Source organism: Lepisosteus platostomus, chromosome 20 (assembly GCF_059453375.1).
Source record: "Lepisosteus platostomus isolate fLepPlt1 chromosome 20, fLepPlt1.hap1, whole genome shotgun sequence".
Classification (NCBI taxonomy): Eukaryota; Metazoa; Chordata; class Actinopteri; order Semionotiformes; family Lepisosteidae; genus Lepisosteus; species Lepisosteus platostomus.
The window spans coordinates 9,209,406-9,281,494 of NC_142630.1; the positions used below are offsets into that span (position 1 = coordinate 9,209,406).

General features: G+C 34.6%; 1 protein-coding gene across 2 annotated transcripts; it reads right to left on the reverse strand.

The window, feature by feature from the left end:
• Positions 1-3,481: 3,481 nt before the first annotated feature.
• On the reverse strand, positions 3,482-33,233 carry cdh5 (cadherin 5). Of its 2 annotated transcripts, XM_088613699.1 has the most exons (13): positions 33,198-33,233; positions 22,299-22,356; positions 18,702-18,916; positions 17,462-17,747; positions 16,187-16,303; positions 14,288-14,455; positions 13,825-14,009; positions 12,655-12,905; positions 12,250-12,383; positions 11,106-11,218; positions 10,704-10,812; positions 8,126-8,371; positions 3,482-7,410 (listed from the first exon to the last, which is right to left on the reverse strand). In XM_088613699.1, the coding sequence occupies exons 3-13, from the start codon at positions 18,891-18,893 to the stop codon at positions 6,932-6,934; spliced, it is 2,280 nt and encodes a 759-aa protein (XP_088469825.1). In that variant the 5' UTR covers positions 18,894-18,916; positions 22,299-22,356; positions 33,198-33,233; the 3' UTR covers positions 3,482-6,931. The 2 variants fall into 2 exon arrangements, with proteins under 2 accessions (XP_088469825.1, XP_088469824.1); XM_088613698.1 differs by lacking the exon at positions 33,198-33,233 and having other exon boundaries at positions 22,299-22,510.
• Between the last annotated feature and the right edge of the window lie 38,856 nt (positions 33,234-72,089).

Below are 72,089 nucleotides of genomic sequence, written 5' to 3' on the forward strand. Positions count from 1 at the left end.
CACTGTGGTCTTACATTTTCTCCATTTGTATACTATTTGTCTAACAGTAGATTTATGAATTCCAAAACATTCTGCTATGGTTTTATAAAACTCTCCAGACTGAGAGCACTTACAATACTTTTTTCTAATGTTCCTGTAGATTGTGGCATGTCATATTACACTAACCTGTATGGGTATGACCAAATTTACTTGGTTTCCTTAATTTATATGGTAGAGGACCTCCCAGACTTTGTCCTGGTGATTGGCTCTTTGATTGGTTAACTTTTGTAGCCAATTATTTTAGCAGGTGGTTATATGTAACTTGTTGACTCTGCTAATGAAACTTTTGGTGCATGTACGTTTGCGCTTTTGTACTTTTTTATTTACCTATTTCTTTTCCTATTCCATGCATCAGTTCCTCTAAACAATACAAAGCATCTGCGGATATCAACCCTTCGTTTAGCAAAGTAATGACAAGTTTTGATTAAACAAGGATTTCATAATAAAAATGGAACATTTAAAGAACTATGATAGGGATTCAGAAACTTTCAAGCAGCTGTATATATAAAACAATATTTTTTTTTCAATTCTAAATTTTAAAATAAAATTGTTCACCTCCCACAGTGTTCATGTATCACGCTTGTCCTGCTCTGCTACGTTTTTCTATAAGACACCAGTTTAAGAGACTCTTACCCGGCTGAATTACAATGTAGAAGCTTGGAAAAAGGAAGGATTTTTTTTTGTTTTCTGAACACTAATTATGTTGTTGTAATTTCAAAGCAAAGGAAAACCAAGATAATAAAATGGTATACACCTGTCCTTCTCTATAGGACAAGTGTGTGACCTAGTTTTATCCTAGTACAGTATATATTACATAACTTGGTCATGGGTTGTTGCAGTGATGTACAGTACGCTCACCTGTGTTTCCATTCCAGGAGGTAGTTCTCTGGAAAAGACCAATTGTTAATGTGATATTGATGTTCATTGTTTGAGCACCAAGCCTCTTAAAAGGTCACAGAAGGGGGGAAATTTTGGTGGAAGCAAGATAGTGTCAGTGTGAAAAAACATTCATAGTTGAAATAAGGGTTTCATTTTGTGGGGTTTTGTAGTGTAAGGACCATAAAAAACTAAACATCTGAATAATACAAGTAAAATATGACTCAAGCTGTACAAAATAAGGTCAAGCAGTTTGTGACTATCATGTACTGATTGTCATATGTGTTTCACATAAGCGTGTGTGGAATTTTCCTCCAAGGAATTTGAAACATTTGGAGCTACGAGCTGCATTGTAGGGTATTGTAATATATCTGTATTCCATATATTTGATGAAAAAGATGGTATATTATACACATTAATATACAGTACACTGTAGATGTTGTATACTTTCAAGCACAGCTTAATACTATCAGTAAGCTACTGCAAATAATCATATTGTAGTGTTGTTCTCTTTTATGGCATTTAAAAAAAACTAAGAAGCTGAAAAAAGCAGAATTACACGCAGATATGAAATATGCTGAATATATTGCACTCTTTAGCTTCACTTTAAAATGAATGTGACCTGATGGCTAATACTGTTCTATTTTATAATAAGTGAGTGTCTCCCAGTGTTCATTTATGCTCATTGCACCTGTGCAAAAAATATACCTCAGTGTTTATCACTGAAATTTATTTGTAGACATTTGAACTATGAGTGTCCTGTTTCTATGCCCTACAAATTTGATTTTGTTAAGAGGTTTGAAATTACGGGGTTACAAGTATTCTAACTGTTTCATTCATATGAATCGTAGTTCAAAAGTTTTATTGAAGTGGAAGTTTTAAATGATGTAAAGGCGGGCCCTGTATTGTATAAAGCGGTTACAATACGTATGTATGAATGGATATATTATTAAAATGTATTCTTGGAAAACGCTGATGACGAAAAAAAACGTGATTTTTAAAAATATTTTGGAGTCTGAAGCAGACCTTCCTGTCTTGGATGTAAGGTGACCTTGATTAGGCCATAAATTAGATCATTTTCATATATATAATATATGTAATAATATATTAAACCACTCTTTCCTACTCAATCAGGGGATATAGCTGTTGAACACAGCTATATTCAAACAGAACTGAACAAAAAGAATTGCAAAAGACTGAAATAATTTGTATTTCTCAGTATGAGAATCTAGATATTTTCATCCTCACAATGATTTAAACATGTATCTTTTAGTATTTATCCTATTTTGTGTTGTTTAACTGGTGTTTGAAGCTGATACAAAATATGCAGGGATAAAGTTCCACAGAGGAGGACACAAAACATGATACCGGGAGTCACATGGCTAGGGTCACATGTGAAGAAACTAATAAACAGAATTTAAGATAGTAGAGCTGAAACTGTACTTAAATCTTTGGCAACTGAAAGAGCTATATGAAGAAATAATACCCCGCTGAAAGTTCATAACTGATATTGCAACCGATATTGCAAGGCCTCTTGGAATCTCTGTAACTACATTAGAAATTCATATACCAAGAATAGTGGGGAATGTGTTGTGATCTGAGAAAGCTGTGAAGGCTACAGTATATACCCAACAGCAGGTTGGTAAATGAACTAATTATATTTAACAAGAAAACTATGTAAAGAACTTAATAAAAGCAATATCCAAAGCTTATAAACGTCTTGATGAAAAAAAAGTTTAAAAAGATAGCATTCACTTAAAATCAGGCCGATTTAAGGGACACCTCTTCTGAAATTTACAGAGATTTTACGGGGCAGCTGTTTCTTCTTTTAATCCTTTTTTACACTTTGTTTCTTCACTTTGCGATTGCTTGGGTAATGCAAATCATGCCTTGTGATCTCGTAAGGAAGTCCCTGCAGGGTGTTTATCAGTAAGCTTTCTCTGGGATTTTGATTGTTCTGGGATTTCCTCTGGTGGTTCAAGACAAGTATGTCTCTTATCTCTCCAGTGCTGTGTTTTGGGTGTATCTCATCAACATCATCATCTGCAAACTTCAAAAATACTCTTTCATCAATTTAATAAATTTAGACCTGATAGATTACAATGGCTTTCCACTAGCTGTTATAAAGAAATAAGACACTATTATAAGAATATCAGCCACATTTATCTCTAAAAGCTTATTTTCCTCAATAAGTGTTATTCTGTGCCACCCTCCCTAAGCTGAAGGGCATCACTAGGAGGCCATGAAAGCATTTAAAAGTGGTTTTCAGAGTTACCAGAAGCACAATACAGGTGCAGATTGCAGATTGGTTCTGTTCTATGTGAAGAACTGAATATGTTACTACTGGAAAAACAACCTACTGTAAGAACACAAATAGGTACCGTAGTTTTACCTGACATAATGCAGTTCTGTGAAGAAAAAAAATATTTCAAAGCTAAAACCAAGAAGATTTTAAGAGACAAACTTCCAAAGGTATCTCATTAAGTTCAATATCCTCAAATGATATTGCCATTTTTCTTCCTCTGAAAAAAAAAATATTTCTCATGAACAGGATCACAACCGGTCATGCACTTAGTGCGAGGTTTATTGAAAAAAAGGTATATAAAATCCACAGTTGGGAAAAAAGTTATTTTGCACGTTACTAATAGTTTAAAAAATACATGTCATTTGTGATACAAATGAAGGCACAAATTACTAATCCCTTCAGAATTTTTATTACAGTATGGTCTAATCTAAACGTTGCTCACATATTTTACACACTCACCAATCTAAGCCTGACACCTTGTGGATTGTAGACAGACCATATTTTCGCATGGATACAAGTACATTTTTTTTACCCTGTTGATACTTCCTACAACAATTGTGACATCTAAAACAAAAGTCACAATGATCTGAATCATTGACCTTCAACACAAGGAATATGTCATGAATTAAAATGTAGGCATACTCTTTATAATGTCTTTCATCATTCATTAATCAGTGCTTAGATGTTATAAAGTTAGTACAAAAAAAATCACAGATTGTTATTATATATTCATTTCTGTATTTGAAACATAAAATATTGAAATTAAAACTATGATCCTTCTAATCCATGTTAGAAAACAAACTTAAAACTTTGTACTTCTTCCATTTCACTGAAATTTCAGTTTTACTGTAGGTATATGGGATGATATTTCAAATGATAAAATGTGTGGATGAATAAGCATTTAATTTGCACTGAAATTTCATTTCACTGTGAGCAAGTCATCTTATGTTATAAAATTCACAATGCCTTCTTGTTTACCATATAATTAAATAAGGATGAATTGTGAAGCAAAAATGAAACTATTTAAAATATGGCGTTTAGTATCTGTAAAATATAAAACAGCCTGTGTATGATTAGTGCTATCGTTGTGGCTCATTATATACTGTATCTATGTTTATGAATTTGACTTATGAAATACATATACAGTATACAGTATATAAAGACCATTGGCTTTACAAACATTGAACCAAAGGCACATGAATAACTGCCACATGATTTTGTTAGTCACATTTGTAGGGAAACAGTGGACCTCTGTTGCTCTATATGCAAAATAAGTCAAATATTTGAACTAAAGGCATTATCGTCCACTTTCTTAATTAGCAGATCAATAATCTGTACAGTATGTATCCATGTAATATAGAAAAGCACAATTCTGTCCATAATAATGTAATAATATTTACAAAATTGTTACACAGGTTCAAAACAAATGTTCAATCACATTGTTCAAAGAAACCTGAAGTTCGATACAGGATTATATTAAACTGCAGAATCCCCTCTGAACTACCTTGCTACTGTAGAATATTATTCTGTACTGTAGCACACAATTTTATTGGCCCCTACATTGGTTAACTACTGTAGGCACTTCACGGAGGCAAGGTGAGTAATTGCAGACCTAAGGCTTTGGGAGTATCTGATTGAGACTAGTAATGGCACAGAATAATTCAGGGTTTCCATAAGCAGGGAGGTGGCTCTGTAGCTAAGGATCTGCACCAGTGGCTGGAAGATTGCTGGTTCAAATCCCATGGCTGGCAGAGGAATCCTACTATGTTGGGCCCCTGAGCAAGGCCCTTAACCCCAACTGCTCCAGGTGTGCTGTACAATGGATGACCCTGCCCTCTGACCCCAAGCTTCTCTCCCTGTCTGTGTGCCGGTGTGTCTCACGGAGATCAAGCTGGGGTATATAAAAAAAGACAATTCCTAATGCAAGAAATTGTATATGCATTAGACAAATAAAGTAATCTTATAAATTTGCCTTGATGAAACCATGATGAAAGCATCCTCTTGCCCCAGATGTCATGCATTGTCCCTTATACTGTAACTTACCAGATTCTCAATGCAAGACTGTCATTTTTAGCAGCTGTTCATTCATTACTACCCCTGATAAGCTATTTTCTTGAGCCACCACCATTGATCAGCCTCCCTATTGAAGTGTAAGGCTGCCATGAAAATGCATGATAGTTAATTTTATGCGTTAAAACATTTGTTTCTTATTAGCAAATTTTTCTCAGCCTTCAAAACAGGAAAGTAACAACAATGTGCTGTTAAACTTTTGCGATAACAACGCAGGAAATATGTTTCCTTTTAAACATATGTGCAGGAAGCAGATCTCAGATTTTTTGTTGTTTTTGATAAAGGTGGTGGGGGTGGAGAAGACGGAGCTTAAATTTAAGCTCTGGATTCATATGAGCTCAACAGGAAAGCAACAAATAAGCTTCCACTAATTGTATCCATACTTTACAGGACTCATTATTCAAGCAGATCATACTACTGTTTAGATGAAAAATAATAAATTAAAATGATTTTGTCTTAAAACCTTCAAGAATGAGAGTTTAAATTAAAAAATAGCGTAGAGGAGGTCTGATCAAGGAAAGCTTTAAGTGTGTAGGAAATACTGTATGTTCTGTTAAATGCTGGTATTAAAACAGGGGGAAAAATCAAGGTAGATGAGTTAATTAACAGTGTGTTTCTAACTCCAAAAATGCAAGATTAAAGGTTAAACTTATTCAGACAGAATTTTTGTTACATATGGGATTATACTCCTCATATGTGGCTTTTGAATATTTCCGGAGTTAATTGTATTACTTTTGTTATGACTACCCTTAGGGACAGTCACTTTGTCTTTCTACATTTTATGTGTCAAAGAAATCTGTCAAACAAAAGTGGGAATTGACTCAAAGTCTTTCAAACTTCTTCTGCCTATGTTTCCGGCAAAGATCCTTTGGTAATTGTGTATTTTTCCTGATTTTTTTGACTGTGCATAGCAGCTGCACTTAGTTTCAGACATTATGGTTATCCACAGCCATAACTAAATATAAACATATAAACAAGCCTCATGTACTACTTACTGTTTTCATAAAATAAAATGGAACATGTTATTTCTCTTTTCCCAATTCTTTTTACTATTATAAACGGTAGTTGGTCATTTGTATTATCCTGAAAAGAGAATGGCTTTATACTGTCTGTATGAGCCGAGATTGCCTACTTCGGAAAATTCGGAATAATTCGGAAAAGCTACTGATTTTAACCAGGAAAATTACAGAAATAAAAAAAATATTATGGAATGTAACCAAAGTAGTGTTATATAATCATTCTCTAAATATTCTCAACCGGACCAATGATCAGCAAGGTACGCTCTTCAAAAGTTAACCTTAAGTTTCAAATCACTTTAAATCGCTTTTCACTTAAGTACAGTATTTTGTAAAAATAAGCTCCAAAGTATGTTCTAGAAAAATGAATCACAATAAAAGAGCAAGTCAAACCATGTGTAAGAAAAACAAGCAAAAAGTATAATAAAAAGTTTTAAAAGGTCAACAAATCAATGAATGATTGTATAATTTGAATCTGAAAAAAGAAAAAAAAAGCAAGACTTGGTATATGTCAGAAATGGCCCTTCTCAATAAACCTCATGATTACAGCTACTTTTTGAGGAAGTGGAAAGGTTTTGCCCTAAACTGAATACACTTAAAAAATTCCAGCATATTGGCATTGGATTTAACATTCAAAGTCATCTTCGGACCCATCTACTCCGTAGAGTTCAGCTAAGGTTTTGAAACGGGGACCCCAGTCGTTAAGGAAGTCATAATCCAGGTTGGAGTCTGAGGAAGAGGTTTCCAGAGAGCTGAGACTCCCTGCCAGTGACTCAGGACCCTCATAACCATATATATGAAGGGTATCATAGGGAATCCCATCTTTGTCATGATCTGCTTCATCCTTCTTGACTTCAATCATGATAGCCATATCTGCCTTTCCAGCGGGTTTTTGTACTTTTGCGTACAAGGATGGCTCTGGCCTCACGTTGTTGTGACGGGCTGAATTCAAAACAGAAACATCATAGCCGTTGGTGTCCATTTCCCCACCCCCTTCTTCATCGTAGCTTACCAACTGCTCGTGAATTTCTCCACTGCCTTTGCTCAGGTTGACCAATGCGTCTTTTCTATACCTTTTTCTCAGTACAAACAATAACACAATGACTGAAAAGGAAAAAACAACAAACACAATAGTTACATACAGTTTAAAGAAAATATATCATCTGAAGTATCATTACTAGTTTGTGAGAGACACTGCAGGTGAAGCATTCATGTGCAGAATGGTAAGAAACAGCACATTTTCTATTCCAGAATCTCAGTTTAGCAGACACATGTGTGTCATGTGTGAAACAACTGAATTTTAGAGTGCTATGTTACATTTTTCATTACTGCAATGTTTTATGCATATTTTTTCATTCAATGCATCAAATATACTGCATTCTAAGTTTAAAAGTACAGTAGCTGTAAGAGTTCCTGTAGAATTAAAATATATTTATATTTATATAATCATTTTATATTAAGAGATTAATATAATCTCTTAATATATCTAATATTATATTATATAATCAATATAATAAAACTTAGAACACTGATATTTTGCTCATATTGTTTCAATAAAATACCTTCACTTTTACTTAGTTGAGTGCTAATTATGCAATTAGACCAAGTGTATCTCCCCTTATCAAATGGCTGTTTCAAAATAACAATGGGTACAAATGTGTCTTAACCCGTTAGTGTGCTGCTGTACTGGAGCCCATTTAGCATCACAAAAAATATTATTTGAATATCATTTACTAATACTTTTGAATTGCAGTTCTTTCAGATTCCGGACATGTTTAAAATGAAAGAGACATTATGGATTTAGTTTTGGGCAACTCACCTATGATAGTAATAATGCAGAGGAGAATAACAATAATGGCGGGGACACTGACTCCCGCCCCTTTGTAATGACTCCTGCAGTAATGATTTTCTCTGTTGACATCACACTTGCAGACTGTGATTGTCAGGGTGGTCGTGCTGCTTTGTGGAGGGATGCCATTATCTCTGACCACAACAGACAGGACATACTCTTCAGTTTCTTTATCTGTAAAGCCTCCCTGCTTTACAGTAATATTGGCTGTGCCATCTGGTAGAAGAAAACAAAACCATATGAAATCTGAAAAATTACATTTATTAACACTAAATAATGATTCTAGAAACGGTAATGATAACAAAACAATTAATCCCTCTGTGAGTTTGTAATCGCAGCTTTCCAATTTAAAACCTTTTAGAGGTTTTACAATTTTTGTGATTTGTTCCCCCTTATCTCTAGATGTCTCTAGTCATAATTTAGGATATGTGCATTTTTAAAACTTTAATGTTCAAAATTCAGAATTTAAAAATGCATATACTGTAGGACCTATATGCTTCATGAACAGATGTAGGGCTGGAAAGGATTTGTTATTGTTTTTTCAAATAAAAATGTGTTCTTTGAAAGCATAGTATGGATTTTTAAATCTTGTAGCAATAGTAGGTGATCAAATTATGACTGTTTCCTAAGGCAGATACAAGTACATTATTGTCATATTTACGGCTTTCTGGTTACATACATTTAATTTTAATAATCCCCTGATTTAAGGTTGACATGAGCTTACCTCAATAATTCCACAATACTTTAAGAATTGGTGTTTCTAATATATGTTGCTTTAAGGTCTCATGTGGTAACATTCATCCCTGGTAGCATTATGACATTTTTGAACACTTTAAAATTTAATCACTGTCACCTCTGAACATGGATTTTAGAAAGATGTACATGTAAGTGGGATGAGTGTGTGAACAGTGCTAGAAAAGCTCTAAACAAACAGGAAAAAAAACGTAAGAGGCAGCTTTAGTTTGCCTTGGATATATGTAGACAACTACAAAGTGTAATTAGGGGACGAGGGTCAATTTGTTATGTCTTATTTGTAGCCTGCTGATTAATACTGTAACAACTGCGGGTTTTGGCACGGAATGGAGCAGGCATGGGACTCAGGGGTTGAACAACACATTTATTAACTCGAACCAGGGAAAGGTACACACACAGGGACAGGCATTACAGTGCTGAACCTACACTAACACACACACAAGACGGGAAGGCTGTCTTCCAACCTCCGTCCTACTCTATACAGTCCCGTAGCCTGGCCCCCAGGCGCTGTTCTCAGGCTAAAGCACCCTGCATGGCGCCACAATACACAGAAAGTGTTAATATTTTTATGTGAAAAATAATTACAGAGGCAAGATATTCAGAAGAAAAAGTGCTTTCCAGTCCTGGTCCCTGGGCATCCCTGTCTCTGTTTGACTAGTGGAGTTTTAAATTGTAAGCTAATTAATTTTCAGCTTTCTATTGAGGCATATTATTAAATTTGTTTGCAGCTCTTAACATGGGATTTGTAAGGGCTATCATCCCCGCACCAATTTCTAAACTTCAAAACGTCCCTCAGATGTAGCTGCTGAAAGATAACCATCTGCAGAAGGAAAACAACACTCATTGTGGAAATGTAATGTTTCTTACAATGTCATTCCCAAATGTGTCAGTTGAGACCTGAAGTAGAAATAAGGAATCCAACTCTTAAGAAGCGGAGGAGGGACTACGTAACTTTCTGTATGCTGACGTTGTTACAGTACATTCAATGTTTTTGAAGTGGGTTATTTGGTTATTGTGTTACTGTATGACACCAAGAACTGAGTGTAGAATCAATAAGCCTGAACAAGCAAGAAGATCAATTATCATTTGGCACCAGCTGTAATGAAATCCCCAAGAACCACTGGCATAGACAAGACCACATGGTATGACTGATTACTGTATTATTGAGCATAACTTTCACCTACATAATGCATCTTAAATTCTAATTGCTTTAAAAGGTGTGTGCACATTCACTATTTTGGATTTTTTCTTCTTCAGCCTGTAGGTTTTTTTTTCCACCTTTTTGTGGACTTTCCAGGAATGGTAAGAGCAGGGGCGCCCCCACCACTGGTCCTCAAGGGCTGTGATAGAGCTGTTTTTATAGGTGTCTTAACATATTCGGCTTCTTAAGACCAAGGACAGGCTTTAACTTGTTCAATTAAACAAATAATGAGCTAGTTAAGGACTCAGCTTGCCTCATAGAGGTCGCTATAGATGTACCAGTATATACAGTATTAAGCAGTATCTTCTGCTGCAGGTGAAATGCATGTGGAATTAATGAAATGATTGCAGCTAATTTGGCATCATTAGCTTTCACGCACATTCTCTTCTTTACCCCATTATATTAATTCTAAATGGAAGTGCAAATATTGAACCATAATACTAAAGTACTACTAAGATACTGTTTATGGCATGTTTAAGGCTAGAAGATTCTGTTACTATATGAAAACAGGAATGGTTAGGAATGAGTAAGTTAGTGTACTGTTTTGATTTTTAGTTATATTTTAAAAAATACTTCTAAATGAATTTAACTTACCATGATTGTCAGTGAGTGAAAAGTTTGCACTTGGCTCCACCAAAGAAAAACTGATTTTTGCATCAGGTGTCTGTTCATCTTTGTCCGTTGCTCTGATTCTCTGTATTAGCTTCAATAGGGATGAATAAATTGTTAAATTTGCAAGTGAATACATCAATCTAAGTAACTGCATACAATATTTTGTGTTTCGTTAACAAATCTTTTTTCTTTCAAAATGACAAATTAAAGAAATAGTGTCTAATGCTTTGTTTCTGTGTTTTTTTCACATTAATAAAAAGTAAAACAGCCCATGATGAAACAAATTATAATTTCAGTAGGTCATTACAATTATATCTTTTCAAATTCTGAATTGCTAAAGAAAGAGGTATAAAAGGAAGAAAGAAATTAAAACAAATAAAGTACCATGCCAGGTCCATCATTTTCACACACAATGAGATTATGAGGCATATCCAATTCTGGAGGATTGTCATTAACATCAAGAACATTCAATGTCACAGTAACATGGGATTTTAGACCTAGAAAAAAATCAATTATTATTATTTGTAGTAATAGCACAATATAATCACAGAATGAAAATAAATTGCACATCAATGTCATATAATATTGGTATGCTCTTCAGTTAGATCATTCTTACAGTTAATTTAACAAGCAGCCCTTTCTTCTTGGTTTTGCAAAGTTATACAGCATTTTAAGCCTGCCAATATGTGTATGATAGATCATCCTCAGAGAGGAGCATGATCTTTGCTAGCTCTAAAGATACACTGTACCTCTTTCACAAATCCATCTTTTAATCAAGCTGCTGAGCTTAAACCTCACAGGCAAATCTCCCAGAGACATATGCTTTCTATCACATCAGTCAGTAAAGGGGAATAGCTGAATGAAAACATTTCTTCTGCAAGTGCAAAGATAACACTCATTTATTTTTGCATTTGACTTTTAAACAATGCCCTAAAAATAGCAGGTGTGTTTCTTTTGTTTATAGAAGGAAAGACAGAGAATGATATTTTTCAGGATTTTCAGCCTTCTCATATACTTTTTGACATATATTTATCATGGCAATAGTTCTTAAAATACAAACAATGGACATCCAGCTTTGATGAATTATTAATTTTTGGTATTGTGCACAAATATGTAAAGCCTGTGAATGAAGAAAATATTAGAGTTCTTGTGAGAAAAATGATCAGCCTGTATGCTGCAAATAATATAAGGACAAGTATTTGTAAAGATGTTTAAAAAACTAAAATGTAGTTAGGTGAAACATTCCATGAATCCACAGATAATTGTTTCTTTGTGTAAAATCACAATTTCAGAGTAGTCTCCTGAAAAAATAAATTTTCAGAAAAGTTTCTTAAAGTTTCCTAAATATATCTTCTAAATTTCATTAGCTGAAAATTAAGATGGACTTATACACTATCATAAATTATGCACTATAATAAAATATTGGAGTTATATACGCTATAATCAGGGACCTACAGTCTTACAACACAGATCAATGCTATGATGAAACCAAGTCTTGCAAGTATTTCATGTTGAATTATATTATTACCTTCAGGATAATATTCAACTGCTGTTACAATAAGCTGATGTAAAGCGTTAAGTTCTCGGTCCAATTCTTTAGCTGTCAACAACTCTCCAGTCTCTTCGTTAATTCTTACTGGGAATCCTTTATTTATCTCATACCTGTATAAGAAATAGTGTTATTGAATAATTAAAATTTATGTTAAAACCCACAGCATATCATTGAAATTGATTGTTTAATTCTACAGAAAAGTATTAAAAAGATTAGAAATCAGAGACTTCCACCTATTAAACAAGGAAATACTAAAAGCTCCCATTGAGCAACTCTCCAAATTTTGTCTTCAGTGTTTACAACCCACAACAATAGCACAATGGATAAATAGATTTCAAAGAAATAAGGAAGAATAGAAAAAATAAGGAGTGACAACTATACCTAATAGTTTTATTCGCTTTATCAGGATCCCATGCTGAGACTCTTCCAATTATAGTGTTAACTGGGACATTTTCTTTGACATGGAATCTGTAGGTTTCATTTGTAAAAACTGGAGGTTCATCAACATCCAATACATTGACTGTGACTCGTGCTTTGTCATTCTTGTGTTGTCTGACTTGAGCAGAAGGAACTGTTTCTTCACTCACCGCAACCTCAAAAGTATAACGTTGTTTATTTTCATAATCCAGAGGCTGAAAAAGTAAATGCATGCATTAGATGACCTTAAGACAAAATATGAATTCTTAAATCTACACACATACAGTATGGTTTCTAGTGGAAAAGTTTCCCAGTTGCATCGTTTTTAATAGTACATGTACATTAAGGAAGAACAATGACACCCAAGATGCAGTTGAGGATGTTTATTGAGTATTTAGGTGTTGTGATAACTGTCTTAACCTGCTTGGCTGAGGGCCAGCCTCTTGGGCATAGGATAAAGAGGATACAACCCCCTTGCAGAGTGAGGAGTTAAAGAGGGGCAGCTGCAGAGGAGATGGATTTGGAGGGAAGTGTGAAGTGAGGGATTTGCAGAATATATATCTGGTACAGTATATTTAGCTTTGAGAAAAGAGATTGAGAAAAATTATGGTTAACAGCAGATGGGGCAAAAGACTTGGTTGTCATTAGCCCCCCTGAACATCAGTTAAAAACTTCCCCATAATTGTATGCCCTTGTACTACACATTATGTCTGATTTTGTTAAACTCATGGACCTGTATGTGCACTTGTATTTGCTGAATAGGCTGTCTATGACATTAGTTTAGCTTAATATTTATACAGTATATCACAAACTTATCTTAATGTTATTCACTACTGCATACGGTATTGATTGCTGTTGATAATACCACATCAGACAGCAGTCAAAAGTCAAGGATTGTGTTACATTGTTTGTTACATTATATGCTGGTCAAATTTATTGGACAGTATAAAGCAATACATTGGAAATGTATGAAACAAAAACAATCATAAAAATAAAACATTAGAGGCACTTTATTGTTTCTTCTCTGCAACATTCTACATTACCTTGTCTATTCTGAAATTCCTAATGCAATTCATTTTAAAGTATGCCCTTTTGTGCTGTATGTCTATCTATGATCAGAAAGAACAAGTATACCTGCAGGAGAAAGATGGCTCCATCTTTCTGGAGATCTGTCTTAATATCAAATATTTTTCTGGATTCAGAATCTTCAATATTAAAAACTGGATTTTTGTTCTGTGGTTCATCTTTGTCTTCAATTTGCATTTTCCCAACAGTAAACCTAGCGGGTTCATTTTCTTTTATTTCAAACTCATATTGTGCTGTGAAGAAATGTTATAACAGAGTAAAGATACAACTTATGAATTTATGATCATACATCTTTTAACATGTATTGTACAGAATTTAAATTATGATCCCCGATATTTAAGCATTCATAGTCATAATGTTACTCTGCATTTTTTCAAAGTAATGCTTTCAGTTAGAATAGTTAATATTGTTTGAATTACAGGAGACCATAATCAACAGTTGCATATTATATAGTTCTAAAACAGATAAGTCTACCATTTTACACCTCAGATGTTACTTTTTTAATGCTTACGGTATTTGAATGTTGCCTTGTTGTCATTTTCATCTTCCAGTGTGATTGCCACAGTGGTGGTGGTGCTTCCTCCAGTGCTGAAGTTTGGCATATCCTTTGCTCGCACGGTCAGCTTATAGCTGCTCTTTTTCTCGCGGTCCAAGGAGCTAACTTTTGTTTTAATGGTTCCTGAAAGGAATTTCCAAAACAAATATAAAAATCATTCACTGATACTTTCAGAGAGACACACTTTGTCCTGTCGTCATTCCCTTCCATTGTGGTTTTTTCTCCTTCATTTACTTTGTACACCTGGAATACGTACAGTATAGGCCACAAAACAAAAGTATAATCCTTTTTGTTACCTAACTATAATAGGTGTTTTGGTGGAAAAAAACAAGATGTAAACTGCTGATCTAAAATGAAGCAACTCCAAACTGCAAAGACAATAAAATACCATGTGGTTTTAAGATGACTCTTGTGGAACAGTGGCAGACAAGGGGGCATGAGCAGTGAAAGCTCCGGATATTAGCATGATCAGTGCTCAAAAGATACTGTACCAAGAAGAGATTCAGCACTGGAGCATAAGCACCCTTTGCTCTTACTGTCAAGTTCTCAGTAAGCATCCAAAGTAAAATGCTCTTAAATCATTTGATTTAATGATTTAGTCAGTGTGCCTGTGAGAGAAAATTGCATTTTGTTCAACAATAATCAAGTAGACAATAGCTGACTGTGATCGGGATTCGCTAAAGCGTTGATGCTCACTTTTCGGAGCTCTGTCAGGGGTGCAGTGAGATTAGTTAGCCAGGGCTCTCTTAATTTCATATACTGTACCCCTGCAGCCTCCCTAGGATTCATTCTCAAGATTATTTTTTTTTTATTTTGGCAATATACTGTGACAATATCCTAACTTTCAAAAGCCATTTTGTCAAAAGTAATAACGGATATTAAAATGTTGAAACCTTTAAAAGTTATTACGAGTATGGCAGAGGGATAAATAGACTCTTGAGAGCAAATCCCAAAGACCTTGCAATAGGAAGATCAGATTACATTCATCGTGTTTTGTAGTTATTCTTTTCACAGCTGTATACTCCACTAGCGCATTGCTAAATCTATCTTTTATATATTTCATTACGTTTAAATCTTGGCTGAAGTCTTTCATCACCCCTGTATCTATAATCCTCAACAACAAACCATTTACTACAGTAACTTCATTTAAATATCTTTTTCTCAGTATCAATCCTCATCTCACCTACAAAAAACATATCAACAGACTAGTCAACAAACTAAAAATTTGTAAGCCATGATGGTAAAACTAATATACATTTAAGATAATGTATTATAATGAATATGACTGGCATTGATTAAGATTGATTTTCTTGCCTAACTACTGAAGAAAGACTAACAGTCATTAAATTATACAATCTTAACAAAAATCATCTATAAGCATTTCCTCATATTCAGCATTTTCTAGACCTTCCCAGTTCTTTCTTTTGACAGTCTGAGAACACAAACATAATATGCAACATGACCTTCTCTCTTTTCACTTATTTATAACCAGTTACTCATACAGTATATAAAGTTGACCTTCCTACACAACAAGATCCATCTCACTAGACCAGAACATTGTTTGTAGACAAAGATTCATATAGCCAAAGACTCACTATACACCCAATACACTTACATTTTAAAGGGCTTATAAGAAATACATTTTGTCAAAAACTCATTTATATAGTGACAGACGATAATGTGGACCTCCTTTTTGTCTCTAGTGTCGGTTCATATTTTCTTTTTTCCTTTTGAATTTGAATTATTTATTGGACAGATCCGTGTTGTAAATCTTTCATTTTGTGACAGGCTAGAGGGTATTTGTTAAATATGAACATTTATCCCATTTCTCTGTGTAAAGGAATGTGTAAATACCTGTGGTTCTATCAATATGGAATGCATCTGTTCCTTCTATGAGCTCATAAACAACTTTGCCATTTTCAGTTGTTGCATCATCTGGATCCAGGGCTTTTACTGTTAACACACTAGTTCCTGCAAAAAAGAAATGGTGAGCAAATATTTCATTGAGGCTTTCCTGAATTGTGTAATAGTTTAGCTTAGAATGGGGTTTCATTTCTCTATTGCTTCCTAATGTCATGTATGTATATATTTGAAATATTTTGGACATATTTGGAAATTTCAATATACTGAACATTATAAAGAACATTTTTCATGCTGCACTAATACTGAGCCAAATTGGAACATCACTCTTTTGAAGGTCATTCGAGATAGTACTAAAGATGAAAATGTGCCCCATAAAATAAATATTGACTAAATACAAACCATGATTGCACTTTTAAACAGTGAACCATCTCTTTAGCTGCCTAATTAAAACCTTTGTTTGGTGCTGAAATGTGTGACATGAATTCTAAGGCAGAACATTATTTGACAATTTGAGACTTGGACTTCTAGAACACTGAAAGGATTTTGTGATTGATGTGGACAATAAAAGTCAGAAAATAAGTCAGTTCGGGGTTTATTGCAATTAAATGTTTTCATGGAAAATGTATGTTTGCGTAAGTGAAAGCTACTGCAAGAGACTTATTTTTAATTTGTTGTTTTTATTGAATGAAATATTTATATATATTTATAGATAAATAAATATCAATAGCAGGGGAGAAAGGGTGTAGGTAGAATCTATTGAGTGAAGATTCATTTTACTGTTTGTTAAAAATTAGTACCATTTTTTTGTCTCCTTAAAGAATATCATGTGCCACCATTGTACTTTCAGGAAAATTGCCTTAATCTCTAAAACTCCTGTTCAAAACTATTTAGTGTAAATATTTTAAAAGAATATGTAGAAATTTAGGGGATTTACTTAAAAAAACACTTTTCATAACACCAAATCAACTATTACCAGTTCCTCAAAACATCTTTTCCACACCTACATTGAGCTTTACTAGTTTTTCACTATTAATCTTTTACTGATACTTTAATCTTTGAACATCATCCTGTCTATCGTCAATGTTTCCTCAGAGCCATTGATAGAAACCTTTGGCAAACCCATCTGATTTTAAAGAACAGACTAATCACATTCTGAATAACGTTCTAAGTGGCAGGATTGATCTAAAGATTTCTTTTGTAAGAGTGTTATTGTACTGTACATGCTTCGCTCACTTTGCTTTTTCAAGAAATGTGTGAAGTACCTACCTTCTGGAGACCCCTCTTTAACAGAGCCTTTGTACTGACTTTGCTCAAACTTTGGAGCATTGTCATTTATGTCAAGGACTTTTATATAAAAATGGTCTGCTTCTTCCAGCACAACCCCAGTTAAATTTTCACGGATTTCAGCTTGCAGCTTATATATTTCTTTTTCTTCACGATCCAAAGGCTGGTTGACAAAAAGATCACCTTGAGCATCAACTTTAAAAATGGTGTTTGCCCCCTCTCCTTGGATGATAAACATTGCGTTTTTGTTGAACCTGGTACTTTTCAGCTGAAAATAAACAGATACAACAGGTTACCTACTTCATTCTACTTTCTTATAGAAGAATAAGATAAAGTCTATAGATAAAAAAACTTAGGTTCTTACATTTCAGATTGTTTTCAAGGGCCATACAGTGTAACTGTTATAAATATGTTATAAATACAGGACCCAAGTAATATAACAGCAATTATACTTATGATTATTTGAATTTAGTTTAAAAGCTTGATGAAAATAGATGGATAGATAGATTTTGATTTATTTTTCAAAAGCTATATACTAGTCATACTATTAATTAAAAATTCTTATGCAGTGTGATATACTGTATGAAGTGTCATTTTGTTACTGAGGTAAACTAGAATCTTGAGGGATTTTCAGGTTGTTAACGTTATTTTCTTATATTCTTAAAAGATTATTCTTGTTTTGTGATGTTAAATACAAATAAATGCACATTTTAAACTGCATTGGTATGATACACAGTACATTATATACATGTATACAGTATATAAAAACAACATTGTATCAAAATGGCAGAATCCCACTTCTTATGGTTAATGTTCAGGCCAATATTTGATTAGAAAACGTTTAACTTTCTTCATCAAATGTATTAAAATGGTGTATAATATACAATAATCTTCAGAATGTTGATTTTTTCCAGATTCGTTGCCATTGCTAGCACAAAGTAGCTTGGGATGTGCTGTGCATACTTGTATGTACTGTATGTAGTGTAAAATTATCCATGCATAGTTGTGATACTGTTTCATTTTGTTGGACTTTTTTTTTCTAAATTTGAATTTCATCAGGGAAATCTGATATCATTTCTTTAAGACTGAAATTAGAAATATTATTTCTCAACCATATGACATAAACACAAGAAAATCATTTTGCATAATCTGCTCCCCATCAGGCTGTAGTAACATTATTATGGGATACTAAATAGAATAAACTATAACTACTGTACATTACCTTTCCAATTTTATGCGGGAATGGTGGAGTTTGTTCTTCTTGAACAAATATTGAATTCCACTGCCATTCTCGTTTATGTCTGTGATGAGCAAAACTGTTCTCAAGTGAAGTGCCCATCCACAGCTGTTCAGGGCTGGATGAGGCAAGGATTAGGAAAAAGGAAGACACCGCCACCCATTGTAAAAAATCCATTGCCGGCTTCACCGATGAGCGGCCTGAAATAAAACTACAATGAATATCCTAGGATCGCTGTTTATCCATTCTTTATCCTCTTCATCCTATGGAGTCTCTAGGAACACCATGGCCTTGCACAGCAGACACAAGGCTCAAGACCCTCTCTGGGATTCTGGTCCAAACCAGGCAACACAAAAGTACTGTACACATAGTGAGACAAATTCAGATACAAGGATTTACCTAGTAAACGTGTGTTTGGAAGGTTAGAGGAAACAGGAGCTTGTAAAGAAAACCTACATAGACATACTGTAAGAGAACTTAGGAGGCTTTTCTCAACTCTACTTTTCTCAGAGTACATTGTGGAGTGATCTCAGTTTAATTGGACTATTCTAATTGTCTCTACAAAAAAGAACTGTGATTCATGTCTATATCAAGCCGTGCTCCTAAAATGTGAGCCAAAGCATAATGGGTGACTGATTAATCTGCGAAACAGGATATGTAAATATAAACCTTGAGGAAATAACATGCATGTTTCTAATGTGTGTGCTTAAAAGTCATCATTAGCGTAATTTTGTTGTTTTTCACTCCCTTCCTGCGATTCAAATTCCAGCTTTTTTCTCAAAGCCTCCAAGTATATTGTAAGTCAGTGAGACTAGTTGCTGTAAAAATGTTTAACACAATGACCCCAGATCTGGAATATCCATTTTTATCTGCTTTTGTTCTTAATCAGTCAGTTTTACAAAAATACAGATTTCACAGGCAATTATCTCTATTTTTTACTTACATAAAAAAGAAAAATAATACTGTAATAAAAAGGGTTACAGTGGACCATATTTTTACAATGAATAGTATGATCTTAATTGTAGCATACAGCAATATGCATGACAGTATAATTGATACATTGGTTTTAATTCATATAAGATATTTATTTTAATAATGATTATCCAGAAATCAAATACATGCCAGAGTCTCAATCCATCACTTTTAAAATTAGTTCATATTCGTCATTCAATAGGTCTCATTGCAGGAGTGTACAGTACATATACCAGTCTTCCGAATATTAAGAATGAATTATAGAAATTCCTCTTTCCTCATGTTATTTCAAGAATCTCATCTCCAATTAATATGAAACATTAAAAAGCAGACGCTGTATTAAAAAGAACAGAACACATTCTGTTTTCAGAACAGAACAAAAATAATACCAAAAAATAAAAACAAATGCTTTACCTTAACACATACACACCCATTTAGCTTTGGAACAAAATGGGATTTAATTACCATATATGGTCTGACAAAAAATATTTCTAAATGGGTGGTAATTTCTATCACTAACACAGTGACTTATTTGATCAGAGCCCTCTGGCCACTGGAATTTTATTTTCTAGTCCACCAAGCAACCCACTACAACATGTTTTAGCCAAGAATAATACTCAGAAATTGTTGAAAACAATAGAGTATTTTATTACTGCTAAGCTTGTACAACAGATGTTATTTAAACATTTTGGGCTAGCCACAGAGGATCAGTCCATTGTTGTTTTGAAAGCTTACTAGGTGGTTGGAATTTTATGATTAATATATTTTTTAGCAAGACTAAAAAGATTTGAAAAGACAAATGAGAACACTTTATTCCTGGCCTAAATAAAGTGATGTCCAGCTCTTGACTGGCTTTGGATATGCTGAACAAAATGCACTTATAATACACAAACTCTCATTTTGAAAATCTCATTCAGCCTAAGAAGTTACAAGCTATTGATATGGTATAAAGTGGTTTGGTAAATGACATGACATGAACCATATACATAGAAATCAAGCCACCCAAATGGTATATTTTAAACTAATCTTCATGCTAAGGTCTTTGTTACTAACAAAACAAATCAGTTTCATTTGGTCTATGTTTACCAGGGTATTTCACGCAGAAAACAGTGTGCAGTCACATAATGACTAAAATGTCCTTAGAGTAAAGTAATCAGGTGACTGATTCATGATATACAGATAGCTAAAAATGAGATTAATGAGATAAAATGAGATTGTTATCATAGGATACTATATAAAGACACAAAGTAACAATTCTATATTTACAGTATATCTTTAAAGCCAAGTAGAAGAGACAAAAATAAATGTCATTATTATACTGATCTCTGATCAGTCTTAGTTATCCTAGTCAAGAGTTCCTTGTTTTGGCAAGAGTGCTGATGTAGTCTGTTTCCAGTATATTTTAGGAAGACAATTTTTATTAGTTAATGCCTAGAAAACACTAAGAGTTTCTATAAGAGTGAAGAATGGTTTACATATAAGAAGAATGGTTACACATAGAATTTTAGTAACTTTATAGGTTTCTGATTAATAAAATATGTATAATTAAGCATCCAATGTCATCTTACACTGATAGGATGTTATAAATACATATGTGCATTACTTTCTTTATTCTTTAAGTTCTTTTTATTCAGTTATGGTACAAATTTGAACAAAAGAAATGTTTTTCAGCTTAATATTTCCTTTCCAGTGGATGTCAATTCTGTACAGTCTGAAAACACAATAAAGACTTGAACCTCTGGACTGATCAATCCACTTTTTTTCTTCAAGCAACAATATCAGCTTCAGGAGTAAAGTCCACTAAAATTGAAGGTAGTGTATATTACACAGTTGCTGAGGAGAAGTTCAGAAATAAAAATGAATCTATGAAAAGAATTATGCTTTTTATACAAATTAAACCATTTTCTCGAAATTCAGAAATGCACCATGAATTAAACATTGTAATGAACATTCCTCCAACAAAAACCCAGGCACATCCATGATAACAGCATAGCCTAATTTTGCTGTGTTATTTCCAGCTTTAACTTATTTTTAAAGTCTAATTTAACATTACTGGATACAACTGTAAATATCAGGGGAAAAGTGAGTCCCAGCTGGTAAATCACTCGACATCTAACTCCACGGAGTGGAGTTCTTTGAGCTTGTTTCAGACCAAACTAAACCACCTGCCACAACTGCATAAGAAATGACGAGTTATTAACACCTACCTATTAACAACCTTTTCATTTCTTCCTTTTTTATTTTCTTCACATAATTAAAAATTAAACAATCAGAACAGGAAAAAACAAATGGTAACATTGTAACACTTGTTTCAGCTTTACATATTGTTCGGGATCAGGGTAGTGTTATGACCACCTCTGACTGTTAAGAGTCTCCTCATATGTCAATTATAGCACTTAATCCAAATTCTAGTAACAAAAAACTTATTTTTATGAAAACAATTTTTAAAATAATGCCTTAATACTCAAGCACCTGCAACTTGATATCCATACTTACAGAATTACATTGTTCTCAGAGCGCTATTTCAGTATTCAGTTATTAAAGACAGTACTAAAAAAAGCACTTTCAATCAGAAATAAATGACAAATGTAAAATTTGTCGTTTTCTTACCTGATGTTGATTTCTTCTTTTTGCTTTATTACTTATTATTCCTCAGAAAACTGTATTCCTTAAAAACAAATTAATAAAAGGAAATAGTGATATATCCTTTAATTATGTCTTTCATAAACAGGGGTAAACATGTACGGTAGTCACACTTAGCAGATATAAACCTGTCTGAGCTGTAACACTTGGGTTCAGCATTCCCAGCTGACCATGTTTCCCCAAACTAGTGACCTGCCTATTTCCTTTTGGCAGGCTTCCTGTAATTGTCCTTCTCTTCTGTAGGATCCAAAAGTTACTAATAGTGGAAACCAGATAAATTCAGCCTAATTACCAGTAGAACAGCATGTCCATCAGGGAACAGTTGAAAGAGGCTGGAAAAAAACCCCTGTCTATTGCATCCAAAGAAGCTAGAAAATCATGTTGGAGCAGCTGAAGCATGTTAAGCATTTGCGTTGTAGCAGAAAACTGAGAGTGTGGCAGACATCATCACATTTCTGTGCTGAGTTCCGTGATGAAACAAAGAGAAGGAAAGTAAAGCAGAGATTCATTATTCATACCTAAGAGATAAAGATTATGATAAATAGGTTATCGAAGTTAATCCCGTGAGATTCCCACATAGTGGTATTACATTTTTCAGGAAACTAGAGTATTTGATAAAGAAATCTTGTATAAGCTGGTAAGTGAGATGAATGCGTTTTCCCGGCTACTGAGTGTTTCCCTTGAGTACCATCGGTAATTTAGGGAATTGGTTTTCCAGCTTGATGTGTGTACTATCAAAGCCCTTCTCCATCTCAATGCATTTACCTACTCCAGTTAGTCAGATCAGTCCTGTGAGCACTACAAGTTTATTTAACTGGGATCTCTGCGAAATATACCATGGCTGATAGAGACAGTGTAGTTAGTGTGTATGTAAGAGTGGAAAAAAAAATCTTTATCAAACACTAGAAAGACTAGATGTTGAGAATGTACAGTTATTTTGTGATTTTTTCCCTTGTAATACTGACATGCACTTTTGCATTGTGACAAAATATAATCATTTGTACTCATGTCTGCAAGATATAACGACTTTATTCCAGACTTTTTTGGTATATGTACATTTTCTGTTCCAGAGCAACACTTAAGATTTTAAAACATTAAGGTAATAGTTTGATTTTCAATCTTGAAATATGAGGTTATGTCTAAAACTAAAACTGTATACTATACTGTATACTAGAACTGTACAGTAGGTAAAGTCAAAAATCAATGGTTTTTAACAGAATGAGATACTCTTCTGTGTTATGTTTTATGGATGCATTAGGGTATTCTGTTACAATTTAAGTTAAATTGTGTCCTGTGTCCATAGGTGTCAATATCATATACTGAAAAAAAATTGTTGACACTCCATTTAGACCCTTTCATGACTTCTGAATTTAATCAATTTTAAAATGTTTAGTTTTGAAAAGGTTTAGGCTGAAAAGATTTTTAAAGCTTTGGATTTTGTAACATTCTGACATCTTAATAATGTACTTAAAACATTTCCGTGACATTGCAAAAACTTTTCTGAAAATCTAAATTAACCCAACCTCATCTTTACAGCAACTTTTGGAAAGGTTGTTGTTTTGTATTAGCTACATTACCTACTGTACAGGCCGCCAGTTGTGATTTTCAAAGATGTTCATTTTACACAGCCCTTGTGACTTTCAAAGATAGTAAACTATACAATACCGAGCAGATACCCCCAAACAAAATACATGAAAAGTTATATATTCATCCATCTTTTTCCTAACCATTTCATCCAATTCAGGGCAGCAGGTGAGCTGCAGCCTATCCTAGCAAGCAACTGGCGCAAGGCAGGATACACCCTAGACAGGATGCCACTGCATCTCAGGGCACACAGACACAAAAGCAGACACTCATGCCAGGTCTGAGTTTCCCAGAAGCCAATTAACTGGTTTGTCTTTGGACTGTGGGAAGAAACCCACTGAACATGGGGAGAACATACAAATGCCACACAGATAGCACCTCAGGTCCAGAATTGAATCCAGGGCTCCAGAACTGCCAGGCAGTAATACTAACCACAGTGCCCACTAATACATTATTTTCTATGTGCAAGTTGATGAGGAGCTAGCAGTAACAGGGGTGTAGGGGTGTAACCCCGATGTCCTGGCCAAATTTCCCATTGGGCCTTACCAATCATGGCCTCCTAATAATCTCCCTCTATGAATTGGCTACATTACTCTGCTCTCCTCCCCACAGATAGCTGATGTGTGGTGAGCGTTCTGGCGCACTATGGCTGCCGTCGCATCATCCAGGTGGATGCTGCACATTGGTGGTGATGGAGGGGTGTCCTCATTACCTGTAAAGCGCTTTGAGTGGAGTGTCCAGAAAAGCGCTATATAAGTCTAAGCAATTATTATAAATTATTATTATTATTATTATTATTATTATTATTAACAGATATCTACAATAAATGTTCGCAATAAATGAGGCCAACTCAGGTTTCTCATACAATGTAGAGTACTTGTAAACTACAGTATTTGGATCCCTGTACTAAATATTGCACCAACATTCTTCATGTCATTATATTTATATACCACAGTCTGAATATTGCAGTGCTTTCAACAGTTCATTGGTTTTAATTGCTTGGGGCTTCTAAGGTGTAAATCAACCAGAACTTACTTAAACACTGTGTTTTTATTAGAAATAAAGTTGTTTACATTATTAAAATTACATATTTAAGACCTTTTGGGGGTAATTTTAAAAATGAGCACACATCCATTTCTTTTACAGCTCAATGACTGAGAGCAATTACATGAAAGATAAAAGCAGATCTTATTTGCAATGAAATAACACCAGGGTGCTTTATATCTATACATTACATTTTATTTTTCTTTTGGAGCATACATTAACCTGTCATTTTAATGAGAAGATAGGTCATTCATTTTCCTTTACATTTTTTTCCATTCAATTTCTATTCCGTTTCCAAGTTTACGTCTTTATTTTAAGTGTGCACACTGCAATCCCATTTAATGCATTTTTGATATTCTTCTGAAATGTTAAAACTCTATCTCTGCATCCTTGCTCATCCTTTATTCACACTGGAATTATTCATTTGATTTTGGTATTTGTTTTCTTTGGGCCACAAAAAAACTAACAAGCATGGTAGGACAATCGTTGGAAAATTAGATTTAACCTGGTCAGGAATCGTCCGCAGCATACAGTGAGTGAACACATTTAAAATTCCTTTTTGTGATCTACTGTATATTGCCAAATGGTGGAGAGTTTTTTTTTGCTTGTCCTTGGTAGCCTTGACAAAAAGTTGTTGCATCAAATGTCACATTTATATGAAGTTTCCTCTAGGGATCAAAATGAAAAACAAAGATTTTCTAATAGCAAAGCAAAGCAGCCACATTCAAGCTCAGTACTGCTTTTTCCATTCTCCTGGTGACATCCTGTTATGATACAAATGATACAAATGAATGCTGACATTCATACACCTAATCCAGGGCAGGAATGAGCTGGGTTTATGTTGATCGAAACAACCAATAAAATGTAACATTTAATTCTATGCATAGTTACAGTAAATTAACCATGAACATTAATTTAGTAAAAACATGAAAACAAAGTCACCCCCACTGTTCAAATAAAAAAAATCTTTAAAACTTTAAGCCTTGAATGGAAAAGAGGAGGATTTCAGCCAAACATCAGCACAACTATAATTTTAAACTTTAATAATTTCATTTTTTAAATTAATTTAACATTTTTTTGTTTTTAATTTGAAAAGAAATGCTCTCAATTAATAAATATGAAGTTAAAATTCACAGGATATGTAGATTCAGTTGTCCTTTGTATATTGTAACTGCTTCAGACTGCTTTGAAAAGTATATTTTAGAGTTATGGTCCTGTGAGTCGTGGTCATATTTTATGACATCACTGTTAGAGACTGCTTTGTGTATGCACTGATTCATTTATGGAATTTGCTAAATCACCTACTGTGCAATATGAAGCATGTTTATTTTATGTGTAAAATGTCAGAGCCACTGGTATTCTTATATGACCAGTCTTTATCAAATACATCCAGTCCTTTGAGTCATTTCCATCTGTCCACACATCCTTTTAAGCCACAAGTAATCTCAACTAATCTCACATTCACTTCCTGTGGTTGTATTTCAAAGGGATGGGAGAGAAAGGGTTGTGAACCAGAATCAGAAACCTTACATGTTCCAGGAAAAAAAAAAATCTTGTTCCTACCTTATCTATAAACTATACAGATGTATTCTTTAAAGGCATTTGCATTTCATACCAGATCATTTGCATTGCCATTTTGGATAGGCCACTGTTTTCTGGTTGTGGTGATGAAACTGTCAATTGTCAGCAAAAGTGTTTCACATACAGTAAGTAATATGACTACATAAAGTACAATTACCTGGGGCCATATGTAAATTTTCAAAGGGGAGTAAGGACTTGGATAACTCCAATTTTATGTGAAGAAGTCTAATAAAACCTGTTCTAATCTGTGCAATTTATTGATTTATAGTAGATGTGACTTTTAGCACATTTATAGGTCTAAAATTAGCAACACAGACGTCAGAAGATACATCCTAGTTCAAAGGAGAGGTATGAACATCTGAGTCACTGAAATCCTAAGTGTTTCCCCTAAAATCTTAAGGCATATTAGGGCATGTTTTTTTTATCAGAAAAGACTTCCATATGAGCTGCACGAACAAGAAATAAAAGAAGACAATTTTGGGCATATACAGTAATAAAGGATCTACTATCTCATGCAGACATTTTTAAACTGACCAGTACAGAAAATCATCAGGTGTTTCTGTCTTAACAGAAACATGTGAGAATGCAAATGTCTCCTTGTGTCAAAGCAAAAGTACGAAAATAATATCAACTGGTTTTGTCTTTTTCTTATGTTGGCCTCACATCGGGCAGTATAGGATGGTGAGTAATTCTCTTGACTCATACTGTACAGTATGTGAGGTGTTGTGGGTTTTAAGTCCTTGCTGCAGATATTGCTGTTGTACCTTAAGTGACTGTGTATTGTACCCCAATTGCTCCATTCCACATAGCTGAAAAAACAGAGACTAACATTTGCTGGGTTAAGGCTGCGCAATACACTGGTGTTCTATTCATGACTGAAATTATGTGCTCTCTGTTAACTTAACACCATGAAAACAGGATAAGCCCTGCCCTTATGAGACATTGTGAATTGAGTATGATACAAAGTTAACAGCATGTGATACATTCAGTTTGCCTCTAAACACAATTAATCAATCAGAGGCTGCATTGAAACAGTTGATTACTGACATCTTTTTGCCAAACATTTGTAAAATGAACTGACAGGAAACCTAGTAAATAATTGGTTAAGAAAATGTAATTTCTTGTAGGACAATTCAGTTATATGTGATCCTCATTTATTGTTAGCCTTCCATGCACCATTAAGCTCTTCAAAAACTGAGATTTTTTCAATCTTTCTTTCAATAGAAAGGCTACTGTTCTTCAGGTATTTGGTTTAGGTATTTTATTTGTTATAACAGGCCTCATTTGCCGTGTGAACTGCATGTGGTGATCCCTGCCACACAGAGGAATTCATAATTCAAAAGGAGCTGTGCTGCTGGGAGACAACTATCGGTTTCTGGCCTAGATTGAGTACACCACACTGGCACATCACTTGAAAGAAAGTAGGGAATTTTGAATAACAAAACCTTCTTAAATATGATCCCATTTGTTAAACAACATAGATGTATTACTCAGTAACACTATGAACTTAATAAACCTGGAAAAATAATGTCAAAGAATTTGTTGAGGGTAGATGTGGTTTTTATCTATTACTGAGAACAGAAGAGGTTCTGATGAGCTACAAGGTGCCTGTTTCGACATTCAAATTTGGAGTATTTTAGTAAAACAAATCTCTCATTTATTTTATACTTAGTTGAAGGTTAATAGACATTAATGGTTGCTATCTTTCCAACAAATTATTCTTTTTACCAACACAAGAGCTCCAGATCATATGTCAAGGTAGATGAAGGAAGATCCATTACAGATTTCTTTGATATTTATACATATAAAAAACAGAATGAAGTTGAAACATCCATATTCTGTACTGGGGCAAACTGTTCTTCTTCATTAATCAGACCAGCAGTTTTTCCACAATGAAGCACATCTTTGGAAGGTGAACGAAAGACTCGTATTTCTCCCATACAGCAAATCCCTATCTCCCTACCACAAACTTAATCGCCTTCATTTCTTCAGGAGTATGTTCTCATGGCTGGCCAGCTGCACAGGCATTCAAGAGATTTCCTCAGCAGGAAGCACATTGCAATTAAAGGTTTTGTTGAGGATGCTGCTACTGTTTCAGCTTACAGGAACTGTATTATTTAGTTCACAATATATGTGTGGTTTATAGGGATAGTGCAAAAAGGAAAGTGCAAAACACAAAGGGAGCTTTTAAGACATTTTCAGATTAAAACTTGCAGTATGTACTGTAGTGTTTCAGTTTTGCAGGTTATCAGCATTTTGTTTCATTTGTTTGCTTTCTGTTTCAGCTCTTCATTTTGGGATGCCAGATAATAAGCGGTTGAGATACGAAACTCCGTAACACCAGTCTTGCCCCGATGCAAAGTCATGAAAAATTCTAAACCTTTTAAAGGTCTATCTTGTTATTTGTAATAAGAATACAGATGGCATTTGTTAACGGGAAATAATTAAGAAAATTTAGAAATGCAAAAATTAAATCTAAAGTGAATGGAACACTTCCACTGCAGTACAAATAACATTGCAAAACGCAACACATTCTGAAATTTAATTTTTAGTGTATTAAAAATGTATTATTCTGCTTATATGAACTGCTATAACTAAATGAAAATGTTAGGGTTCATTTGAGCCAAAAGTGTTCTTGTTCTAGTTGAGCTATTTTCACCGTTAAATTAATATTATAACTATTCCTGCTGAATAGTGCACCACAAGAAGGGATTACCAGACTATTAAAAAAGATTGAATCAAGATTGAAAGACTTACTCTAGCTTTTATCCCAGCATGTTACTGCTGTTATCTGTTAGGCCATCATGGGTGGGTTTGGAATAATCTTCAAGTTTAAAACCCAATTAAGAGGACCAGTTGAATAAAATATAGAGCAGGCACAGGCTTCAATCTGAATACGGAGAAGCATGTTGAAAGATTGCTGCCACTGTAAAATGTAAATCTGTATCAAATTTTGAGAGAAACTTGAATGCATGTTTCATTAACAATACTTTGGAAAATGAAGTATAAAAATGTTAGTTCAAACATTGACGTTGGTAAGTTTTCATTGTTATCAGGGACATTTATAATAATGTAGTGCTCTTGGGTTCACGTGGGTATGCGCCCTCACCGCTGCCGCCTCAGGTTGGCCCCCCCACTGCTGGGAACTCGAACCTGGGTCTCCGGCATCACTCAACAGGGACCCAGCCAGTTGAGCTAAAGGGAGATCTCCCTTCAGCCCGACGGCTGCGGTCCCTGTTATTCACAGGGAAGGGCAGTGACGTCACTGCATTGGTAAGACGGCTCGCACAACCTGTAATGACGGCCGTATGCGTTACAATAATATATATATATTTATTTTTACATGTTTCATTTCAATATAGAACACTTACAAGCTGAAAATCAAACTGCCTCATGTATTCAAGGCCCAGTGGATTCCATTAACTCAATTAAGGATTACAAAAAAAGCTTTAATTGTTTATACTTATTCTTTATGTTGACTTAAAAAATTGAGCTTCTTCTTTAGCTACAATTGTTCTCAAGAAAGCTGAAATTTGATAAAGCCCTAGAGACATGAGGTTGGACAAATTTAGGTGATTGATTGAAAAGAACGGTGATGATTTTCTTCAGTTTATGCACTATCCTGTAAATCCAAAACATTTACGAATGCAAATTTAGTGTTGTGGCCTAGATGAAAACAGATATGCAATGAATATTATCGTCATTCATTCTATTGCTCATTTTTTGTATTTCTTATTCTTGGGCTACACCATTGATAGGTGTAACCAATAACAGATGGTTCTAGTCCTAGTACTACATTGTACAGTATACAGCTAAAAATGTACTGTACAAAGCATGAAAAGGTTGGTAAATGCAATGGAGGAAACATCTGGAATTCCTTTTACTAGACAGCAGCTGGTGATTCTAAGAAAGGGTATAATTTTGTTACAGAAGGTTCTGATGTAGCATTAAGAGGGATGGGATCAAACACATTATCCATCAGAAAATACTTTCTAAGCCAGTTATTAGCAGAGAAATCCGTAGGTGAATATCTTAAAAATTATTGTATGCAGGATTTTATTGTCCCCTACAGCTATGTACTGTATATTGCACCCCGATATCATTAGAAGAATTTAATTTTCTAGGGATTTCAGCTTACATACCATGACTAAAGTAGATACAGAATACAAGCGCATTTCAAACACATTAAATTAAATGTACTGAACATCTGCAAACAGAACACAGAACAGATTCCATATTTGACTTGAGTAATGTGTAACATTCTTATGATTGGTGTCATTTATTTCTAAAAATGTCTAAAATTAAATCTAAAAATCTAGACGGCTCCACAGCCAAAACATTTTGTTTCTTTTCTTTACCTTTCAGCATGGAATAAACCTTTGCCTGTTCCTCTTTATGCTGTTAGGCCTGCTTTTTTTAAACTATTTTATTTCAACTCTGATGGACTTTTTGAGTTTTTGTCCATAGGGTTTCAGAATCTGACTCTCTACTCCCATTAGCTTATACCCAATATATAACAGACCGTAGTGCACTAAACATGTTACAAAAGTCATATCACCTCCTTGAAACTCAGAGAGTGTTAAATTTTGCTGTGTACAGTGGTGCTGTGTGGCTCTGAACCCACCAGTGACTGTGATTAAGTCCTGGCAGAGGCAGGGCTGAGCTGTGCTCATTATATATAAAGCCTATAGGCAACCATATCGATAAAAAACATATAATTTTGTTTAGGGATACTATTCTTATTTTTCATTCTTTTAATAAAATAATGTTTTAATCACATATTTGGTTAAAAAGTCTTTTTCTAAGGTACTTAGTCAACAACTAAGGATTTTTAGTGGAACTCTAATCAAGTCAACAAAAACCAGAGAGCATCTTCTCTTAAAAATATATATTTCATGATGTAATCATGCAAATTAAAGATTTCACGTCAGTTTCACATGCTGTACTTAAAGGTCCTGGTGTGTAGATAGTGTAGAGTCTCACATTGAGTGGTGCCAGAGCTGAGCTCCAGTGAATCCTGGCACAAATTAAGCACACATCATTTCTAATTAGGCTGCTTACAAATTGTCTGCAAATTAATACAAATTGTCTGCTTGTATTTATTGAATTATATATGCAAACTGTGAAACACAGGTTTTTCGTGGTGAGAAGTGGATCTTAATCTGCTTTATTTTAGGCAATTAACTTGATCCATACCACCTCACGTATTGGGCAAATAAACTTCTGTCTTTATAAGGATTCAGCTTACTTAAAATTCATGAAGAAGATTTATATTTTATATTTTCAGAAAATGCATTTACAATATCAGTGAGTAGCCTTCTGACTGAAATCAATGCATGTAGTGAAATTAAGGAAAATGTGCTAAATCATGTCTTACAATTAACATACTAGCAACACATATCCTTGTACAGTACATATGTGTTTAAAAGTTGTTTAAAGGGTCCAAGTGGCAATATCTTGAGCGCATGTCTTATCAATAGTCACTGCATGATACAGATAAAGGCTGATACTAAATTACAATAAATAAACACAAACCCTCCATCAGTTTTCTAATGAAGGAGCTGTTACATCTCTCAGTAGCTTTCAATTACATTTTTAAGTAATGTGTGTAAAAATGAATCGGAAATTTCGGGCTCCTTACTAAGGTGCCTTGGAAAAATAAACAAAGCCATAATGAATTGTCACAAAATTACATATGATACATGTAATGTCTCAATGGTTTTGTTTTTGATCCTTTTTAATTTTGAAACAAGCAATTAAAAACTGTTTGATACATACTTTATGTGTAGTATACACTGCACTGTATATCATGTCTGTTTAAATGAGGTCAAAGAGTTGGAATAATTGGAATTGAGCTTCAAAGGCACAGATGGTTAAGACAGCCTGCTCACATATTCAAAGGATAACAAGGTTCACAAACTAAATGCACAAACTGTTAATGTCACGTACTATACTATACAATGAAGGAATCACATTATTTACTGTCAATCATACTAATGGCTATGTTCACAAACTGAACATTATAAGTACACATCTTAACTCAATTATGCTCACATTTTACCTGAACATACAATCTTAATATGAGCAATTAAATATCAGAAGGCTTGTTTGAACCTTTAGAAGTTTTTAAAACGTTCTGAAGATGGCATCAGCTCATTTCCGAGACTGGGATTTGACTTACTAATCTTTTCTTAAACAATACAACATTAAATGATTATAGGCAATTTTTAAATCCCTTTTTTTCCAACATCCAAAAAAAGCTATACTGTTATACTGTAGTTCAGAAAACAAAAAAACTTGCAAATCCATGAAATAAAGATTCGACAGTAACAATAAGCACAATGCATCATTTTTGTTTTCTGATTTTGTTTTCTGTTCTGATGAGTCATAAGTATAGCAGAATTAAGACTGAAGTGGCACTTAAGTCCAATTTATTCAGTCACCATGAACAAACGCAAAACACACACAGATTCATAATGAATATAAACATGGGAATACATTTAAACTCACTTTCTGAAAAAACCCCATTGTTTTTTCACTTTTGAAATATGCAATGCATAGGTGTCTGCACTAGAATGATGAGAAAAGATAGAAACTAACCACATCAATAAAATAAATGCAAAGAAAAAAGGAAGGTAATAATAAATGAACATTTACCAACTGCATAGCACGAGATTGCATTTCTTGCTGTGTGTCTTTCTTTGCCCATTTCCAAAATGACCTTTCTTAATGCTTCTTTGTAAGAATGTCTTCCTTCTTAGCAAGTGCTTGGTCAGGATTCTCTGTTAGTTACTACTGCCTATTTTGGTATAACTTAGCTATTCCATGCAATTTTCATTTTACACAGCATTCTCCACTTTTAAGTAGTTTTTGAGCTGTTGTTCATCCTGATAAATAAGATCAATCCATAAGTTAAACCCTGCATCTTTGAATCATATATACTAAGAGCCTGAATGCTCCAAGTTTCTCCATTACAGAACACTTTTTAATGAAATACAGTACAATTAAGGCCAATAAGTATTAACCTACTCATAGAAGTACAAAACAACCCAGGATATATTGACATTCTAATACTGTATAGATCAATATAAAATAAACACATATGCATCCTCAGTGTGATTTTAATTAATATAGTTAATCTTTTTTGTTTACTGTTTTAGAAATGCTTTTTGGATAAGATTATATTAGGACCAGTTAGCACGTATTGACAATATTGTGTAAATAAAAGTCCCATGGCACAGTTGAAAGCAGAGTTAACAGTGATGAGTTCAGTAGCACATTTGGTAAGATGCCAAAATCAAATACATTTAAAATAAGATGTTTTTTTGTACAACACAAAGTGTTAAATTGTTACAGTTATAACACTTAACGACCTAAATTAAGAGGTCAAAAGGGATCATGGGGAGTTCAAAAACAGGAACCGAAAGAAGCTTAATTGCACATTAATGAAAAAAACTATGTACAAAATGTCATAAAAGGGATTTCAAAATGATGTTCCACTGCTATACAAGAATATATATAGTGCCCATGTTTTTTTTTAAGATAACTAAAGCTTAAATAAAATATACAACTGAACTTTGCTAACAAAAAAGTTTGGCGGTCATTTGCTATCTATGGTATAACATATTGCATGGTACAAATGTCTACTCAGTTAACTGGCATTAACTATAGTAAATCTGTTCTTTAGCAATACAGCTTTCCAACTTCCTCCAGTCTGTATCTGAGCTGAGAGATGACCTTTGATAAACACCACTGCAAGCATTTAGTTATTTTATTGCTTAAAGGTTTTTAAATGTCATCCTGCCTTACAGTATATGTTGAGCCTGGAATTTTTCTTGATCACATGACCTTCAGGACTCCTAACCTGCAGTTCAATTGCTACCCTCTAGGTGTCTCTGTAGGAACTCTAATCTGAACAATCATTAGGTAAGCAGCACAGAAAATACTATTAAGTACAGTATACAGTTGGAAACTAATTATGATTAGCTTATTAGAGCAAATAAATAAAATGGAGCTATTAAACAAATGTGTAAAAGAAAATTACATGGGTGGATGGATGACATCTAAAAGCATCTTGTGCACGAGTGCAACAATATTTGCCTGCACTGCACACCAGTGGAAGTAATTTATTTGGAAAAATCCACAATTTCTCATTTAATTAATTAACTTATCAATTGACACACAAAGTATAGCAAAAGAAGGACACACGCAAAACAAAAGGCTAATATTGACACTGGTCAGAGGAAGTTCACTTGGAAAAAGTGTACCATTCCAAGATACAGGCATTTCTCAGAAAGGAGTATTTACAGCAGATTACTGATTGACACAAAACAAAATTAAAGAACTGATCAAAATGTCTGATGAATCTATGAATGTAAAATAATCTATGCTTATGCACATTAACTGTAGCAATTACATTATATATTGATATGATTAAGCTAGTGTGGTGGAATGATTATTTAATAAATTGTTTTAAAAGAGGATATACAGTATCAACCTTCTTGTGCTGGAGAACGTAGACACCAAACAGAAAATCAGTAACTAAAAATTCCAGGCCCTATTTATATCAAATTTAAAATTTTGCTTTGTATGTTGCATTTCATTTTGTCTTATGTCATATTTGCTTAAGCATTAAGCTATGCATATAAATGACTGAAATATTGCATATATACAGTATACAGTATGCATATATATATATATTGCAGCCGTATTTCGGTCTTGAGAGTGACCTACTGTACTACTTTATACAGTAGATGTAATTTAGCAATTCTAGTGTTTTGCAATGTACCTGTAAGTTGTTGTAGTCATAATTCTAAGTTTTTGATAAATTGTATTTATAAGCTAATTTAATAACATTGGACAGTTATTTAACTATATTTTAACAATTACTATTATTCAGTTATTGTATATGTATTGAAGGTATAATTTAATGTGGTGACCTAATATGTACACTTTTAACATTCTAAATACTACCTACACTTGACTGTTTTGCTGTAATTATTTAGTAGGAATAATGACTCAATTTTTTTCTTTTAATAGTAAGAGGAGCACAGCAGGATTTGAAGCAGCATCTCTTAGCTGCTCTTCAGTGATTCAGTCCCATTCACAGAGGGCAGACATTTCTAACTCATATAGGTGGAGATTGTCAGTGCTATTGAAGATGTCTGCCAAGCACACTCTAGACATATTACGGGTAACAGGTTCAGTAACATTGTAAACAACAGAAAGTATCTACTGGTTAAAATACTGTAAGTGGTATTGCTAAAACATTTGTATTTTAAAGGACATGATTTTAGTTAACCAAAGAGAAGTTAAAGTGCATAATTGCATAACTTTAGAGTCAACATACATTATCATCATTTTAACATTATTTCATATTGTTGTATCATTCAAGAACTCAACATTGTCTATTGTATATACTGTAGGATACAGTTTAATGTAAGGAACAGGTTTGAGGCATGGTGGCAAGGTTCTCCACACTACTGCATTGCAGCTTCTGGGTTGGATTCCATTTGGTAATTTTATCAGCATTTATTGGGAGCACTGTGGTGTAATGGCTAGGCCTGTAAAATTATAACTGGAAGATTGTGGGCTCAAACCCTGAGCGAGCCATTACTGCTGTGTCCTTCAGCACCACATTTTACTCAGATTGAGCCCATAAAATGCCCTGTTGTAATAAAGGGGACTGTCCGGGTTGTCATTGTAAATGAGAATTTGTTCTCAATTGACGTATCTGGTAAAATAAAAGTTTATTATTTGATTGTGTTTATAATACCTCTCTTCAAAATGATCGCTTGTTTTTTACACAGCTTAATTTCCTTTCATGAAGACAACAATAATAATAAAAAGCAAAGTGAATGTGAAATGCAGGATTAAGTTCTTGTTTTAATCCTTTTATCTTTTCATCTCTTGAATGCTTTATAAAAGCCACTGCTAACACTTAGTGGCATACACACCTTCCACCCTGTTTATCTGTCGGTATTATTTTAGATTAAGTGCCTCTAATCCCATTGAAGAAATCTGATTAAACCTGTGCATGAAACATGACTGTGAAGCTTAAGTGATTTTCTTTGTTCCATCTGATTGCTTGTATGGATTTACAAGAAAGAAAACCAGTTCTGCTCTATAAAGTACACACATCTTACTCTATTTCATGGAAAATGATGGAAATATTTCAGAATACCTGAAATTTAAGTTAATATTTTAGCACAGCTTTCCTCTTTTCTGTAACTTTAACAGATTCATAGTATAAAGAATTTATGAGCCTTTTCTTTTCTTAAAACATAATACATGCTGATATAAATTTGCTTATTTAACTCAAGGATGCTAAAAACAAATCTAAATGTGTTTGCTCAGCATTGAAGGATAATAATAACACTTTAAAAATAAAATAGTTTTATTGGGGTTATCATTCAAGTTATCAAACCATACACATTATTTCCAAAAACCTGGCCTGTATTATTCTGAGTACATTAAAGTCAGCTATATTTACATTCTGTGCGCCTAAAATATGACTAAACGTCATCTTGATTTACTTTCTGTGTACATGTTAGCATTTGTAAATCAACCAAGCCCTTATAAATATTTTAGAGTGCAGGGAAACCAAACACCAGTAGTCTTCTCTGAAAGTCATTAAAAATGAAATTATGGATTGCTTGTAGCTGCATTCCCCACATTCAATGATGAAATACTGCTACTTCCATCTAGCGAAGAAATGAAATATTGCTTTGTTTGAAATGTTCAGCACTACATGTCAATGATATTAGAGGCCATCTTGTGGTAGGATTTAAGATTACAGCTCTCGTCAGCTCCAGCTGTTTTTATGCAGCACAGCATAGAAACCAAATTCTGAGAATTCATTTACATTATACTGTATATGTGATCATAAAAATGTATCAAATAAGGAAATATGTGATATCACTTGGCTGACACAATGTTACGTAACTTAGATTTTGTTTCACAGCCACAATAGAAATTTTCCAAATGGCAATCAGTGATTTATTTTTTGAAGAGGCAGTGCACTGGCTAGGGTAAACCCAACAGATATGTTTGTCTGAAGAAGAGTGGCACATGAGACTTAGAAAGATGTAGATAAACAGTTAATACCCCATTCCTGAGAGTCACAAGGTAGCCAAGTCTAAAGACATGACAAAAGCTCTAATATGTGATAGGAGGTGTTTTAGTTGGAATTGCCACAGCGCTCTGTTAAATCCTTATTGTAACTGTGACTGAGACTGTTCTTTAGAATGAGAGAGGCACTGAAAACTGAACAACTGATTAGTTACAAGATCAAATTAATCTGACTAATTTGTCACACAACTCACAGTTATGCGAGTGAAAACAACTAATTAAATAAGTTAAATATTCATTTAAAAGGAAAAATGCAGTAGGCTGACAGGTTTGAACTTTCATATCTGCAATTTTAATTAATAGAAACAGAAAAGATACTCAGATACTCATTTTCTTATAAATTCTGAATAGAATGCCTTATGCAGAGCAAATAAAGAAGCGGATATCTGCTGAAACTACATAAAGGACTTCCAGAGGCACTCCAAAACTGATTTGACCGTTCTATATAAAAAGAGATTTAAATGCGCCATTCCAAGCAGTACTGCTGCCACCGTATGTGACTTTGATGGTTAAAAGAATTACAACATCAAGTTAAGCGTCTAAAAATGAATTACAGTATATACAGTATGGTTTATACTACAGAAGACTCCGAAGCATCGAGCTTCTTCTCTTCCTGTTCACCCACCTATGCACCTTCACTCTCGCTTTGAAGTTTCCAACTATTTCTCTTTTAATCACTCTCAGCTAATTCTTCCCTAACACAGGATACATGGACACCCAGTTCAACACAACACTCCCCCCACTTCTACAGGTCTGGTCAATTACAAATTCATTGGCTGATATTTAAATCCGAAGCAAGAGGAGCTCTGCAATGACTGATAACACAAAAAACACACACTCTTGGCCAGAATATTACAAGTAAGACAAAACATGACTGTTACAATATTTCCTAGTGGTTGGAGATTTGTGCTAGCGTAAAAATGTATTTTAGTCAGATTTGATTTTGTCTGTTGCTAATAGTGTGCTTCCTCCTTTACCTGCATGTCTTTGTCTACCGGTATCGAATCAATGATGATGTGGGATTTGTGATTCTGGTGAGTTTGTTTTGTCTGTCTATCCATGTGCATTTATGGGAAAACTTGAGTTTGAACAGGGACAATTCATGACTAGTACAGTACATTTCAATAGTCCAACAGGCCCCTCCAGCATTGGAAGATATTGATTGTCAGAGAAGCAAGAGCTTTTGTACTTAATATTGTACTATGTACATTTATCTACTGTGTTGTCATTTTCCGCACATTTACAAAAAAACATATTAGAATTTTCAAAATACTGTGATCCTTTTTGATTAGCTTCAAAGATGTAGGACTATGCAATGAAAAATATTCAATTATATTTAAAAACTGTTTATTCTAAATTTCTTTTTTTTCTGAATCTAAAACTCTTGCTATTTTCCATTTTCACACTTAATCCTTTGGGGGGAAATAAAAACAAATATTTAGTAGGAAAGGGTGACTAATAGCTAATGTCTTGTCTTACTTTAAATGTCTTAAACTAACTTGTAAGACTAAAATAATTCATTCTCAGATGGGTTAATAAAAGTGAAAGCGGTAGAAATGCAGCAGAGAAAAAAAAACTCACTAGAAGGACTTTTTTTTTCTTTGCACTTTATTTTTAGGTTATAATAAGTCCTGCTAATGAGTGCAGTATTTAAAAAAGGTTTAATGTTCCAGTCAGTGCTGAATTTCTTCTCGGTTTGTTTTCACAGGTGAATTCCCCATTGTAAAAAAAAAAGAACCATAACATCATGAAGTAATAAGAATTATGTCTTTTAATATGAGAGAGAAAACATGGCTTTCCTCGGGAACACTGGAGGAGACAAAATGGATCTGTCTCCTGGCAAGTTCAGTCTTTGGAGAGATATAGAAGGTCACAGAAATCACTATGCTCCATATTTTTGTTTTTTATTTTTGAAATGTACGCCATATTCATTATTTGTTGCAGATGTAGGACACACAGCTTGGCAAAACCATCAATCATAATCAATAAAACATTTAGATGGCTTATTGTTTTTCTGAAAAGAATGACACACCTTATGCTGGATCTGGGTGTATATGCAGCAATGAATAAAACTTTGTGTCATCCCTTTAATATATGAATGAATTTCAGTAATTTGATTTGACTATTTGTAGCTTGAGGGAAATAAAAGCTTGTCTTTGGTATGCAGAGCTATGGGAATTTAAGCTTCATTTACTGTATACACAAAGATGTGTTAGTAATTATTTGCTTGTCACCAAGACATTCTTTTTCACAGGCAACATATCAGATTTAGAGAAGTATACATAGTACACATAGTTAGGAACGCATTCCTGTGTATCATAAGAATGCATTGCACTTTCATTCCTCCTGTGGTTTTTTCTGGACTGTCTTCAGTTGATTTGTTGGTCTCTACAGATGACAAGAAGTACCAAGGGCTAAATCCAGTTGAAATTTTCATGAGCATCCTCCATCTGTCAACCTTTTCACATTTGTTTTCTTCAGAAAACCAAGAACAAACTGCATTTTTATCTTCTCTAAACTTGGGCAAGCAGCTGTTGAGTCAACCATTGTTTATGGTCAGGAAGTCTCGTCAAAGATCACAAAAGATTCTCAAAGAAGAATAGAAACTTCTTACAGGATCAAAGGCTGAATGGCAAGCACACAATGTACTCAATTAAAAAAAATGTTGGAAGTGACTAAAACAGATGGCAGAAATCCGAAATTTCATAGAACTGTGCAGGATTCATGGTTGCTAGTCAATGCAAACAGCCTGTTTACCCTCATTGTGATGAAAGACTCCAAATGTGATTCAGGGAAATGTGTGCCACAGCATGTGCTTACATGATGACATTAGATAACACTTGGCAGATAATTCAAGTGACAGAATGTTTTGCATTCTAAGCATTTAAATTTGAATGCACATTAATGCAAGCATCACTGTCATTGTGAGACTACTTGCATGTCAGGTAACAAGACTCAAGACATTTCATTCCATCACATTCTACAGCATATCCAAGCCTCTTGCCTTAGGTTACCATAGTGGCTATTAATATTGGGTTCCTTAATTTAATCTCTAATATTGCTAAATTAACCCAGCAATTAAAGATGTATCTTATAAATAATGTATAATAATGTGTTGCATTATTATACTGTATTCCCACAGTATTAAGAGTTTTTAAATGTTTAAATGTCCACACAATAGTATCAAGAAAAACTGATACTCATTATAGAAAATGCATGGATTCAAGTCTTTTTGAGCTGCTGTCAGGGTAAAATCAAGATTAACGTGTGTAGTTTGCATCTTGAAAGTATATAAGGTTTTCTTCGACCAACACACGAGTGCTTCGAGCCCATTTTAATTATTTATGCTATTTATCTGGCTGTGCGTGTTTACTTGAAAGATTCCCAAAATAATACTAAACAGCTGTGGTCTATAAAGTATCTTACAAGACAGCTGGTTATTGTCACTAGGTTCAACAAATCTAATTTCATTTACATTTTCAGAGAGCAAAAGGCAAAATAAAAATGCTGGACCATATTTGAGAAGTGTAAAAAATCATTTCCTCATGGCAATCAAACCAGAACTAAAAACCATAGATGTTCAAGGATCCAAATTAATACTCTGACATACATTACTGGAGAAGTCCCAGCATATCTGAAGCTATGGGTTTAAAATGTATTGTACAGTATCTTGATTCAGTGAAGTAAAAATGCAGCAAAATTCAATAAACTCTCTGATTTATTGATTTGACTCTGTGGTTCACAGATTCATTCAAATTGTAGCTTTTGAACTTTTGTATAAATCATAGAATACTGCACGCCGCTGATGTGTATTATTGTGAATCGGGCAAAGTGAAACGTCTACATCCAGTATAAAGAATGGTAGTGAAATTATCACCTGCTCTATTCATTTAAAGAAGCTGATTGATAAACACAAATGCTAATCATATAACTGATGCAACCCATACTTGTTCCTGAGCGCAGGGCACAGATGCACCACAGCCACTCTTGATAGGGTTGAGTACTCAGGCAGAGGGCCCTGCTACCTCTCATAGTAGCAGTATCAGGGATCAGACTTGGAGAATTTGAAGCAGCCAATTGAACATTACTAGCACATCTTTGGGATGTGGGACAAAAACTGGATTTGAATGCAGGATACCTGGAGTGTGTGAGACAGTAGCACTCACCCTACCTATACTAAACTGCTTTAATTTTAAATTTAATCACTGCATTATTAAGTTATACTAACATTCTAATACACTGTATCATACTTTATAGTGCATTAGTGTTAGAAAATATGCTTCTACAGTAAAATGCTTTAGCCTTGCTACATACAGTACCTTTATTTCTTCTTTTTAAATGAGGAAGGGGAAACTATTCATTTCAATCAGTTTTCAAGGTCATACTATCCAGACTCAGAAAAGTAAAGAAGAGCTTTGTGTTGGTGCAACAAAAAATTAGCAACAGTTTATACAGATTGTACATGTTTTTGAGAAATCATGTTTTAAGATGTCATATAGTAAAATAATGAGATGGTAAAGCAAAATGGAAACTCTGGCTTATGTGTACTACCAAAAATCATAGAAGTACTGTACATTGTCCAATACTAAAATTAATGGTGGGCAGTGAGCTATTGTTCTTACAATGGAAGGTAACATACAAATATCACAACATCAAGTTAAAAACAGGACGAGGGAATGTTTTAATGGCATCAAGACAAGCTGTTCCCAATTAACCACCAGAACATTTAATCCAATGAGCTTTTCCAGCAGAGATCTCTAGGGAATCCTCATGTACAACCACACATACCTCCAAATAAGTTGAGAGGAAAATTAAAAGCTGGAAAATATAATTGCGTATTAACAAGCTTAGACCTCTCATCCCTGTGGGTACTGTTAATTCAGAGTAACCAATTTAGTTTCTGCTGCTGTCTAATAAGCCTAATGAAAGGCTTTTTTCTTGCAGCTTAACAAAACGTGTCTGTGAAAGCTAAAGGTGCGGCATTAGGTAAAAAATAAAATGGGAAAAAGACTGTGGAGGATGTTCTCCTCTGTCACGTGACCATGTATCCATCAGTCAAGTCTTAATTAAAAAGTGGAAATTTGCCAAAAAGTTTTCTTCTGAATATTAAGCATGTAGAAATACTTTACATATGAATAGCTGAATAAACCAAGATCACATTCCACTGTACTTTTGAGAATTGTGCAAACAATTCAAAAGTCTTTAAATGGTGCTTTTGTGCCATTATTTCCTTTCAGTATCTGAACTATTAGAGTGATGGCCTGCGATAAATAAAGTCAAATTACAGATCCAATACCTCGGTACTGTAACTGTTAGGTAGACAAAAGCTTCCATTGGCAGACAAAATCCTCATCGTGGAAGGGGTTTATAACTTTCCATATGAAAGTGTGCCTGTGTTCTGATTTCATCATTGCCTGAATCATGCTCTATTTTTAAAAGCATCAATTTCCAAGCCTTAAAAATGCTTATACAGTAATTCAATCTTTTTTTTTCAGACCTCATCCATTTCCTGCTTCAGCATCTCACTGATTTCAAGAACTTTCATATCATTCTCTTGGCAAGCAGTGAAAACCCTCTTCATAAACACTCTGCATTCATAAAGTTTTATGTCACATCATTCTAGAGCTAAAGACATTAAGTAATTCTTTTAATTGCTTGCTATCAAATTGGGCGATAACTATCGCTTCTCAGAATATCGTCTGGATGTTATTTAATAATGTATTAATTTTGGCTGAAGTTTTTATCCAATGCAATTTTTTGTTAAAAAGCAGTCTTTTTTTTGCTCAAAGATACAACAACAGTGTTCTACTGTCATAGTATTCCTACTTTACATCTAGAGCCATGACTGCTGCCACCTCATTGTTTAGACCAAATACAGTACAAAGTTTCATGCGTCAAAAGTAATAAATTTAATATTTTTTATACTCTTTCAAAATTATATGTAAGATAGTCATCGCTAACTTTTTTCTGTAATATTGTTAAAATAGTGCTAGAAGAAAAAATGTATGTGCACAGTCTGCCCACAGTTTGAAAGCGTTTAGTGTTTCCTTTAATCATCCAGATGGATACTACAATAAGTCAGTATGAGAAAGAGTAAAAAATGCCCCACTATTGGAAAGTTTATGGAAAGCTACAATTCTACTTCCTAGGCCAGTGCTTGAGTTAAAGTGAATAAAGAGGAAAAAATCAATAAGCTCTAAACCAGGGGATGCCATTCATTTTGAAATGCTTACCTTACTCTTAAGTATTGTTGCTTTTAAGAGCAAAGAAAGGAATTCTCCAGAGACAGGCCTTTTTGTGTGGGGACTGAGACATGAGACATGTCAAAATGAAAAATGAAAACAAAACGATTCGAGTCTGTCACAAGGTGTTTTCAACATTTTTGCCATTGATTTGAGCCTTAAATCATAATTGGAATTTGTAAGTACAACAGGGGTGTCAAGCAGAAGAAAAGAAGATCGAAACAGACCTTAGCTACAACAGCAGACATTATGTGATGTCACTGTAGTCTATAATAAAACAGATGATGACTCATTAAGCAGAATATAATGCAAAAAGGAAATGAAGAGTCTTCAGCTGAAAGTATTTTCAAATTTGCTAAAAACAAATGTAATAACCCTTGAAATTTACTGTAATGAACTTGCACTGTAGTTTTGTACCTTTCTCATAGTCTTACAAGACTTACTGTATGCTATGTATTTGTTTTGCTAGGTGTTTTATGTTGTACACAGATGCACAAAACAAATGTGACAGTAAGGTGTAATGGATTTATTCAAAACTAATTTAAACACAGATATACTGTACAACAAAACCCAAGAAAAAGTGAACGCAAAAGTGTCATGTTTCACACTTAAACCCCTGGCAAAAAGAAAATGTTCCAATGCTGGCGAGAGGTGTGATCTATATTAAGTTTAACACATACCTTTCAACAGTTTAGTAGATCAAGCTGGCCACAGCAAGCTTTGTTGTGTTTCTTATTGTGCTTCACGTTGCTTTCTGGAAGATGTGTCATTGTAGTCCTTACACATTGTGTTCTTGAATTGTTTTTGAGGAAAATCAACATTTTCTTATTGGCTAGAGGAATGGATAACTGTTAGTTCAACAATGTTGTCATATTACCAGGCAGTATTTGCTTTCATTCTACATTTAAGGTGTTCCCATGTTAAAGATTCCTTTCTATCCCATCATCACATCTCCCCCAGGTTAATTGCTTCCTTAAATTTGCAGTTTGATCAGAGTGATGTAACATTCTGACTGGAACAGAGACACTATGTTTTCTCGATCTGTCCCTCACAGACACAGTTGGACCAGTCCGTTTCTTATTGAAGCAACATTTCATTCTCTGGACATCTTCTCTCACACACAAGCAGCTTTCAATCACGCTGATAGCAACCTGCTTCATTACTCAAGCGGAATATGGTTGTAACGTTTGCTGTTCTTGCATTTATTAAAAACATGTCTGAGCAGTCATGACATTTCGACCGTTTTCTCTGAGAATCTGGTTATTTAATAAAATCACATACTGTAACTTGAATTACTTGAGCTCAATATTGTTATTCCAAGCAAGTGCCCAACAAGCAATTGATTTTAAACCAAGACCATTGTGTTTTTGTTTTACTCAGTGTACATTACTATACTTCCATGAGCCTCATACATTTACTATGATTTCACTATGTTGTGATACATTAGTTTCCACATTTTTATACAGTACACTTCATAGAAGAACAACAGGATTCTATAATACACAATACAAATCTACAAATCAATACAATGACCGTAGCACAGCACCTGCATGAAAGTCATTCGAATGCTCAGTGACTATACAGGGTAATGTCCCGATAGTTGACGGTTGATATCACCATATTTTGTTAGCAAGGCAGCATCTAGCAGATTCTGTTACTGAATTTTATTTGCTGATGAATGTCATTTTTCTGAATAATAATAATAATGTTTAGCTTGATGGCCCATCAACTTAGGTCTTGTTTTTGTGACGCAGAAAGTATGCTTTTTGTTTATTTGAAAAATTGCAATGAAATAGCTATATATCAGCTTATTTTAAACCTGATTATGTTAAAAAATATGTGGTATTGACTTTTAATTTTATAGTTCTATGCATCATCTATTCTAATGAAAAATTCGAGACACACCTGATGAATAAACATGTTTCATAATCAAAATAGATAAGCACTAACAGTCTTCCCCCTTTACCCTTTGTTTAATCATAAAAAACTTGGTGTCATTACAGAAAACAGTAGTATATTTTAATCTCAGACTTATTTGCCTTAAAAGAGTTAATTATTTTTAGGTTTTATGTTTTATACTACTTATAAATTTGTGTGTTTTGAGTCCAGTTATTGTTACTAACTTCAGCTAATGCTTCTGGGAAAGGGGCATTAAAGTGCTTAGTTTTCATTATTGTTATCAGTAAGCGCTGTGAGATAATATATCACAGGCACTTAACGAGTGAATTCATGAAATGAAATGGCATTGGGTTGTGGACAATGGATTCTTAATGGCACTGGGCTTCCTCTTAACACCAAGCTGAGCAGGCATTATGCCATGAGATGAAATCTTTAGAGAGCCATTCATGCAGGCTTAGAAAGTCCTTGATAACCTAGCAACTCTTTGGAAAGTGGAAAAAACACCAAATAATCTCCTCTTTAAAAGTCACAAAAGCCAGTCAATTAATATACTAAGTCATATCAAATGCAACGGTGTGAGATTCACAATTTCTAAAGCCTATAAAAAGATGCTGGTATCAGATCAGCCTTATGTATATATGGATAGATAGATCAAGGAAGCAATATCTATACTGTATACTGAATTTAGTTTACAGGAACTGCTCACATTGAAATTGCTCATAAAATGGCTCATGTTTTTCTATTTTGTTTAAATTTTAAGTGGTGCCTTACTTAACAGTCAAGTACTGTATTATCATGGCAATTCTAGGTTTCCGTCCTGTTAGAGGGGATTTGCAGTATGACCATTAGAAACCCGATCTTTCATACAGTAAATCTTAATAAATATTTGTTGAAGCTTAGTAAGTCTTCACACAAACTACTCATAAAGTGGTGCGTAGTGCGATTCATGCCACTGAGTCATGGGAGCTGCACAGAAACACAGAGATCCACTTCTTTGGACCCATATTTTCAAATTATTGAAAGCTCAAGATCATTCAGTTAACTAAGGTCTTATTATATTAACAACAACAGATGCAGAACTGCTTGATCTGACGCATTAATTGATGTAATAAATTGTGAACAAATATATGATTTCATTTTTTACTCCAACATCTGTAACTCATTGAAGAGTCATTTTAATTTCACAGTTATCAATAATTTATTGTGAATGCTGTGCTTTTCAAAAGTAGGCTTAGTAGAATTAATTACCATTTGTTCTTTGATCAATTTTAATGCAAACCTGGAATATTTTAAAGTCAAATTGCCTAGAAAGTAAGAAAGAATTAAAGTTATGCTTGGATGATGTAAGGCATGCAATGAATTATTGTGACTCTGAACCAAGAGATCAATGAATAAACTAGAAAGGTTTCTGCAAGGCATGTTTGCAACTACCGTATTAAAACTAAAAAAAAAAAACAGAGCACTTTTGTTTTAGTCTGTCTTTCTAAGTATAATCACACACAAAGACAAGTTTATAAAGATACAATATATTTTGAAATCAAACAGTAAAGATGAAAACATTATAAAGGTGTATTTGCTGTGTGCGAATAGGGTTATTGTTTCCTGTCTTATGCAAATACTGTACCATATGGTTTCTCATTGAACACAGATCAGGTTTGTGACTTGAACTTCAATTTAAGGGCGAGATGGATCCCCCTGCCACTGACTCTTCTTGCATTACTTAGGGCCGTCATTTAATCATGATGCAATTACATTTTTTAAAGTATGAAGTTAGATGGTCTTAGCCCTGCATTTAATTCTTCTTACCATTTTGCAAATGCTTTCATGTTTGTGTGTTCCTATCAGGACCATAATGTAGGTTATAGTTTAGAATAGGTACTGGAAATTAAATGTGTATTGCCATTTTTATTAGGTGACATTTTTCAAGTACAAGACTGAAATAATCCACACGTGGGTGTTAAGTGACCATTTATGGTCTTTTGTTAAAAGGCTGTACATTAATATCAATGCATGCTTTCTGTATTGACTGCCTTGATCTTCTTGTTTATCTGTACGTCCTGCTGTGGTCTGTCACAGTAGCTAGCATTCTCCTAAGGTTCATTAAGGTGTACTGTACCCTTCCTTAGAAGCTCAGTTGTCATCAAATCCTGTTTGTCAGGAGACATCTCCCCGCTGTGATGAAAGAATATTCAAGAAAAACGTCAGAGGATGAATCACAGATATGGTGTCAAACTTGTGAATTTATATTTAGATCAATAATTGAGGGCATGTGGGAAATTTCTATTATGTTTATTCATCATGTCATTTCACTGCAAATGACTGCTGTGGTGATGAGTGAAACAAAAGATGTATTGTGTCACTTACTCTTGGCCTTGTTCTGTTAAACAAATATAGACATCAATAATCTGAAAAAACATGTAAAGCATGGCCAAAGAACCCCATTCAGTCCACTTTGACAAGCCTCTCTTCTGAACACAACCCCTAGGCGGAGAAATGCTATAAAGTACATTCTGTGAAAAATCTGCTCAAACTTACCACCAAAGAATTTGGATTCCACTTTGATTAAGTATACAGCCCCATGGGGGATTTCCAAAATTTATGATGTTGATGCTTCTATCCTTGTGGCAGGCAGAACTGCTTCATCTAGAATGACTACCACCCACCCAGTATTCCTGTTAGTTGGCATATTTATGTAGACTAGTAACCCTTTTTTATTTATTCAAATGATTGCAGCTTGAGGTACTGCACTTCTGTGGGAATGTCTGATATTCAAGAAACTTTTGAGGTGATGACTCAAGAAGAAACACTTTTCGTATACACATTTTTAAAAATATCTTGATTCAGATGTGGTTATGCATACTATTTCTGACAAACATCCATGAATTTATACATTCAATCATAAACTAATTGATACAAAATGCTATTTTTCTTGCTGAATGCAATATGGGGAAGAATCTACCATACGTAATATAATTTAATCTCAAATGAAACCATTATAAAACAACTTGGATTAAATATAACAGACAAGTTACTTTACCAGTAGATGCTTATCTAAAGTAATTTAGGCTATGAGATGAGCTACAAATCAACAATAAAACCTCAGTTTTATATTTTGTCAGATTAATAGAAATTGGAACCAGGAATCTCCTAGAAATAATTATTTTTCAACTAGACACTGGATTTCTTACATGATAGAAGTTGGATACCAAGTGAATTTTAATGTACTGTATTTGTTTAAATTTAACAAAAATGTACACAGAAAACAGAAAGGGTGTTTTCAATACGAATGTATTGCATCCCATATAACCATAACCAATTCATCAATTTCCCTACGGGATTAATAAAGTATTATCTATCTATCATACAGTATGTGCTTTCATTATGTGCTCAGAAGACTATATCCAGTTAAATGTACAACATAGAAAACTTATACAGTGTAAATAGATGGTAAATCAATGCAGGTAAAACAGGATCAAATTAAATGAAATTATCTAGATTAAAATAGACTCCAGCTCCCCCGCAACCCTGTATTGGACAAAAAACTCATAGAAAAAGGATGGATGGGCAGGTGGGTGGATCTACACACAAATAATGCCATGGAGATTGAAAACTGAAATTATCCAGTTTGGAGATCTGTCCTTCAATAGAAGGCAAAATTAGCATTGTTTTTTGGGAAATACTGTATAATTATGCAATTGCTTTTTTTAAAATGTGAAATATTTCATAGTGTACAACAACATAATAATCACCTATTCAGTGCCCCCAAAGCTTTTGTCAAAAATGGAAGTCTTAACAGAATTATTATAAAGACACTTAAATTAAAGTGTTTTATCTTTCAAGACGTTCAGATGCAAGCCTAAAAATACATTTAATCCAAAGTGACACATTAGATGGAGACATCAATAGGTGGACAAAAAAGGATCACAGTGATACATATTTAACTAGACATTAAAAAAATTTGAAAAAATAGATAAAACACCCCTCTTCAAGAACTGCTACTTTAAGGAGCACTAGCCTTCTGCTGCTGCAAGCACTCAAACAACAAGTAAAAAACAAGTTGAATCAAGTTCCAGAATGTACTGTAATTCATCTTTTTGGTGAACAAAACTCAAAAAAAGATGAATTACAGTACATTGTGGAACTTGATTCTGTTTTTTTGGTTGCAAGGAAACATAACCAATACTTTGGTCTCTTTGTATAACCAAGCCTTGTCATCAGTAAAACATAGTTTCTTGAATATTTTATGTAATATGAAGCTGCAGTGTTTTCTTGAAATATTGACAGCTTTGAAGGGACTACCCACCGTCCATATCCTGCTCCTTGGAAAATCTACTTATGTATTTCCTACTTTGGCTGACACCAAGTTAACATTTTGCCCATCGTGGTGAAAGGCCTATCAACAATTTACTACTTGATCTACACAATGCACAAAAATACAACCTTCTGACATGACGCCCATCATATTTATTGTCAGATGTAGCTTTTGATTGCTTGGAACACCACCAGTTTTGCATCCTGTTATACCTAGCATATCACTACATGATGTGTTAAGCAGATGAAGAACCTTCAATGACAATTAGGTTTTGTTATGTATACACCTATATATACACCTAGTCATCGCATTTTCACCTTGAGGCATTTAGGATATCTGTAATTTAGCAATGCTTTTTAGTGTATACCTGTGAGATTAAGTACACTGTTATATTTAATAGATATAAGTAAATATTTGGAGATGATAACCAATATGGAAACATATAGCTTGGCCTTAAAAATACATTGTGTTTATATCAGAAATTCAATGACAGACTATGCGGGGGTATTGTATGTCTGTGAGAGAACAAATCAACAGAATAACAGATGACTACAGCATGACATGTGTTGTGTTCTTGTTTGTGTGCTTGCTGAGAAAGATGTCACCCTGACTGGAATGATCACGTTCCAGAAACTATCCTCTACTGAGATTTGCAGCATATAGACAGTCGATGTAAGCAAAGACAATATCTTCCAGGCTTCTCTTCATAGCAGGAAAAAAATCTACGTAAAATGTCACCTGATTTATATAGAATGTGGCACTGACATCCGTAGAGCAGTAGAAGAAAATGAAATAGTCCTTTACTGACGGCCTCATTCACTATCCTGCCTCAGTTCTGAAGTTGGGACTAGCAACAAACTGCATATCAACAGCACTGGCAGTGAGAATACCACATAGCAAATCACTTTAGAGTCTTTTTATCACCAGAGAATGAAAAAGATAAAACCTTAAAACAAAAGCTAATATCTGGAGAATGTGTGAAGTATGTGAGTATTGCTCATAGTTACAGGATGTCCATTTTGCATTAGCATATTATTTTTTCTTTAACATGAGTGCCTGGGCTTCTATTGTAATGTTCTGTGCTTTATACTAATTATTCCGATTGTTATAATTCTATTACTGGGCCACTTTGTAGGGGTATAATATTATGTATAAGAAATTATCTTGGCCCTTATCACTTACAGTACATCATCAAAGGTCAATACATTTATAATTAAAGTAGTATTCTACTACTGTATATATAGATTCTTAGAAATAGTGTTTGCTCATAGAATTTTAAAAACATAGAAAGATGATTAAATCAGGTTAAAGACGTACTGTAAGAAAGCTGTAACTATGCTTAAATAACACATTAAATGATTGCTTTCCCTATGAAAAATGTATGTGTGGTATTCCCTACTACCTGTACAGAGCACTGTTAGACAAATTAAAAGCACAGTTTTTTGCAGTTTTAGCACAATGCCAATATCTGTAGATCAACCAAATAGTGTAATCATTAGCAAACCTTAAAATTTACGACTTTCTTTTTTAAAGACCGTTTGCATTGTTAGCATCCACTTCCAACCTTTATTTAAAATATTCAATGATCTTTACTCTGCTACTGCACAATCCCCAAGTTACCAAGCAGCTGTGACATTTGTTTATTTTTATAAATATGGATTTTACAGGTCTTAGTGCTTTTGCAAGATCTGACATTTAAGAGAAGAGAGAATTGTCAGATGCATTTTAAGGGATTGGGTGGAAAGCCAGCACTGGTATGCAAAATTCAGTAACGAGTAAAATTCAGTAAATTCCCCTGAAGGGGGCAGCACATCTCTACATTTGAACTGAAGGAGTTTCCCTCCTTTGTATTTTCCATTCTGCCTCCCTTTGTCCCAACAAAATTTGGAAAGGTATGACAGGGCAACATTCAGTGATTTATCAATCTGATCAAAAACCTGTTTAACAATTTCACTCTAGCCATATTGCAGAGCAGCAAGTTTCACTGCCCCCAACCTTCCAGCACTCTAATAGACCTTGAATTACAATTAATCCTATCCTGCTCCACTTGCCAATAGTGATTTTATTTTTCAGTGTGAGCAACTTGATCTTGCTTGGTGGAGGAGTGTACAGGGACTGGAGAGGGAATGTGTGAGAGAGAAGGAATGATTTAAGACGATGTAGCCTGTCGTTCAAGCAAAATTACAGCCTGGTTATGGCCTCTGTACCAGACTGAGCTGTTAGTTTTGACATGGTTATTTTTCTTCTTCCACTGTTATGGAGAAAGATTCTTTGTTAGCAATAAAGCCTCCACATCCCTGTAGCATTTTAGATATGAACAAAATCTACAAATGACCATGTTTTTTCACCTTGTACTGTAAATGCATTTTGTTAATACTGATGAAAGTTGAGAACATTCTGCAAATAAGCAGTTGCATAACACTGTAGGTAAACATCATTGAGAAATAAATATTGCTGTAAATGTATTCTTAAATAACTGTTAGCTAATATGAAATACCGTAGGAGTCACATCTCTCAAAAGGATGTAAGAGGTGCAACTGGCTGGTAGAATTCCAAATCCTGTTGAAATGCTGTAGGTATACAGCAGTGTTTAAGTTAGGAGACACGTGGGATTCCATTAGTATAGATGGAGTCTTTAAAAGCATTAGCTGCTTATTAAAAAGCACAGTGGCTTGGAGGTTTACGGGTCGTAGGTTCAGATCTTGGTTTGGAATAGCTGTTCCAGCTGCACAACCACCCCCACCCCCTTCCCCTTACTGTCAAAGATGACAAAGATGTAGCCCCAAACAGATGAGACTCAGTCCATAGGTAAATATAGTAGTAGTGATCTCCAGCTATTCGAAATTGCCACAATTAACAGAGGTGTGCATGGGAACTTTTCAAAAGTACTACTCCTATTATTTTTCAAATTGATTTCACTTTCTGTTGTACGTGTGCAAGTCTTTTCTCCTTACCCCTTCTGCTGCATGTTAAAAAGGGTCCAGAGACACTGTTGTAATTTGGGAATGAACAAGGAAGCTTTGGATACAAAGCACGAAAAATACCTCAACAGATCTTGTAGTGGGCAATTGTAGGAATTTAAATGTGCTGGTGGTGGTGATGAACTGTTAAACTGAGGATGGCTCTTATCCATAGGACTGAGGTCAAATGCACCTTTTCTTTTTTAATAAAAATGAAGTACAGACATATGTACTGCGTTTCTTAATTACATACTACCTACCACGGATGTGAGAAGAAGTTATTTGATGTTCCCTTTAAGGAAAGTAATAAAGTTTACTGCTGAGAAGAGATTACTCCTACGAAAAATTAATATATTTTAAAATATGTTTTTAACAGTTCAATAGATTTAAAAATATAAACATCTATATATTTATTTAAATACTATTTTAAATTAGAGAGGGCAGCTGTGTCAGCTTTCCAAGGAACAACTAGGGGTTAATTTCACACTGAAAAGAAGAATGAACAAAATATTTCATTTTAATTGGGCAGCTTAAAACTATTTTTCATATACACACAATAGACCAAAACCAAGTTGCTCGAAATTTAATTTTCATAGATATTCACTTTAATTTTGCTAGAAGTATTCATATATCAATTCATACAGTATATTCATTTATAGGATGTTTTAGAATATATGAAAAAAATGTTTGTACGCATACTTAACTTAAATTTATTACAGTAAAATCTATTACTGCTTACTTCAACATACAGTAGCTCATTTCATTCTCAGTGGAATCCGAAAGTGCATCAGAGAGATTAAGGTATACACAGCTCTGCCATTTAACAATATTATTGGGGCTTTCACTTACTGTATCATCCAAAGGAAATGATCACAAGAGGGTTATATCACACTAATGACTAAACTAGTTCACTTACAGTAGCAGGAGCCTTTGCATGCAGCTTCTGTTGCTTTAACTGCCAGACCACTATACTTCCTGAATGTGATTTACATTCACTGCAAATAAAACGAATTCTGGTAAATGTTTCTTTTTAGGAACTGTATAGTACCCTAAATATAAATAAAACTTACAAACTTCAGAGGTAATAAAAAATGTAATATGCAAATATTTTCAAATAGAAAGTTTCAAAAACCCAAACGTCTACAGTATATCAATTTCAATGGTACCTTAAATTCACTTCGAGCCTCAGATTTGGACGAATATTCCACAAATAATGCATCATCAAATGAATACTGTAAATATATTAATACGCATTATTAATAATTAGAGATATGCAATAATAAATTACTGCATAATAATCACACTGAAAAATTGTGCACTTTATTGGAGTTTATAATGAAAGTCTAGGAGGGATGACAACAGCCACGTTCAATCAGACTTGACTGTCAGTAATTAGCAATCACTCCTGATGTCATTTCCTCTCCTGAAATGATCGTGATCGACTTTTTCCCCTCACATCCGTCTTTTTGCATCCCACCTCCACACCATCTCCACCTCTGCAGCTGCCGCTTGGTCACTCCTCACTCTTCTTGGGGATCTGAGCCTCCTTGTCTCTGGCCAGGAGGTCAGCCCTCAGCCAAGCGGTTTAAGACAACTTTTGACTAAAACACCATAATCCTTTCAGTACACTTAATCCTTGGGTGTTGTTATTCCTAACAGCAGTCATATCACCCTGCAGCTCACAACTGGCAGCCCACTGAACTGAGCAGATTTGAGCCTGACCAGTACCTGGGTGGGACACTGGCTGGGGAAAAACTAAAGTTGCTGCTGGAAGAGGTGTTAGTAGGGTCAGTAGGGGGTCTGTGTGGGTCCTTATGCCCCAGTATAGTGACGGGACACTATACTGTAAAAAGGCACCGTCTTTTAGATGAGACGTAAAATCAAGGTCCTGACTCTCTGTGGTCATTAAAATTCCCAGGGTGTTTCTTGAAAAGAATAGGGGTATTTGTCCTGGTCGTCCTGGCCAAATTTCCCCCTGGCCTCCTAAAATCTGTTCATTAAATCTATGGCTTCATCACTCTGCTATCCTCCCCGCTGATAGCTCAGCTGTGGTGAGTGTTCTGGCGCACTATGGCTGCCGTCGCATCATCCAGGTGGATGCTGCACATTGATTGTGGTTGAGGAGATCCCCATTACCCGTGTCCAGAAAAGCGCTATATAAGTATAAGGAATTTTTTATTATTGAAAATTATGGTAAAGTCGTATCACATAACTTTAGATCCATCCTGTCCTTCATACAGTATGCTAATAAACAGAAAAAGTATAAGTATAGTATAATACCACAAAAAAGCAAGTCAGAAATCCATGTTTTATTTTCTCTGCGGTACTAATTCAATTTGATATCAATCCTTTCATAACTTATCAAGCTATGAAGGACAATCTACCTGATGAAAACAAGTGTGCCAGATGTTTTTTGGCTTTATTTTCCTTTAGACTTGAGCTCTTTATGGAACTTTTGCACCTGAGTTTCAGTGAATTTCACTTATTGTAGATGTTTAGAAAATTTCAGAAGCAGACGTTTTTTGTTACCTGGTGTTTTGGTGATCTTATTTAAAAATAAAAAAGGGTCTCTTTTCTTGTGACAGGGAAGAGGAGAGGAAAATCTTGGGTCTCTTTATTTTCTTGTTATACAGCAGGTCTTCCAATGCCTGTCTTAAGAGCACAACTGAATGCAGGACTACACTAGGAAATGGCTTGTTCCCAGGGTGACCTGGTAAATGTTAAAAGCCAAACAGAATTTAAAGCCCAAATCCTTTTAGCTGCAAAACCTAAGATCCAATTTCCGAATCATGTTGATTTCAAGGCTGACATCTAGATGCTCATCCCACTATACGACCTGCTAGTAAAGTTCTTCAAGCCCTGAAACACCCTTTGGCTTTTAAGAAAGGTTCAAATCAAACCAAACCAGGAAGCACCTTCCCTCTTGATGACCTTGTATCCCATGTGTATAGTCTTCAAATATGGAAAAATAGTTCATGTATTTTGAGTCCTACTTAATGTTTCTCTTGGGAGAAACAAAATTATATGGTTTCCTTTTCTGCACAAAGAAAGAACATTGTAGGGGAATAGCCACATAAATAAAGTCATTGCCTTTCTACTTAGGTTAAAGACAATAACAAAAATACCAAAAATCTGGAAATAAACCAGAAGAGCCTGGAATGTGGAAATAAGAACAGTTTTTTTACCACCAATAACCACTAACCAGTGACTCAATCTTGAAACATTACAATGCACTTTGATATTTGAGTTCCAAAAGAAATAATTGCTTACTGCTGTTTTTATAAACCTCCCAGCTTAAGATGAGATGGTCTAAGATGGTCCTCTGTGATTTACCAGTTGAAGAAATATAGCCTGCTGTTTGCAGTAAGTGATCTGCAGTGTCTGCTTTGATTCTTGGTGAGGGTGATTGCTGTGGTTTTGACAGTGAGGACTAAAGTTACGTTTTGTGATTTTCATGATCAATGTGGAAAGTGACATAGGCCCTACTTCACAACAGGGACCAGTAGGGACAGAATGTGTATTGAGCTCTGTTTGTGGTACAGAGAAATAATCCTTTTTCAACCTTTCCAAAATATTAACATGGTAAGGGAAAAATAAAGAATAATTATCTGCAATTCTTAGTTCAGAGTCTTTAAACTGAACAATAATAAAATATAATAGTAACGACAACCCCTGATTGTTTTATGACTTAGACACATTTAACAAAACATGCAATAAACTTGGAAGACTGTAAATAGTGACAAGCCAACCTCTCCACAGGTGGCTCAGGAGGCCTAAGCACATAGAAATCATGATGGACAGCCAAGATACTTGTGCAGCTATTTATTTTGCCAAAACATCTGTACTGCACATACAAAACCTTGCTCTAAACTAACCTGAAACTAGCTCACACAGTGAGTCCTTTTATAAACTAATCAAAATTAACTCCATGTGAAAATGTGGCTCTCCAACTTTCGCCAATGAATTAATCAATCAATTAATTGATTTACTGATCAATTAATGTTTTAATGCACCACATGTGGATCTATACACAAACAGCAGAGGCCTTAATGATCTCTAGTGGCTGAAAGGATTATCCTCATTATTGCTGGCCTGCTACATAAATTAATAAAAAATAATTAATAATGTGAAATGTATCCTTATGTTAATTAAAACATAGCGACAATTCTGCACATACACGTCACCCAAAAGCTCCACCTACTGTACATTGCTGAAGCAGGCTGAAACAAGTTTTTGAATATTCTCTTTATTTTAGACGCATCCAGAACTGAAGGGTTAGAACCCTTTTATCTGAAGAGTCTTGTATTATCTTTACCATGCCCAATATAAAGATAACTTCAGTCTGATTTGCCTTTTGAAAGACTTTTTGATGGTCTCTTCTATCACTGATGATGCCTTTTTAAAAGCAGCACCGAAGCTTTGCTTAAGATTCTTTGTATGTGCGTAGAGCCAAGTGTGACCGAAACAAAATCTTATAGCTTGGCATGTATATTTATATCTTGCTCTCCAGTTTATAAATTCTCAATGGATTCACAAATTCATTGTTTTTGATTGATATTGTCTAAAAAACAAAATTCAAGTACAAAATGTTTAATACTGTATAGATTCATAGGATGTGTTCTAAAATTTAGTTGTTATATACTTGACAATTTAATTCAATGTTAGAGGCTGAGAATCCTAGAATGTCAAAAGGGTTTCATCAAAGTCAGAGGTCAGATTGATTAGAAAATAATTACATTTACTGGATCACCATACTCTTATTTAAATAAACAGTTTCTTAGTCAAGAACCTGTTTTGATCTCCAAGCCCCCTGCGGAACTTACAGTAAGTGAGCAATTAGTGAATAAGCTATATTAGTGCTCTTCCTTTAAGTTGGGATAGCTAAAGATAATTGTTTATTGGATTACAAATGTACCATTTTGTCTAACTCCATATCATAAACGTTCTGTCTCAAATAATTTCAATATTAAATTGAAATGTATTCCCTGACATTGATCAATCTCTTGTAATCTGTAATTACAATGTCGGTGAAATTCAACAGCTATTAAGTAATTAATTTCTGATTATAATATGCAGTTAACAGTAATTGTTATTCACATGGGTAGCCAGAAACACTCAAATGATGAGCAAAATCTGATGACTTTTTAGCCTTGATGCCAACAGTGATGACATCTTTAACTTTTAACCTTTCTGACAGTTTCCTTGAAAATGCCAACTGTTCTCTACTTGGTTTAGATACAATTATGGGTATGCATCCTGAATAGGTTAGTACTATAGATATCTGAATTAAAAGAACACATTTAAGTTATTACCTAACCTGTCATGATGAAAAGCAATAACCAGTAGCAGGGATTTTTAGTACTGGGTAATTGAAGTTATTCTCCATAATCAGTAGAGATAGCCAGATAAATACCACATTTAAGCAGCACACAAAATGTATACAGCAACAAAACAATTTATTTGTATTAAGCTCGTTCTTCTAGTATGAACATAACTATATTTGACATATTGCAAGGTTAAACAAATCTGTGAAATTTATTATGATATTGTCTCAACAGAGACACATACATCCTTTTCTGCACATGCATCTAGTCAGATACACTCATTGGTTTCATTTTCTTTGCTTCTATAGATGAATGCATTTCAATTGCGTGTTTAAGATTCCTGTCGAGTGTGCAAACCTCAGAGGATCACTGACATCACAGGTAAACATACGCTGTTATTTCTTACAGAAAATAATATGATTTTTCATTGCATGAGATAATTCTCCAAGCATGAGTCCTTGAAAGGGATTGAATGCCGCTATAGAGATTCTAGAAGCATGATCGTCTGAAACATGGCCCATTCCTTTATGAAAACGATGAGAAAATGGGCTACTTCAATCTATCACATTTGTTTCTTTGCTTGAAATGGAACATGCGCCTTTCTCATTAAAGGACATTGAATTCATTTTCCCATGGCTAGTGCCTTCGGTTAAAATCAAAACTTAGGAGCAGTATAGGGCTGCTTTTGAAATTACATAATCAAAACAGAATGAAAGTCTAGCTCTTACCTGCATGTTAATGACTTGCAATTGTAATTATGAAGGGGAAAATGAAGTTTTATGTTTTGAAGTGTAATGATCATTTCTTTTCATTCCACCTGTCCCTGTGTAATGAGCAGAAAGGGGGCTGTAAAAACAGTTCATTTCCATAATGACTTTTCTTCTATAATATTGTCAAATCTTGTTTAGTCTTTCATGGAGACAAAGAAAAAAACAGCATTAAAAATAAATGAGAAATAAACACCTAGAACACTTCATCAACCACAGCAAAAATGGGACAGGAATATGAAATACAATGATTAAAGTGTTCTATACAAATAAAAAAGGAACAAATACTTTACATTGAAATGTAAAAGCCACTGACTTATTTTTGGAAACCAAGTTACAAAAAAGTCATACAGTACCAAGAATTATTCATTTTTAAATGATATAAAAACAACTCTCCAGAAGAAGGTTTATTTTGATAACTTTTTTAAAACATGTTGCACCTTCTGTTCTTTATAAATGCACAGGCTGTCACTTTAAAGCTGCTTGGTCTATATCCACATTCTGATCAGGTCAGAGGCACCTAACTCAAATACTTTCAGATGAGAAAGAAATACCCGCAGGGCTTGATTTACAAAAAGAACACATAATCCCCGTAAGTTTTCTTTCTGTTACCAAGCCCAGTATTACAAAAATTGGGATGGTCCTCTGTGACAGATAAAATACTAAACACAGCTCCCTCCAACCTTTGTGATCTAGTACAAGATACAGTAGTGCACTAACATCCTGCTTTACTCTGAAAGCTACAATTCACTATTGATTTTTTTTATTGCAGGATGCATATTTTTTGTTGACGGTAGACAGACATATCTGGTGAATTGTAAAGACATTTTTTCTGGCCTGTATGTGACAGAATTCACACTCTAAAGCCTCCTTGTATCCTTGTAATGAAGCTGCCCTATTTTCTACGATCACTTGTAACGATTTAACATCTAAAAATGTATGTAACAGCAAGATTCTTCTGCAGAATTTCAAGTAAAATATTTTATTTCCCATTTATCCGTTTCCCTAGGTCTCTAAATTATTTCAACTTTTACAGATGGTTTAAGTGTGCTTGTGAAGTAAATAGCTTTTTATAAGATGTACAGTATAAACTTTGTTGAAAACAATGGCTTTTTAAACCAGAATGTCACCCATTTTCTTGTGGTTAGACAAACCACAATCAATGACAATGGCATTGAAAAATAAAACCGTGCATTTGACTGAATAAAACCAAAATGCCCCTACTATGAACTTGAGGTCTGAGTTTATTTTACAAAAGAAAAAAGATCTATTTTCACCAATACAACTGACACAGAGGACCTCTAAAACATTAGGTCAATTGATTCAAGTTATTCCACCTTTGCTTCAATGGACACTAATATATTGCCTTCACTTCCAGCAAAGTCTAATCTGTTAACATGAAGACATGCTTAAACAATGAAGTTGGCATGGGACTGTATTAGAAATGTTGGGAGACAGGTGTCAGGTGAAAATTGAGTCACATTGGGTTTGCAACATATCAAACTGTATTTCATACCCAGTCTGTCACAAATTCAATTCTTGACATGAATAAAAACAGCGGAATTCTCCTTCAAAACAAATCCAATTTAAACAACCGACTCACAAAACAATAGTAATATTCAGGGTAACATAATCTGATGGATCAAATGTTAAGAAATGCATAAAACATCACCCACCTGTAAGCAATTGCAAGACATCTGTTTCAAAAAAGACATTATTAGCCATGTATTAAAAACAAAGAAAATAACTCTATATACTTATTAATATTTATATCTCTACATATTATTACTAGAAACTCTTCTCTATTTTTTTTCTGTACCGGACATTTTTGTTGTTTTTCAGGAAGGAAATTCAATAATTTGTAACTGAATCTTTGAACTGAAAGGAATACTCAAAGGTATAAAGGCTTTACAAGCTTTCCCTAAACTGAAAAAATCCAGAAACTCTTATTTTAGCATGAACAAAGCTTGACAAATTCTCCTGCGTATAAAGACAAAACATCTTCATTGAATCTGTAATTTAAAATCTCTTGGAAAAAAAACACCAGTAATGACATTACATCTGTGCCAAAACTCAGCAGAATTCAGCCAGCAGCAGCTGAGAAAAATCACTACTACAAGTGAATTAACAAATACAGCAGGTTCACATTCGTTCAGACCACCGAAAATAATTGCATCATGAAAAAAAAAGAACAAAACTTTTCAACAACAAAAGTTAGGACATTCTCTATAGGCTTTCATTCTGTATTTTGCTCATCGTATTTTAAGAGAATGTTGATGACTTTTTTTTTTTGGTCTTCCCCAGGACAATATCTGAATCTCAAATATCATTCATGAAATACAACAGAATTGGATGATGAAACAAGTCCCATTTGTGCTTGGAAATAGCCCATAAAAGTACAGAGTGGTTCAAAATCCTTTATAGTTTTCAGATCAGATTTAAACACATTACAGAGTGTAACCAGTGCACACCATGACAGCCATTGACAAGTAGCAGACAAGAGCAACTTGTTCCCCTTATGAGTGTAACATTTCCAGTTGATAACATGGTTGACACATAAAAAAATACCTTAAAAAACAACATTTAAAAAAAAATATTTTTAAAACTGGACTGGGTGTTAGTGGTGTTCCTTAGTTCGTTAGTGCTCCAGTGATACCAATTAGTTTAAAAAAGTCAATTAAACTATGAAGCAAAAATATACTTTTGTATCAAAGAGGCATGATACATCATTTATTAAGCACTTTCTGTGTGCTCTCCCTTTCTGTCAAACCCTTGAATTGTAAATCTCTTACAGAGTAAAATAAGTGTTGCAAAGTTTTCAACACATGTGTGTATATAACCTTTAACCCACTTGCTTTCTCTATCCCATTTTTGTAATAGAAGAGCAGATGGGACTCATTTAATTAAATTATTTATTAATGAAATCTCAAAGCATATGCCAGACATTAAGAACACCCTGGCCTGTTCCACTAGCCACGCCAGTAGGTCTCAGGCTGCCATCACTGCTCAGTTCTTTCCATATGTATTGCAAAACATAATCAAATCACCTACTAAGAAATTTTAATAGTATTGCAATATACTGTCCTGGGAAATGTCAGGCTGGAGAAGACATGTTGACCCATCAGCCATTTTTCAGTTAGCAAAGATAAAAGGCATGCTATGAACTTTAACGCAAGGGTATTTGAAGCCTATATGAGTGTGAGGATATGAAAATTGAATTTGTGATACCGCTTATTAGTTCCTTTTATTCTAGCAATGTGACATGCATAATTTATTTCTTTTTTGTCATATTGATACATGTATATGAGAAACACTACCCGTTTTTGGGTGAGTCTGTGTTGTTTTCAACATGGCAATTTTGTGAAAGGATGTTTTTTAAAAATATTCGACAGCACTGCAGTTCAGGGAAGACTTTGAATTGAAGTAACAAGAGACGTTACTATAACCTACATGAAGGCATTGGGAACTTCATGCATCCACTCACTTGATAAATGTAGAATGTGAATGCGAGGTGTCTCTTCCACAGAGAAGAAATAGTGTTAGGTCTGACACTTGAGAAATATAGCTCAGGTGGGAAGCTGTGTCAGCATGCATAGGCTGCAAAGGAACAAGTAGAGTACATGTAATAGGTTTATTCCATGTTGAAAAGAGTAGAAAGGAAACACAAACGTTGACTGTGGAGCCTTCTATGGGTGTGACACCCAATGTAGGCTCCATAGCCAAAACATGTTTCCCTTCTTCTCATTTCAGCATGGAATAAACCCATGACGATCCTTACAAAAGATGTTTGGTTTTCCAATAAAGAGATATTTGTATGAAGGAACATAGTACTCAGGACACTCATGTCTCATGTCAGATTATTTAGTTCTTAGAACAGATAGCAATGGAAAACTGTACCTTTTCTAATAAAATATAACAATACAAATTCTCCTTATCTCACCAGCCAAATCTGGGTCCAGAGTGAGTTTGTATTGTCCTTATATACTTGGTATATACTTATATACTTTTTTTCTCCATAATCTGAAGAATTTAGATACAATCCTAGGAAATTATTTTAAGTAAAATATGGTAGAATCTAGACCTGGTTCAAGAGCAGCATGTTTTTCAAATGCTTGGGTATTTCATGCACTTTATTGCCTTGACAAAGCAATAATGTGGGCCTGTTAATGTTATATTTGCTATATAGAATAAATATATAAATCTGTATACATTCCCTTAACATAGTGGGGAAAGAGTAGTGTAAAAAGTCACATTAATTAAAAGCCATACTAAAGGCTGGAGAGCATGTAACCAAGACATGTACACAATGTGGTGTTTGAAAACCATAGCTAAAAGTTTAATATTCATGTGAGAGCACCTGGTCTTAAAAGGATAACATTGGCAAATCTAAATTCTATTAAATTAATATAACTGACAAAACTCACATCAAATGAAACAGCTGGGAAAGTTGTAGTGGAGAAATTGGTAACTCAGACCTAAGCTTCAATTCTTCAGCACCCTTAGGTTCTGGAAAAAGTAAAATATTCACTGTAAAGCGAAGGATGTGCTCTATAATATTCATTATATTATGCATGGCAAAATCCGTGCTCACATCCCAAGTCAAATAAAGAGAGATTGCCTTTGATCTTCTTGAATCAGGGAGCTTCGCTTAATTTCCAGTCAGAAAGAAGATGGCCATGTTTGTGTATTTGTTAGCCTTTTGTAATGTGTATTTGGAAGGGATTGGCCTGTGCGATAGTTTTATGAACTCGTCACTATAGCTCTGAGCACTCCCTGCAAATAAAGAGTCGAATTTCTCTGTGGAGGAAGAAGGAGACAAACAAAAAGAAGCAAAAGACTTGTCCAAATCAATTAACTAGCCAGGTTCTCTTGAGCCCATCCTTGAAAAACAGAACTGAAGAGACAAACAAACAAAAGGAAAAGAAGAAATAGGCAGTAAATTAATACTAACAAACAAATAAGATGGGAAACCATATACATTCCTTTACTTTGGTGTCCTTTGATTGTGTATTATTCATCTCTAAAGCTGTAGATGAAAATTAAGTGTAAAAGGAAGCTCAAGCTTATTTTAAGAACCCTTGAAACTAGGCAGTTATACTGTAGATGTAAGGTTCCTTTTAGAGAACAAAAGATGTCTGTGAATTGGACAGAAACAAGTAGGAAGTAAACATGACAATTTTATGCAGTTTATTGTTGTTTCATCATGCATCCTTAGCTGTCTTCCTCCCAGAAAAGGGATTGTGGGACCAATTAAAATAAAACATTACTAGGTTAATATATTCTATAGTTGACGACTTAACTCTAAACCCCTATAGACAATAAAAGATAAAGTGAACAGAGGAGAGAACAACATACTTTCAATATTACAAAGAGTGTTATTACACTACTGTGAAGCCAAGAAATGTAACACATTAGCAGTGATTAGGGAGAATAAAAATCATGACTTGCCCCAGAGCTCTCTCCAGAAATATTGTCTTTTCGAATTAGGTCTTCCAGAAGCCATTTATAAACAGTGTTCCTGTCCAACAATGATCTCATTCATGTCTACAGCCATCATGATTTGGATAACGGGAACTGCTTGGCATTCTAAATAACTACATATTTAAAAAAAATCAATTAATAATTTACTGCTCCAGCTGCAAGTGCAGATTTTATTTATCACATGTATATATCATTCCTGGTTACTGGATCACTGTTCCTGTAAAATACCCCCTTTTTGATTTAAAAAAGCAGCACATACCATCAAATGAGGATAGAAAGCAATAGGGTCAAAGAAAGGGCAATGTTAAAGGAATTTCAGAAAACCATATTGAAAATGAGAGAATAACAATGTTAAAAAACTTCCTGCCAGATTAAAGAAAGACCAACATTCCTGGGCTCCAGCTCACATTTTGCCAGTTTTTTATGCTTTATTAAGTAACAAGTTTCCATCCATAATACCTCAAAAAAGCAATTGGTATAAACAATGATAGTGCAGTTCCACGTAAACCCGTCACGCTGCTTTTCCATTTGCAAAAAAATATTAACATCCTTTTCATTTCATATCTAATTAAATTTTGTTGTTTCTAAAGGGCACGCAAACATGACATGATATCGACATTACTGACATTATCTACTGTACATGACTCATTTTCCCCTTGTGAGAGCATAGATTGTTAATATTGGGGCAAATCTTTTACTGTAATAAAGACAATAGGCATTTGGTCCTTAGTATAACACTGCTCTGCTCCGGGTAGTACACACAAATGTTGTTTTTACAATATATATATATGTCAGCAATTTTGGTTATGGAATTCCTAGGAATGTCAGTCACAAATACACACAAAGCAACCAACCATTTGACTTTAATATCAGGATTTGCTAAATGTATTGAATACTATGAAATGGTATGAGCGGAGAAACCTTAGAGACTTAAAAATGTTCATTTTATACACATTTGATACTACAAAATGATTTCCTAGACCATGTGTATACACACACTTTTAGATTGTTAATTTCATTATCTTCAAACATGATCTAAAAAAAGGTTTTCAACACTTTTAGATTGTTTCAAGAATTATTGGGATAGGAAGGTACAGCGCTCAATTTGTGTAGAAATTAGAAATGTAATTATAAATTGTCGTGCTGCAGCTTTGTGTAGAAAAACTAATGGATGGTGGAATAAATGAATCCATTTGCGTGACTCAGTGTAAAAGATGGAAAAGAAGGCTGGCCTTGGAGATTAACCAAGCCTAGGGGGTGGAGCCGATGGTCTGGAGGGGAGGGCTAATGGAGAACGCAGAGGCTCTGCAGGCGAGGGCTAACAGAGAAAGCCGAGGTTTTTCAGTTAGGGCTGGAGAACCTTTGGATCCACAGAACTTCCACTGTCCCCATGTGGACAGTCAGCAACAAGGCTTACAAGGATAAGAAAATCTAGGAAAAGCCAAGGACAGGAATAGGCTGGGTAGAAACGGGTACTGGCGAATGCAACTTTGTTTTGTATACAAAAGTGGAACTGTTAGTGTTGTGAGCAAGTGGGGGTTTAGCCATCTAGTTGATTGCTAATTAATTGTTGAGAGGTGCCTGAGACGGCCTGCTATAATGTGTCCAGGTGACACTGGGTGTTTCCAAGCTCCTCATGCGAATACGATTCCACAAGCTGTGACCTAATCGGATATGACATACTGTACACATTTTAGAATATTTTGCATTACCAGGGTTTCAGAGGAATCTATCTCCCAAAGCATTGTCTTGTTTTTTGATGCTGAACAAGCATTTCAGTAGTCTAGGTGTTTGGTGTTTCATTGTCAAGTTGGGTAAGGTTAAAGGTCAATAAAAAAATGAAACTGTAGGGCAGGTTCTGATAAGAAATTCCGATTCCTCTTATTTACACAAAACATGCACTAATATCCCTCCATCCAACCATTTCTTCCAATCCAGGGTTACAGGGGAGCTAGAGCCTACACTGGCAAGCCACAGGCACAAGGCCGGGTACACCCTGGATGGGATGCTAGTCCATCACAGGGCAGACACAAGCACAGACACACATGCACTCACAACTAGGGCCAATTTTCCCAGAACCCAATTAACCTACCAGTATGTTTTTGGACTGTGGGAGAAAACCCACGCCAACACGAGGAAAACATACAAACTCCATGCAGATACTACCCCAGATCAAGAACTGACCCCAGGGCCCCAGCGCTGTGATTCAGCAATGCTTGCCACTGTTCCCCATGTTGCACACTACACGAATGTGCTTAAGGAAATTCCTTACAGTTTTATAATACAGGAGGAACTTCAAACCAAATATATTAAGCACTTATTAAAATGCAACCATTGTATAAATCTCTCCCAGTACACATGTCCCTCAGGCACTGCAGCTCAACATAGTGTGTATCAGATTATATTGCAAGCACACAGTAGAAACTGGCTTTTGGCTGTCAGCCAGTGATATTAGTTGGTTTACTATTTTTTAAAGACAGTTCATAGAGTTGTGCAGGAGTGCCTTGATTTAAGTTGACTTCAGGGAAATGAATTATGAATTAAAAACAACTGGGCAATAACAGACAGACCAGACTACACAAACCGTATCAGCTTTTATTATCCCTTTTCATTAGCATTTCAGCCAATCAGTACCATAAAATTAACAATTTCAGCACTGCCAGTGAACTTTCTTTTTTTCTCATGTTCTCAGCATGCGAGTGAGTGAAAATATAGTATCATAAATTCAAGACCCAGAAACATTTTGCTATTTCAATTTATCAGATCTTTAAATGTAATGTCAACTGGTAGATGTAAAATCTTAAAACTTGTGTATGTGTATTTTAATGGTCTTTCATAACATGTTTTCATTTATAAAATTATATTTTGGACAAAGAAAAATGTATCAGTTAACATTTATAAAATTACACATGTTCAAGAGTGTATAGTGTAAATGGTAATTTGATTTAAAAAAAGTCAAAATACTCCTAGGTCTGTTATCAGACACACTTGTCTTTGAAAGTAAGATAGTAAGGTTTTCAGTGGGCATGCAATAATCTATCATGGATTAACAGGAGTTTTGATGTCTTCCCTGTCAGTGGATGTTCATCCCCTGAGTGTTTTGCTTTCCTTAATGAGAATTACAAGAGAGCCATTCCAAGGCTTTTTAAGTTTCTTTTTATCAAAGCATCATCTTTGTCCCTTAAGATTTAGAGACATACAACATGGTTGATTAGTAAAATACCACACAACACACAGTAAAAGCCTCTTTTGACAAGAATAGTTTGCATTATTGAGTTGATAATAGGTGGAGAAAGTTTAGAGGTATTTAGTAGTGTTTCAATGGGCAAATCAGGAAAGTCAGTCTTGCTCAAATTTGAATTTGAACCAAATTTCAATGTGAATCAGAAACTATTGTGAATTAAAAAAAAATAACAGGCAGAATTTGAATATTCAACATTTTGGTTTAATTAAAATAACTAAGGAAAATGAAGAGTGTACTACAAGAAAGAGGATGATTCAATAACAATGTAAATGTAAAGTGAACAGCCTAATCTGATTATCTGATTATCTGATTGTTGTTATCTGATAATTCCTCTGGAACCTTCTGTTTACCTATAGTCAAAATATAATTAGTATTCTCTTTGTGATTTGTGAGTTTTAATAAAGTGCACAGAATGATCTACGTATCTCAGGACAACTGACTGTTAAATGGAACTTAAATTTGCCCATTGCCCTTTTTTGTTCTTTTGGCACAGGTTTCAATTTCAGAAACTATTCCTTTCATCCAAAAATGCTTTGTTAAATAATTTACAGAAATGTTTACAGAAAAAAATTCCTCTGTGCAATGTTTACCCATTCTATTATATGCAAAGTGATTTTTCCACTAAAATCCAACTTTCTCCTAATCCGAGTTCAGTAAAACATGTGTAACCAATTTACTAGTGTCAATGACAGAGACTATTGTGACCAGCCACTGCCCGCCAGAAACACTGGAAGAGTGATGAAATATCCCACAGCAGTCTATCAAGATTCTGATCAAAAATGTCAGCGCTGCTTTGAATAAGTTCATGTTTAGCAAATCCATACCCTACACCCCAAAATAGCTTTGCTACAGTATATTTTCTTTTTTACAGTGATTCACATTTTCTTAATTATCTGTGATTTTGTCACCAGTGTTTAAAATATGTTGACTCTATCAGACATGGGTGTTGCAGCTCTTTTGAACGTTAGTATATAAAAATGAGTGGCAGAATATATAGTATAAGTATTTTAAAGGGATAATACATGTTTTAGCAGATGTCACATTTGAAAAGGCTTTGAAAAGAAGACTCTTCACTTCTCCGTGCTGAACTGGCATACAGTTTTTGTGATATTTTCCATGGTTTAGTGAGTCACAGTTTTATTATAGACTACACTTGTCACAAGTGATCATGATTTGTAGATTAGATTTCTGCTTCACACAGAATTTATTTTTTAGCCTTGTCCCCAAAATATACTCACAGCTCACTCCCATATCATGTGAAAAAAAATCATTTTCTGAAGACACAGGATATACAGCGAGAATTCAAATAGGTTCTGTTAATAAAGAAGATCAACTTCAAATTATTGCAGACATTATCCCAAGAGATATCTGCATTTATCAGTTGTGTATTTCTGAATTAGTTAGCACTAATCACCAGTGGTTTATCTGAGGCTCTCAGTAGTTGTGTATAGAGTGAACAGACCCCATTGTTCTGCCCCTTACTGTATGTTCAATATTTCTTTGCAAGGAGTGAGACAGAAACTCTTTGCCCCAGAGAACCCCATAGGCATGCATTACCAAAGGAAGACACCAATGAAAAAAGAAAGGTGTAATGATAAAAGATAACTGTCTTCTGTGAAATCTGTCAAAGACTGAATTCCCAAATCACACAACTGTGGGAAAGGAAAGGGTTGGTTTCTAGATAGATGGGCTGCATGAAAGTAGGCTAATGCAAATAATACTTTAATTCAACTTGATATTAGTGGATTTTTCCATCAAGTGCCATACTGTGATCCGATAAGAAATAATAGGACCATGCTGTTATTCACATTGTTTTAGTGAAATTCCAGAGTAAACTACATTGTTTAATCGTGAGGAAAGACTACATTTTTTTCCCAAAAACAAGAGCATTAGTCGCAAACTAAACAATGTGAATGACCAAAAGTGTTAAAAGTCCATAGGGTGTGACAAATGGATGTACTCCTGTTCCTTTCCAGGCTGTCTCCAGGGATGCTCCCCCTCAGCCTAGTCCAATCAGGAGAGCTTCCTCATCACTGGATTGCACCTTGTTCCCCTATCACTTAGGATGGATGTAATTAACTAAAAAAAAACTTTATTGAGGTCAAATTGGAGTTATTAATACCACTTCCATCACTGCATGAATTATGCCCTTTAGCTAAGAAAAAACTGATCTCCTTTCAAGCCATTTTAGATGTAAATAAAAATGTTTTTGTATTGCTGATTTTGGTGTCTGTGCTGGTGGTAAAATAACCTTCTAGGAAACAGAATAAGATTTGAGGTTCTACACAACTTTTAAATGTTGGTGTGGTAAGCCTTGCAAAAGAAACCCTGTCTCATAGCTGGGGACATATGGAAATCATGTAGCATTCATTGTTGTGCCTAAGGTCTGATTCAATGTTTTTTGTAACTACTGCTTTTCTGGGCGACACGTTGGGACAGGGGTTAGCTTTGCTGTATCACAGTGCACAGGCCTGGGCTTCTGTATGTGAATTTCTTCCAGGAGCTCTGGTTTCTTCCTACAGTCCAAAGACATATTGATTGAAAAAATGGAGGTGCTGTGAGTGTGTGTGTGTTTGTGTCTAGGTATAGCCTGCAATGGACTGATGTCCTGTCCATGGTGTACCTGCTTTGTGTCCGTTGCTTGCAAAGATAAGCTCTGGCTCCCCTGTGACCTCAAACTGGAAGAAGAGGTTAGAAAATGGAAGTTTCAACAACTACTTTTCACACTTCCCCCTGGAAATTGTTTCCCACCGTTTCCCTTTTTATTACCATTCTCACATTTTTGTCCTTCCCCACCTTTGGTCATCACGTTTCTGCCCCCTCCCTCTCTCTTTACAATTCCCAAACTATCGGAGATGTCTTCATGTGTGAGCTCCGAGACTAAATTCATAGACTTTGGTGTCATCAGGCTGCCAACCTGAAACTTGACGATTTGAGTGGAAAAAAAGCACGTTCTTTGGATTAGATCAGGAATGCTTCTCAACACTCTTATACAAGAGTCAGCTCTAGACCTCTAATTGAATGCATGTGGGTTCTAATCACAGGTAAAACACTACTATTGTAACCTTTAGCATGGTCCTTCACCCAAATTGTTGCAGGTAAATCCTAAATCCCCAGCTGTATTAGTGCAAATGTTTGGTGCTTTAGATACTGTAAAAATCTAGTGAAATAATGCATTTGTTTTCCAGACTCTGTGGTAACATTCCAAGCTCTGTAAGGTTATTTTAATTATTTTTCTGAAAATAATACATCTGAAAAATACTAGCTACCGTATCTGTTGTTTCATTTTCATTTTTTGAGACCGATCTCATTTTGTTTTACCACTAAGCACCCCTGCATTACCACTCAGTGTATACTTCCTAGAAGTCATCATCACTCATCTGTGCATTTATCTATCCATTTCTCACTGTATTTTTAGACATAAATTTCTGTAGAGCAGAGGTTCCTAAAGCCACTGATGCAAGTGTATTGATTCTAAAACATACCCATATGCTGTCAGGACACTAGTGACCTTGTTTAATGAGCAAAAGGGATGTAGTTGCAGAGACCAGCTGTGCTGGCAGTCTGGTCCAGCACTTATCCTTGCAGTAGTATTGCCCAACACACCACTGACTGTGTGATGAACACATGCAATAAATATGAAAGACTTGTGCTTCATCCTTTGTTGTTATTGTTGAGGCTGTTACCTGACAGTCAGACTGCGTGATGAATACAGACTTTTTATTGATTTCTCTCCCGATACGATAGAAAATAATATCCACACTCAAGTAAGCAGATGGTGAGTATTTTGTACTAAGGTTGCATATTAGGTGGTGGCAGAACCCATATTGTCTCCAATTTGATGAGAGTAAAAAACCTCACAAAATTAATTCCAAAAACAACTCAGGCGACTGCAAGATATCTACAAATACTGCATCTACAGTAATACCAGATTCAATAAAAAAAAAAAAAATCTGACCTGCACTATATTATTAAAGATAGATTTGAACACAAAACAGATTTATTCTGCAAGTAATGTACAGGAGATCAAAGTAAAGGTAACACTGGTCCAAAAGTACTTTATAAAATTATTAAATAAATAAGAGGATCCAGTTAATGAAAAAGAATACGAAGAACTGCAATCACAGGTAAAAAAGGATATCAGACAAATAAAGAAAGAGAAATAGAAATGATAAAGGATTCATGTTTTT

Bases quoted from the DNA above. Each gene is read 5' to 3' on its own strand.
- cdh5 (XM_088613699.1), bottom strand. From the start codon at position 18,893: ATGGATTTTTTACAATGGGTGGCGGTGTCTTCCTTTTTCCTAATCCTT. The intron at 14,456-16,186 runs GTATTTACACAT...AATTCCTTTCAG, and splicing joins CCATATTGATAGAACCACAG to GAACCATTAAAACAAAAGTT. The intron at 10,813-11,105 runs GTACTTTATTTG...TCCCTATTGAAG, and splicing joins AAAATGATGGACCTGGCATG to CTAATACAGAGAATCAGAGC.